The sequence below is a fragment of the Caenorhabditis briggsae genome (assembly GCF_000004555.2).
Source record: "Caenorhabditis briggsae complete genome, chrV, whole genome shotgun sequence".
Lineage (NCBI taxonomy): Eukaryota > Metazoa > Nematoda > Chromadorea > Rhabditida > Rhabditidae > Caenorhabditis > Caenorhabditis briggsae.
In genome coordinates, this window is record NC_013488.2 from 6394893 (window position 1) to 6465288 (window position 70396).

Sequence of the window (70396 nt, forward strand, 5' to 3'; positions counted from 1 at the left end):
ACCAGTCATTCATGAAATTATAATTTCCCCAACATCATCGTTTTTCACTCTTCCTCATTTTTTTTCTTATAACAAACCGAATATTGTATAACTTCAGGACAATGATGCTCCGCGCAACCAATTCGTTGCCAGTGTAAGTTTGAAAAATAAAACTATACAGTTTATTTTTCAAAAAAAAAAAAGAACAAAAGGAAGAATCAAAAGATTAGTATTTAATTAGCAGGAAGCAAAAGGGACGCGTTTCTCTTCTCTCAATTCCTTTTTCATTTTCGTAATGCTCCAATGTTTCAGCTCCGATAGCACCGACCATCTCGATGATCCACGATCCGCCTCATCGTTACGAAATTCGATGTTCCTTTTCAATGTGGATGGGAATCACGAAGTGATGGATGAGGTGAGAGAAATTTCAAATGATCAAAAACGAGATCCCGAAATAGGGGGTTTCTATGAATTGAGAATAATCTATTACAATTTAATGGGTTCAGTGTAATCCGATATATGCATACCTAAAATGGATTAAGAGCGTATTTCTGGGCAAATAAAACTGATCTCGGTTTTTCGGCTCCATTGCGTATATGGCTTTTTGTTTATCCTTTTTTCACCAATTTTTGTTTCAGATGGAGGACATTGACGAGCGATCTGTGATGCACTACGAGTTGGGTTTTTACGATAAGTCGGATGAGAGTTGCATTCGCGGAACGATCACCTTTGCGCTGAGATACGATTTCATTCACAGGTAAGACTTTTTTGAGTATCTAAGAGTACATTGAAAAAGAAACATCTAGTTTTTAGGTTACATTGGTTCCAAGGGTACATGGAATTTTGTGGTACTTGTGGAAGGACGATTTTTTTTTCTCAAAGTTATAGGCTTGTACCCTCTGAACCAATTTACCACAAGAACTCGATTTACCCTTTTTCGATATCCCCTCGGATCCAGGACTCTTTGACACCAAGTTATTCTGTTATCACCAAACATTAAAGAAATCCCTTCCAGGGTACTCATGCTTCACGTAATCCGTGCCAACAACCTTCCTGTAGAAGACAAGGGCACCACTGTGGATCCCTATGTAAAAATGTATTTGCTACCGGAGCGACGTGGTCACTGCAAGACAAGGATTTGTAAGAAGAATAATGATCCGGAGTTCAATGAAATGTTCTCGTTCGACGTCACATTCAACAACTTGGCTAATCGAATGCTTCAGGTATGCTGTGATGCCGAATAGGAACTCTTTAGTCAAGACCAGTAGGCAAAACTGAGCAAATGGCTGTCGCGGACGGCCGTGAATTTCGCAAAGGGTATTTTGGACGCAACAGTCCGTTCTTTCGAAAATATGTTCAGCAACACAGAAACCACAAAGGCCTCTGGGCCGCCGTATCCTACCTGTCTCAGAATTATTCTAACCAAAATGCCTCAACAGTAGGTCAAGTGAACCTGCAGTTGATCCCCAACAATATCATGAACCCAAATCGGCGCAGGATCCGAGGGTACATCCAAAAAGGGTACTTCGAAAGTGCATTTTTGCCCTTTCCTACGAACTATTTGTACCCTTTTTCGATGTGCTGGAAACTGTGCCTGGAAAATCTCATAGTCAGTCAATTTATCCAAGTAATGGATAGTACGAAACTGTCTGACATGGGTTAGGTGTGTCCTAAATTTCTTACCCATTATTACAAACAGTTCTCTCTCATTTCAGTTCACTGTCTACGATTTCGATCGATTTACTCGCCATGGTCTCATTGGCAATATCATAATGCGCGACCTCTTCGAAAAATCCGACTTGTACACCTGGACCGAATACACTATGCACATTGTTGGAAGCCAGAACAAGAACGACTATGGAGATCTGCTCCTGTTCTTAACCTACTCACACCAGGAGGAGAAATTGTACATTAACGTATCGAAGGCGTACAACTTGAGACCGATGGATATCACTGGAGCGTCGGGTAGGAGGTAATTTTCGAAAAGCTTTTTCAACGGAACGTTTACAGACCCATATGTGAAAATCGAGCAAACGTTTAATGGAAAACGATTTAAATCAAAAAAGTCGTCAACAAAACGAGCGAACTTGAATCCAGTGTTCCATGAGACACTTGTATTTGATATTCCAGCATCCCAAATCGCTGAAACTAACATGCTGGTGCAAGTGATGGATTGGGATAGGTGAATCTCGAAAATAAGAAACTGAATTTAAAAAAAAAGCTTTCAGAATAGGAAAAGATGATCTTCTTGGCTGCTGCATCCTTGGGAAGGATAGTCCAACGACAGATGGAAAATCCCAATGGGAAAGTTGTTTGACGGCAGTTCCAGAGGAAGGACAAACGGTAGGATTGCAAAAGTAGTTTTAAAACAGTTTTTCTAAATTTTCAGAAAAACAAACCAGTCATGCAATGGCACAGTCTCCTTTCAGAAGTTCCAGAAGCATATAAGAGCATGCCAAAGGCCAAAAAATAATTTTTTCTCTCTATGTTTTTTTTCTATAGTTCTCTAGGTATGATTCTCTGTGATCCTACACCGGTTGTCACTTTTGTATTAGGTTCTGGTTAGCTGAAAATACTTCCCTACACTTCCAAAATTATTTTTTTTGTTTCATGTTGAAACTCTTTAAACTTCTCTGATGACTTTTGATTTTTAGCATAACCTTAAACTTCTCTTCCCCCATTGATCTTGTCTGACCACTTGTCTGTATTTATGGTGAACAATTTTTTTCGCAATTTTTTTTAACATCAATGTTCGGTAATGTAAAACCTGTATTAGAAAGGTCCTCCGAGAGGGGCTTGGCAATTATAAAAGCTCCTCTAATAGAAGGGCCCCTTTATTAGATAAGAACCTCTAATAGAAGGGCCCTCGGAGAGAAGCTTGGAAAAATAGATATTGATTGAAAAATTTTCTTACGTTTTCAGTGTAAAATTTTCCTGATTTCCACGGTTTCACAAATATGTTAAAACACTTTTTTGGTTCAAACATTTTTTTACTTTGCTGAAAAAGTAGATTTATAGGAAATTTTGAACGAGAAAAAATTCCGAATTTTTATGAAAAATTTCAATGGTTGGAAAGAAAGAAGGGTACATCTATTTTATAAGGCTCCCTGTAATAGAAAGGCCCTCCGGAGGTACCTTGGAATAGAAGAGCCGGCCCTTTTAATACAGGTTTTACGGTAACTAATAGTAAATCAGAGATCCAAGAGATCCGTGTTTTCTTTGGAAATACCATCATCCTTAGGATCCGCAACATCATCTGACTTGGCATCTGTAGTTGATGACGATTCCGATTCCGATAGACTTTGCAGCTCAGGTGCCACCGAATCAATGTCCATTTCAGATTCAGACTCAAAATTCGGGTTGATGTCTCCGAACTCAGTATCTTCAGGTTCCTCCTCTTCCGTCAGACCTTCCACGGTCTCTTGTAGAGATTTTTCTGGACCTTTTTCAGCGTCCTGAACATCTACTCCATCGTTTCCAATCAGTTGGTCTTGAATTGAACCTTCTTTTCCATTTTGATTTTCCTCCTGTATTTCTGGCTCCGATGATTTCACATTCTCCGTCATTTCAAAAGTCATTCCGTCATTATCTGATGAGCTAGCCAATTCAAAGTTTGGATTGATGTTCCGCCAGTCCTCCACGTCTTCTACTTTTTCTCGAACAACTGGTTCTTTAGGTTCACTTTGATTTTCAGAGACTTCTTGTTCCTCCTCTTCTTCTTCTGCACCTCCTTCCATTTCAATTGCCACGTCATCTTCCTGTCTCTTATACCTGATCACTGGAGTGAATACAGTAGCGCTGAAAAAAAAAAATTTTACAATTAGCTTCAGAGGCCGTATGCAAGAAAGTGGAAAACCATTTTCCGGTGTTTGGAAAATGGTTTTCCGATAGTTTGGAGAGAATTTTCACAGTGCTTATATTCACTTTTAGTCATTTTTCAGCCCAGAATCCATTTTCAAAAGGAAAAAAAATCTGTTAAAGCTCTCAGAAAACCATTTTCCAAACACCGGAAAATGGTTTTCCACTTTCTTGCATACGGCCTCAGATTTCAAGTTTCTAAAAATACCGTGGAAGTCTTAAATCTCCATATCGATACGCATACATTCCGACTAGCACTACAATGACAGTGAAATAGATCAGAGATGCCGCGATTTTAGAAGACGTCTTGATGGTTCTGTCGATTCTGGATGAGAAAGTTTTGATAGTTCCAAATGATGTTAGTTGTTTCGAAAGTAGTTTTAGAAGCTCCTTGGCCATTTCCTTCTCAGCCAGCTTGTGAAAATCTTCATCGTATGTCGAATTGTGTGTATTGATGATAGCGATCTGAAATTTTTCGGATTCATTGAGATTCTTCTTCGTTATTCTACAGTACCGGTCAATAAGATATACAAAAACGCATTTTAGGTCATTTTTTGGTAATTTTCGAAAAGTCTGGAGCTCGGCTGTCAAGTTTCCAATTTTCGAAAGACATACCATAAAACCTTTTTGGCACGTTTTTGTACTGAAAACGTGAAAAAACATATAATATGTAAAACCTGTATCATAAGGGCCCCTTTAATTGAAGGGCCTCTCTAATAGAAGGGATCTCCGAAAGGAGCTTGAAAAAACACAAGGAACCCTGTAATATAAGAACTCTCTTCAAAAAATGTTGCTTGAAATTAATAATTTCCGTCCATTTTCAGTAAAAATTATTCCGGAAATTTCAGAAAAAACGGCTGAAAAAATGGCCTTCTCTAATTGAAGGACCCTCCAGAAGTACCTTGGAACAATAAAAAGGTTGATACCGGTTTTACGGTATGTCTTTTAGAAATCGGCAAGAAGCTGAAAAACTGGAAATTTCCAAAAAGCTCTGTAAATTCAAGTTCAATCTAGGTCTGTTTCACACCCTCCAAAGTTTTCAAGGTGATCGGAATCTTGACAGCCGAGCTCCAGACTCCTGAAAATTACCGAAAATCAACTGAAAAATACGTTTTTGTTTATTTTATTGACCAGTACTGTGCATCTGTACCTCATACTCCGCTCCAAGATTATCCTTTGCCGTTTTCTCCAGTGTTCCAAAAACCTCTGGACTATTTTCCAAACGTTTCATCGCTAAGAAAAACTCATATTTCGCAGCAGTAATATTCAAATCAACCGCGTAGAAATTGATTCGAGTTCCACAAACCGGACAACAATGTCCAAACGGTACAAACGAGTCGATGCATTGGTCACCAACCCCTTCGCATTGTACGTAGGAGCAAATCTTTTTGAGGATCTGTAAAAGTAAACTTTAACCTCTACAACCTTGAGACCTCGGTATCAGTGATAAGCGCAGGGAAACGAGATACTTTTGTTCTCTTGAGCCTTCTCTTGTGGCTCAATAGGTTTCGAGAACAAGGACAAGATCACACTAGATTTGTTTTTCCGGCCAAACCAAACTCCTCTATCTTTTCTTACGTGTCAGTTTGGATCTACATCGTTTTTTCTAATTGATTTAACCCTAGTAAACACTAAACACATACAAATTTGAACCGATTTTTCGAATGTCAAGTGGATGTACCAACATTAAGAGGAGCTCTGCTGCGCCTCTTGACACAATTTGCGGTATGTCTGTATCAGTGTCTCCTGAGAGCTCTTATTCGTTTTTGTTGGGTTCAAAGATTCATTTCGATATATCGAAATTTTCTCTTGTTTGAGACTTTTGAGTACAGAAAGAGTGAGGATGTTTGTAACCACGTACGATACCGAAAATCGATGTTTCGATTCCTGTTTTCCAGATATGTTTTTCGAAAGTTCTTACTGTACATTCGAAAAATTGAAAGTTCTGCTAAATGTCAAGATGTTTATTTGTTCTCATGATCTTGATTTTTGGTTTTTTTTAGAGAATCGCCTAAAGAAGAGAGCGAAAAAAATTTTCATGCAACTTATCATGCGGGGAGCCAGCTTCGTTCGGGAATTGTTATTTCAGGAAATTTAATCTAATGGGACTGATTACCGTAAAACCTGTATTAGAAGGAACTCTTTCATTGAAGGACCCCTGTAACATTAATAATAATAATCAAAAGGCCCTCCGCAGGTACCTCGGAACAACAGAAGGGTCGACCCTTCTAATACAGGTTTTATGGTATATTGGTATGATAACTTTTGGTATGAGAACCTTAAAGATGGCGTCATAACTTTAAGGCAAGTAAACGGGACCGCGGATTTTTGTTTAGGGTACTTTTGGGATGGGTAGGATTCGGAAGCCTAGCGGCCCTAGAAGATTCTGGTTATGCCGACTTTCGATTTTTTTTTTCTGGTTATGCCCATTTTCAAAAGATTGGACAGTTTTCCGACCGTCCGGCCGTGGTTTTATTGCCTACGACAGAAAGTAATATTGCCTTAACTTTTACTCTACTCATTTCGTTCCCAATATTCAAAGTTCGTCAATTATTAAATTTTACCCATTACTTTCGAAATCAGTTTTATGACTCAGGTCAACCAATTCCGTTCTATAAAATAATTATTTTCTCACCTCTGGATTTGAATTCGAATTGATTCTTCCCGTCTTTTCATCGACCAAATTTTTATTTTTCACAATGATAGCATTGTCTGCTATCAACCTTTGAACACCTCCTTGGTCGCTTTCATGGGCCCACGGTCTAGCGAGATTGATTTGAAATTGGCCTTCCATACTTCGCAGGAGCACATTGAAGTCCTCGGTGGTCATTCCCTGAAAATTATTAACTACCGTACCGCCAACTTTGAGCCCGTATATCTCGTTTCCTGTCAAAGATATCAAAATGTGTTCAACTGACAAAATAATTATCATAATACCATCAATATTTTATCAGTAAAATTTTTTGATATCTCTCCCAAGAACCTAGATAAACCGGCTGAAATTTAAAAGTCTCATGTGATCATATAATTCCTGAAAACCCCGGGGAGAACCCTCCTGACGTCTTTTTTGTTACTGTTTGATCACAGTGAGCTACTTGACCCATTGACATATTTTTGTGTATCTCCTGTGTGTTTTAGAGCGTTTTTGAAGCAAGTGTTAACTGTTAAACTAAGTGTCCGCTCGTTAACACTTCACTTTTTTTGATTCTTCTTTTTTCTAGGTGATCATTCTTTGACAACACATCAAAAGACACAAAAAGGGACAGAAGGAAATCTATTTTTAGGAGGAAAGTATGACTTTTGGAAGAGTGGTTTTTAAAAATATATTTCTCTAGTTGATTTTTTTCCTTTTTTTTCACTGGCCGGAACCCCGTCTTCTCAATCTCATTCCCAAAAAAAACTCTTTCCAAGTACCACAAGAGTTCCTTAAATTGCATTTGCCGTCCTCAAAAAAAAATGGGTTCGCATTGCTCTCTTCTAAAAAAGAAACATACCAATCTAGACAACCGTCCTAATGATATTCTCTTGGGAATTTCAATTTTTCCTTTGTTTTATTTTTATCCGGGTTCTTCGTTTTACAGTTTGCATTAATAAGCAGGAATGTATCTAACTCCTTTTATCTAGGCCAAACGTTTAACTTTGAAACAACTTATCTCGGTTCCCGTAGAAGATATCATTAAATAATCAACTGGCAAAAAATATGATATTATGATAAACATTTATCAGTTGACAACTTTTCGATATCTTGTATAGGAAACAAGATATACGGTCTCAAAGATGACAGTTAGAGGGCCCTTCTATTACAGGTTTTACGGTAATCAGAAATATATTTCTATTTTTCTATTTTCATGAAAAAAATTCAAACCTTACACCCACTATTTCTGTCCTAGCTCTAAGACAAGCTAAACTTTGCCCTTTTTCAATAATGATTTCTGCTCCATGAAGCATCCTTATCCGGCCTTCCTCGGCTTTCAAGACTCTTCGCCGCGTTTTTACCAGCCTAATTGCTCATCCCTTCAATTCGAACCACACATTTTCCTACTATGAAAGCAAAAAACTCCCACTCATCAAAAAACAATTGAATTTCACTTTTCCGTTTCCTTCTTTCTTGCCATCCCCTTCTTCAATGTTTCTACTTTTTCAATGATCAGAAAACTGATGCTTCTCGAGATCTACAGTAAGAAATTTGAAGGATGGTCTTTGGCTGGTCCCTTTTAATTGATAAATTTTTGTTTTTGTTTTTACTTGGGCATTAGGATCCGCCTCTGCTGAAGCTAGACTTCCAAAATCTCGGTTCTTAGTTACTTTGCCAAAAAAGTGAGCCTTTGACTTTTTTCTGACCCCGCAAGTTCTCAAAATCTTTGCTAGATCGACTCTGGGTCAGCCACGCTGGCTTACGCTGACTCTCGCTGGCTCACGCTCGCTCATTCTGGCTAACGCTGACTAAGTCAAAAAAGATCCAGGCAAGATTTTGACTGAATCGCTGAAAGCTAAGTAGGTCACAAAGATGCCATTATTCTATACTTCATCCCATTGATGTCTCTTCTTTCAAATTCTGCCAAAAATCTCCACAAAATCTCCACCACACATGACTCTCCGAAAACCAAAGAAAATGCAATTATGTCTATTTTACTGCACAGCGACGCCTCCTGTAGTTCAAAGAGGTCATCATTTTCTGAAACCCACGTGGTCCCTTTGTCCCCGCGATTCCAATTTTAGGACAAAGCAAAGAAAGCATGTGTTGCAACATCTAGGCAAACAACAATTCATTCATTCTTGGAATGTTCTGAGGATTCTGAATTTTTAAATTTCTCATAAATTGAATCTTTCTTTGATGATTTTATTCTGTTTCTCATATATTCCCCATGTTTATAAGAAGACACAAAGGCTCTTTATAAGGACAAGTGGTGCGAGAAAATGAGTTGATGAATAATTGAAGACGTGCAATTGTCGGACAATATTGAGTTACTAATTGGCGCTCGAGAAAAAATGGATATTCGATATTCTTGATACTTTTCCATCTTTTTTTATTTTTTTTTTTTCATTCAAAAAGTTTCTCTCGCCTATTTGAAAAAATTGCATTCAGGAAAAAGATTCTCGGAATTTAGTCTTGGGGAAAACAAAAAAAAAAGAAGAAAACGAAGATTTTGGTGACGGGTGCTGGGGGAAGATTTTGTTAGCTTTCAATTAATTCTTCAATTTCCTTTCCCCCTTCGCCACCATCGCAGGAAAATCTCATTTCGTGCATTGATGTTGTTGCTTTTAAAAGGAATCAGAAGGCGTGCGTCCAGAAGACGTCGGAGGCGTATGCGGTTTCTTGGCGAGAAAACAAACACACGGAAAAAGTTCCAGAAACTCCTCTCGCTCAATTTCATTCTTTTCAATTCCCGGAGTGTCGTCAAACACCGACGACGTTTAATTTAAATCAACTCTCTCTCTTACTCTATTTTCTCCATTTGAAAGATGAGCCCGCCTCTTAAAAATGCTCGAAGACGTAGAAGACGTAGGAGGGATACTTTTAAAAGACACTTTGAAATGCACCCAGATAGATTTTCGAAACTTTCTTTGTGTCACTAGATACTTTAGCCAAATTTTGTTCTGATAGCATGACCGAAACGTCTTAATTTCTGGAGAAGTTCTGAAATTTTCAAAGTCATGTAAAGTCATATATAGCGCCATATTGTCGGAATTATAAAACTGACACCTGGTAAAATCCGGACATTTTTTATCCGAATAAGTTGACGTGTTTAGGTTCGAAATTCATGAAAATCTGTCAGACCTGTATTAGAAGGGCCTTTTTTTTTCCAAACCTCTCTCGGACGGCACTTCTATTTGAGGACCTTCCTATTAAAGAGGGTCTTATAATACAGTTGTTTACGGTATCAATAATTGTATACCAAACGGCTGCGATGAGCGCCAAGGCAACCACAAGCCACTTATGTCGTAAAGGGTTTTTGACTCCTCGAAACTCCCGAAAACCAAAGTTTATTGCTCAGTTCCCATTCCAGAACAGGTCACGTCATGGTTGATTCAAATAGGGAGAAGATCTAAACATCTCAAGTTTCTCTTGAGAAATATATGTTAACGATGGGGCAGCACTACAAGGAGAGAAACTTGAAAAGACGCATCATTTTCATGTTTCCCCCCAATTTCTCTAATTTTGTCACGTTGAGGCAGTCATATAGATCCTAGAGCCAACTCTCAAACCCAACTTCCTTGATCTGAATGCCATCTGTTGTTCATACTCTTTGCACCTCATAAAACCCATAGTCCCCTCTATCCCATCAAAAACGTTTGGTTTCTTCCCCTTCCTCCCTCACTATCACAATTTAATGCCAATAATAAAACCCGCGAGGGCTCCGCAAACCTAAGTGGTGCATGATCTACAGCTACCCATCAACCCGTCATGTTCTGTCACTTGGCACGGGGTGTGATCTTCGCAAGAAACAACTGTTGTGACCTCCCTCTGTCCCAGGATACACACTGGGGTTTGTTTCTCGTTTTTTCTTTTCCAATCAGTGTTTTTGCAAAAAAAACGTTTGTTGGATCAAAGTTGTCAAGTTGAGGGTTGTGACTTGCCGTTCCATAGATCGGAGCCTTTGAGCTAATTTATTTCGGTAACTGGGAAAGATTTCAAAAGTGGCAAACTAGCAAGATAATTTTCATTTCACGATGAACTTTTTGTCAATTCACAGCTTTTTGATATCTTTTACGCGAACCGAGATAGATTAGCTCAAAGTTGGAAGTTAGTTCTAGACGTATTTTTAAAATTTTAAGTTAGTCATAAAAACGCCAAAAGTGAATGTTTCAATACAATTTTCCGAATTCAAAACGGCCATTTTAAGATGATGACCTAGAAATCCAAAATCTAAAAACTAGTGAATTGTGAATATGGTATTACAGAACAATGTGTGACAGTTCCAAAACAGTTTGCAGATTTCAAAAATGCTGATTTTGAAGCGAGTTATATGTAATCTTTTCCAATTTGGCCAAATGTGGCCTAGTTTTGGGTTCCTAGGCCACCAAACTGACATGGGTATAACTCGCTTCAAAATCATTATTTTTAAATCTGAAAAGTTGTTCAAGTTTGTCACATTTTTTGCTACTGTATTTATGTTTTTTAACTTTCTGAATGCTTTCTAGGACTAAAAATCAGATCTTCGAGAATCTATGTATGTTTGTTTTCTCACTAATTAATTATGTGCCCACCAGGAAGCTCGGCGTGTTTCCCGTTTCCTTCACCCCGTATGATTTTTAAAAGTGACAGAATTATTTAATAACTTCTCCCCAAAGATCTTTTGATCTCTTTGGTCCAGCCTTTCTATACGATTTTCCCAAATCCTTCTTAACACTAGAGTTAACTTTTTTTACCATTTTTCTATTGGCAACTTTACTCCATCGAATTTGCATTCAATTTAATTTTGTATGTGCCTTCTCCCCAGGTTTCCGTTTTATTCCAAAAAGTGTCCGAGGAAATGAAGTGCAAACCGAATTTGGCACCATCGCCCAAATTTTTTTTCTTACCTCATTTTTTCACTTTTGCAGAAAAGGCACCGAAGATTTCGGAACAAAGTACATCGTTCTGTTCATTCATCATGTTTCACTAGACACATTTTTGGACCCGTCGTTGTTGGTGAAAATGGCAACAAAACGTGTTTCAAACAGTGGGAGAAAAAAATGGGCCCGCAGGCGGTTTATAATTGTCGCCGGATTTTCGGAGAGCAAAAGGTGCAAGGCTTTTGGACACTTTTTTGCCTTCGAAATGTCTAGGCTAACAATATGTGATTCTTTTGATTCGTTATTCTATAAAGGGGGGGTTGTGCGTTGTGGTTTGGGTCCAAGGCTGTCAGAAACAGAGCCGCCGTCGAGGCTATGGGTAGGTTGTTGTGGACCAAACCGTTCGTTCTTTCGGAAATAAGCTCAGTTACCCGGTAACTTCTAGTGCCGCTAATCCAACCTATCTCAGAAGAAGCGTAACCAAAAACCCGCGCCTGCTTCCGATTGCTTATGTTAGGTTTAGTAGCGGCACCTGATGTTTTGAAGTTCTGAAATTTCGAGAAATGTTTTTGACAACTCTCTGGTTTTGAAACCGAACCGCTAGTTTGCAATTTCAGGTTCGGTTACTTTTGTACTAGGTAGGGCAACTCAGAATTCAGTTATTTGAGGCGCCAAGCTTAGTTTCCGACTCACAAGGAGGTTAAAACTAGGCTGTGCCAATAGCCGGCCGCGGCCGGACGCGGCCCACCGTTACTCAAGCCGCTGGTAGGTTGCCGTGGACCAATCAATTCGTTCTTCTAAGAATAGGCTCAGCGACCCAAAAGAAAAACAAAAAAAACTAAGCCTTCTTTTTCAGTCCGTCGAAAATCGCCCACCGCCGACCGAGCTGGCCGATTTGAGCTGAGGTGGCATTTAGTGAACAGTCTGTCGTAAAATACAATGCTGTGTACGCAAACACTCTCTGTCATGTTGACGCGCAAATGCACAAATTTGGTCGGTCGGCCGGTTAAATTTCCTGACCGAATGGAAGTCTTACCACAAACAACTAAGACCGCTACGCCGCCGTGTCCTACCTACAACATAAGTACCGTAATCAAAGTTCTGCGACCGGCCGTTAAGGATTACTAGCGCTAAAAACTTTGGTTAAAAAAAAAATTTTTTATGCCAAAAAATATTTTTCCAACTTTCTGTCTAGCCTAACCTGTCCAATTTTTCTCTAACCCGATTCACACACCACCTCCCCCTCCAGCTCTGGATTTCACCGATTTTCTCACTCCAAGTACATTTGACAAGAAGGCAAACATTCGAAAGTTTCTCTTTCTCTCTCTTTTTATCTACAGCCAGCTCTAAACTGTGTGGATACCCTCCGAGAAATCCGCGCTGCCTTTTTTCGTCTGTGTCGGCTTTTCTGGTAAATTGTATCCTTCCACCCAAACGAACTGTAAACATAGACACTTTTAGTGTGTATGTCTCGTGTTTCAGTTTGATTTTGAAATTTCTTCATCTCTTATCCGAACTGGCTTATCCCCCAGTCGTCCGAATAAAATTGGTCTCTCAACTTGTGACTCATTTTGTACCCTCCCTCGGGCGGTTTCCTTGGGATTTTTGGGACTAAACTTATTTTTCTTTTTTTAGTCTCTGGTAACTTTAGTGGTTCTCAGAATCCTGAAACTGACAGGATCTCGTTATTTTTCTATGCTCTACGTTTTTATACGATTAGCATGTTCCCTCTGCCTAGCCACTCTACAACCACTTGAAACCTAGAAGTCATGAGGTACAAAATCCGATGATGATTCTTGTCATGTTATGTATGTTTGAAAAAAATGATGTCAGTTCTAAGAGAGCCTTAATCAACATTGACAGTTTTACGACAGGTACGATGCTAGTATTTTTCTTAAGCGTTTCATTTTTATTTATATCTTTTAACGGAAAAGAACTATTTTATAGTCTATCTCATCTTATTTTTTCGAAATTTGACACCTCTCTCTCTCTATACTGTGATACTCTATATGCTAAGACACTTTTGAGACAATACGCTACAACTTTGAGTAGGGAAAAACAGCGAGATAAACTTACTTGTGACCTAAATGAGACCTTAGGAAAATAAATATCATCAACAACATTTTTTTGAGGGTATAGAACTTCATAGAGCCAATTTTCCTCGGTTCCTTGCCAAAGATATGAAAAAGTTATCAACAAGATAAATTGTTTAACATAATATCACAAACATTTTATCAGTTGACACATTTTTGATACCTCTAATAGGAGCCGAGATAATTGAGCTCGAACCTGATAACATCCGGGGCCCTTCTATTACAGGTCTTATCTTCCTTATATTATATATGTATATATATAAAAAGCTACACGCGTCTGTCCGTCCTAATGTCAGGCTGTGGACTTTTGAGAAGCTTTAAAAAGAAATATGGATTTACGTGACCCTTTGAGAAAAAAAATAAAGAGCGGAGTCACGAAACAGTAAAAAAACTAAACTGAATCGCGCCGAAGGCGCACCAGCTTTCTGGTATGACAACAATCGGATTACGCCTCAGCTGGTAGCGATGCGGAACCTCCAGGTGGGCCCACTAGTTCAACTCCTAGGGGGCGAACACCGTAAAACCTGTATTAGAAAAGCACCTCTTATAGAATGGCCCTCCAAACGGGGATTGAAAAAATAGAAGACCCCTATAAAAAAATGGCTCCCCTCAAAATGCGTTGTTTGAATTTAAAGATTACAGTACTTTTCAGTGAAAAAAATTCCTGAAATTACAACTTTTCTCAGAAATTGGTTTATTTAACTAAATCAATTTTGGTGAAATTGATGAATTTTCATGAATTTTGAACAGAAATTCACCGAAATTTTTGATGAAACATCTTGAAAAAAAAAGATTGTTAAAAAATAAGGGCCCGTAGGCCCTCTGATTGTACCTTGGAACAACAAAAGGACCGGCCCTTATAATACAGGTTTTACGGTAACAAAGAAATTTCGAGAAATATATTTTTTTCATTTCTTTCCCTCCTTTAAAGTTCGAACCCATTAGAATTTTTAATCTAACTTTTCTCACCGTTCTAGGGTAAACAATCCTATTCTGAATAACAAAAACCTTAAGACTTTTTGTTTTTCATTTTCTATTATTTCTTTTTTCCATTATCCATCCTTTTGTATCATGAGTCATTGCGTCATAACCATATTTTCAAGAAACCTATGCCAGCCCGAATTTCAGCATTACCAAAAATTTTTGGACACTCATTGTTTTTCAAAAAATTTAGGAAGAAAACTAATTATTTTTTTACTAATTAATTTTCGGTTTTCGACACCTCGGAATCGGAATCAAAATCCATAGGATCAACTAGGATTTTTGTGTGAGAATAACCCGGAAAAACAAATACTACAGTAAGAATCCTATTCTTTGAGTCTTCTTGCAGAATTCATTACTAATTTTCTGGAAACAAAGTCTTCCAGAATGCTCTTGTTTTGCTTTTTCCAGAAGTCACTCGAACTGGAGTCTGTATATCTGCTTCTTCCGTTTCCACCCCATTTCCCAGCGAAAAAAAAACTAACTGGAAAACTTTTTTTTGAAAAGAGTAGCCCATTTCTCTGATGACGCACGTCATTTAGGCTTTGAAGAGAGAGAGTGATCAATGCGCTTCCTTTCCTTTAACTCATTTTTTGGCTTTTCTCTTTCTATCGCTAAATAGCAGACCTTTCCAATGAATCCAGAATATGCTAGGATCCCAAAAATCTAGAAAAAAAAAACTTATTTTTCAAAACTTTTGTTCCTTGAGCAAAATGTCAAAAACAGATTCCACTTTATGTACGACAATATGACAACTACTAATCTGACGTATTGAAAAAATCTCTCGTGATTTGATTTTCATTAATATTGTTAGAGACCGTGAAAATGTTATAGAATATGCTCAAAGTCTTAGATTCATAGCGACGATACTCAGGTCAAGCGGTTACTGTTTCACTCCCTGGGCTAACGGAATCTAAATGCAACTCTCTAGAATCCCAAGTCCCATAATTCTTTACAAGTCTCCATCAAAGTCAATTCCACAAATATCGCGAGCATCGAGACGTGTCGTCTGTCAAACTCAGGAGCATTGGATAGGTCCTTATCCGACGGCTCCTGAACTTTGTGTCATTTTCATTTGCCTTTCTCGTACTCCCCATCAGCCTACTACTAGTAGTTTTCCTTACCAATATATAAAGTTCCTGTTTTATTTTGAGAGCGCGATTCTCATGAAAAGGACGCAAAACAGATATATTCATTAAACTTTTATGTATGAATAGGATCTTTTCGATCATGTCTGTTGGACTAGAAGAATGTATCGTCGTCCTTTATATTTCCGGCTATTTTAGTGGGGTCAACGATTAGAAGTTTTTATTTATGATTAGAAAACTGGTTTTTGAAGTTTCAAGTTTTTAAATAGAGAGTTCGAATAGGTGTCTAAGCTCGTGACTTTGAAGAAGCTAGAAAAGTAGTTGTTATATTCTTGCTGAATATTTTACAATTTCTTAAGCTCTCACTATCAGACAAAATGAAATCTTGAGATAGGGTACAGTAACTTGATATGATGCTACGCGGCTTGCGCCATTGTAGCTCAGCTGGTAGTAACGCGGCACCTCCAACGGTGGACCCACAACAAATTCCAAAAAAATCCAGCCAAACGGGGCCTTTCTAGCTTCAAAATTAGCTGAATTGCAGCGATTTGAAATTTTTCAGAGGCTTCGATTCTCAAAGTAAAACCTAATTGTTAAAGGCTATTTGAACACCAAAAAAACGCCATTTTTCGACACTAGAACCCCTCAAAATAAATAAAAACCACGATTTCGGCACTTTTTGAAGCCTTTTTAAAGATTTTGCTCAGATGGCTCAGTGGGATTTTCGGTTCAAAACCTGGGAATCTCAAGGCCAGATGATTTCTCTCGGTGGTAAAATGTTTTTGAAGTTTTTAGAGCATTTTCAGAATGTTAGAAGTATCTAGAAATGGAACATTTTGGATTTTTTTAGATATGAACAAAATTTCTAGAAAAATAGTTTTTCTTGCTTCCCCTCCTTTAAGAGGTACTGTAGCTGGGCAAATGGTTTTACCAGAAGCTCCGGTTTGACCCGATTTCAAACCCTAAATGCCATTTCACCCCTCTCTTAACAAGATAAGTCAGGGTTGGCACCATCCGAATACATTTAATTGAATCTTGACACCAACCAACAATCCAACCCACTCACAGTCGATTTCAATCTTTTTCTCGAAAAATTCCAATCTTTTTTTGCGAAAAATGCACCCCATCCATTCTGTCTCATTCTCCATTCTCTGGTACATGACAAAAGATGATGGCTGCCGGAAATGAAAGCATCATTCATCAGTTGGGAAGCCCGCCCGGACATGTGCTCCCTCCTCCCGCTTCTCGATTTCCTGTGTGTTATTCTCGAATCTCCCATTTTATCTCGCTCCTTTTGGATTTTTTGGATATCCCCAGATCAGTACTCTATGTTCCCATACCTTCCCTACCCCCATTTTTCTTTTTTATCTTCTTCTTGTTCTTCTACTTCACTTTATTTTTCTTCTCCTCCTCCTACCAATCCAATTGAATTGAACCAAGTTTTCCCTTTCCTTTCTCTCCTCCATAAACCATTTTTCGTCATTTTCCATTTTTTTTCCTTCGGTGTGCCCTTCTTGAAGTTTTCTTGTCATGCACATCTTGGTAGTCCTGCATTATTCAGATTGGTATTTCCAGAAGATTCTCGAGATTTGCTTCTCGTGTCCTCCATTCAATTAGCTAGGAGATCACTTTTCATTATCTAGAAATGTACATGTTTGCATAAAAAGGAGAACAATACATGTTATACTTGCTTGCTCTTTTTATAACAAAGAAAAGTAAGGTTTCACTATTTTCTGAAGTTCAAATACTACTAAAAATTTTTTTTCATTTACCGGAAACGTTCTAATAGAAGACCACCCTTTACTTGCAGTTTTCTCAATTTCTGCAAAACGTATCAAAAAATTGTCAATTAATAAAGTGTTAATAATAATATCACAAATATTATACCAGTTAACATATTTTTGATATCTTGCATAGGAGCAAAGATAATTAAGCTCGAAGGGCAAGGAGGCCTTCTACTAGAGTGTTTACGGTTACGGTAGTTTAACATTGCAAAGCGGATAATTCCTAGCAGTAATTGCAGTGAAACCTGTAATGGATAAGCCCTCTAACTTTTAAATTTGAACACGTAAATCTCATTTTCTGTAAAAGGTATCAAAAAGTCGTTAATTTCTTTATCATAAATCTTGAACATTTTATTAGTCGACACATTTTAAATATCGCTAATGAGAACCTAGATGATTAGGCTCAAAGTTCATGTATAGGGTGGCCTTATACTACAGTGTTTTTGGTTACGGTAGTTTAGGATGGTAAAGAAAATGAACCTCAGCCGTAATTCCCGTAAAACCTTTAATAGAATTCCCTTTAAACTATAACTAGGCTCTTTTGTTCCAGGTTTTATGGTAGTGGGAATTGCACTTTTAGCAAAACTAAACTATATTTTCCACCCTCATCTCATCTCTTCTCATTTACTGAAAATTTCTATTTAAATTCAAATTGGACTTTAAGCAGAGGGGTTCGCTCTATCTATAATTACCATTTTAGTACGAATTCCTATTTGTTGATATTTTTTGTCTCTAATTCTGCTTATCTTACTTTATCTGCATTTCCGTATCAGTCAAATTGATTCTTGCGGATAATCATTTGGAAAAAAACTCTATTTCCTTCTTTCTATCTCCGTTTTGGAGTGGAGAACTTCGATGTGCTACGAGAGAAGAGGCTCAATTTGTAATTTAGTCAGGTTTCGTGCAAAAAAGGGCACGATTCCCCAAAAAAAAGTGGTTCGTCTCTATCTTCTAATTCAATCCTTCCAAACTTTCAAGTGGTCCGATTCAACATCATCTTTTTTCTAACTTTTTTTATAAGTAAAACTTTTCGTGCTTAACAATATATTTTGCAGCAAATAAAAACACAGACAATGTGTTAGTAATAATTGCAACGATGGGATTTATCACAACGACAACTCTTGCGCCCCTTCTGAATGATACTGATGACTTCCAACTCGTACAATGCTATCTACCACAACACACCAAGACTTATTCGTTAGTTTTTTTTTTCGGTTCGAAATTTTTAGGTGAAAAATTAAGGCTAAACTTACCGTAACCACTCTAACAGAATGACCATCTAGCTTTCAACTTTGAGCCTGTCTATCTTGGTTCCTGTGAAAGATATCTAAAAGTATTCAATTGATAAAATATTTTTGATATTATGATAAAAAATTTTATCAGGTGACCGCTTTTTGCTATCTTTTACAGGAATTGAAATATATGGGCTTAAAGTTTACTTACCGTAATAACTAATAAAACATCCTCCTAGCTTTCAATTTGCGCCAATTTATCTTGGTTCTTGTGAAAAATACTAAAATTTGGTTATCAAACAAAATATTTTACAGAAAGTGAGATTTATGGTCTCAACGTTGATGAGCCATTAGAGTGGTTTCGTTAGATAATCAGACCACATCTAGTTTAGTCACATTAAGTATTTTTGAGGAATCGAAACTTTCTAGTATTTTTAAGAAATTAAAGCCAAATTTATTCATTCTTGTTCTTTTGAACGCCGTTTTTTATTGAGTTCATGGTATTCAAAACCCTCAAACTTTGACCTAACAAGAATCAAATTTGAACCAGAAGTGCAGAAGGACGGGAACTTCCGCATTATGTTAAGCAGCGACATTCTATAAAATCAGATTTTCTTTTACTGAAAAACACAACTACATCGTTTTTTCAGTCACTTCTCGACATTCATAAATGGTTACGTAACATGTGCGGTCATTATTATCGGAACAATGGGGAACCTGAATGGAGTCAAAAGTGTACACGTCACATCGATCGACAAAAACCGCGGCTTCGCTTTGGCGGTTTCAATGTTGGCTCTCGCGTTCTGGGATACTGTACTTCTGTGGTCAGCGTTTTTCTACTATGGATTCAAGGGAATCGGACTTTCGGGTAATATGAATGGTATCAACATCAATTCGCTTGTACCCTGGGTTCATGCCCTGTCGCACATTGCTAATACGGCATCAGTGAGTAATTAAAACCTTTGATTCTTTAAAAATTCTGTTAAATTTTCAGACTTGGTGTGTGGTCTCCATTACGATGCAACGATTCATTGCTACTCGAGACCCATTCCGATCCTCACGATCTCCAATTCCACCCACTTCATTCCGAGCCGAACGACGAATCTCATTCATGTATAGTTCCAAGTATCGCCGGTTATTCAGAACACCTTTGGTCTTATCGTTCCTTGCAATCATTTTCAATCTCCCGGCATTTTTCGAAATCAAGTCGACTCCATGCTTCAACGCATTAACCAACTCTTCCTCGTTCCAACTCACCCTCACATGGCTCAGGACCGACAAGTTCTACTCGTACTACCGGGTTGTTATAAGAATGCTTTTGGTGTCTGTGGGACCAAACATTCTAATTATTTTCCTCAGCGCTATAACTCTATTCTACCTTCGAGGATCCAACAGATCACGACGCCAGCTTTTCCAAATGACTGATAATTTATTGGATAGGTTCGCCACCAGAGAAAGTATGAATACAGTGATCTCTGTGATGCTTGTAGTCAAGTTCCTAGCGTTTCGAAGTCTCACATTCGCACTTGACATCTTTGAAGTGATCGGGGAAAACACAAATTACTATGTCATTGATATTAGCAACTTGATGATACTCATCAATTCTGCAACAAATTGCTTGATCTACCTCAAAGCAACAGAATGGCTAAGCCAACGACTTATCGAGAGAAGAACCATTAAACGAAAGAAGACGATTTGTGATTCTGGGTGAGTTCGTAAAATGGAAACAAGTATAATTATTAGAATCTGTTAGTTTCAGCCAACTGCTGGGAGACCGGTTGTCAATTCTAATCTCCTCTTGGGAGAAGGCAAACGAAATGACAAATGGCGAAATTGGAGTCAGAGTTGCGTGGAACATGGTTCGGAAACATCCAACGATGTGCAAGAAAACTGTAAGAATTGGATTTAAATTAAAAAATAAATAAACCATTGTCTTCTTACAGTTACCGGAACCCGAAAAGGTCTCTCTACTCAACGGCTCTTGCAAGCGAAGCATTGATCACGCCAAGTTCCAAGAAATTGGCGGACGGATATCCGGGTTCATCGCAGAGCTGCTTGAATTAATGCGGACTAATCAGGCGGAAAGTGTAAGGAAAAATTGAGTGTTATCTTCGCATTTGATCTCAATTTTTTTCAGTATATAATTATGCGAATCCGCCGAGTCGGAGCGGTTCACTACGACAAAGGGATTGTGTTCTCTTCATCTGTATGGAAGGAGTTCAAGTATACAATTCAGAGCATCATTTCAGAAGTGCAGTTCTCGTCACCTCAGGTTAGTGAGGGCCGTTTACCAAGACTGTCGTAAACAGGATTATAGTTAGGGTGCATATGTAATAGGTAGGATTTGGCTGTCTAGTGACCATATAAGTTTCTGGTTAGCTTATTTCCGAAAGAACGGATAGTTTGGTCCACGGCAAGCTAACCGCGGCTTGTCACATTAAAAACCTAATATTAAATCCATGTATTTTGCAGGAACGAGAAGCCGCACTTGATGCATGGAACATCTTCATCTCGTTCATCATTCGAGAGATGAAAATGGGAATCTGGGCGATCGGTGACACGATAGTACAGATGCCATAACTCCGATCTCCCTTTTTCGCCTGTTGCTCTCCACTGTACATTCATTGTATCATTTTTCGTCATATACTTATATTTTTTGCTTATGTTCATTTTGCTTACGCTTCCATCGCTCCGTCCCTCCATCCCATTGATCCCCATATTCTACGAGTAATGTGACCCATAACCGTTTTTTTCCTTGTGTCGCCATATATTTCTTTTGCAAATATATTTCTTTTGCATAAAAAATCTTATTCTTTCTGAGACAAAAACTTACATATCGTTTGTAATAACGGAATCTGTTGACTTTCACAGGAAGGTCGAGATAGATTTGAGCACTAGACATGGAAGACACAGTAACGTCATCCTGAAATAATAATAGTTCGAAGTTGGTTATTCAGGAAAAAACTGGCATATTGAAATTACTCACATATTCACAAGGCACCTGGTTCATGTGAAGAAAAAATCTCTTATCGGGAATCCAGTTTTTCGGGTTGTAAAATGATGTATCATGACGATCTTCACTGGTGTAGAACTTTTCTGGAATATTCTTTTCATAGATTTTGTTCTAAAGCAAAAGGGTAGTACGTTCTGGCTGTTTCAAATGGTCCTTCGCACATTGCCAATTAGAGTCACCGCCCAAATCAATTCCGTTATCCGCGAATACAATAATCCCGTTTTTGGGTAAATAGATCGATTCGACCTGAAAATCTATACGTTTCTCATTAAATCAATATTCTTACACGGCTTGGTTTTGTTTAAATTGGCTTCTTTCGAACCCACAAAACCAGTAAAAGGTATTCTGTATTCTTCAACTTTGAGCTTCATTATCTCGATTCCTGTGGAAGATTTAAAAAAAATCTTCCAACTGATATAGTTTTTGTGAAATTTTGATGAACAATTTACCAGTTGACAACTTTTTCCTATTTTAAACAGCAACCGAGAAAAATGGGCTTAAAGTTAAAAACAAGGGGCCCTTCTATTACAGGTTGTTCGTCATACATATTTCTGAACTTACATTAACGTTATGATCCATGAACGCCACCACTGGCATACTGCTGTCAAATCGGATTTCGTCTCCTATAATCAAAGATATAGAATATTAAGACTGATTGTGTCACACCAATACACGGTATCTCTTCATGGAGCCAGTTTTCGGCACTGCTCATCTGGGTGGATGCGTCGAATGTAAAGTGGTTGGCATTGGCTTGTAGGAATAAAGTGGTAAGAAGAAAGATCCGAAAGTTAATGAGCATTTTGGATAATGGGTTTTGGAATAACCTGGAAAACATAATTTGTAAACATTCTGAAAATGGACAGCATACTCTAACGAACAACATAGAAGAACCCGTAAAACCTGTAGTAGACTTTTCCCTAACTTTTCATTTTGAGCCAATTTTTCTCAGTTCCAAAAAAAAGTATGCCAAAGTTGTCAACTGATAAACTGTTTATCATAATATCATAAATATTTGTCCGTAGACACATTTTTGATATCTTTCATAGGAATTGAAATAATTGAGTTCAAACTTGACAGTCTGGGTACCTTTTTATTACAGGTTTTACGGTAATCAAATACGAATTTTGGACTTGAGACCAAAGAATTTTCAGTTCAGAGTTTTCCTTTTTTTGCCATTTTTCCGGTTTATGATATAACTGAATAATAGAAAGAACTGGGATGTTCAATTTGAGAAACTTATTAAACCAAAAAAGAGGAAATTTTCAGAAAAGTTTCAATTCGAAAAAATTTGTTATTTCACCAAAAAAGCGTCAGCTAACACTGCTTGGATCACCGAGTCTGTGAAGATAATCCCGTTCCTTGAAATTTTGTTGTTTCTTTGATTTTTCTTACTTTTTTTTAAATTACCGTAAAACCTGTATTAGAAGGGCCGGCCCTTCTATTGTTCCAAGGTACCTTCGGAGGGCCCTTCTATTACAGGGGCCTACTTTTCCGGTCATTTTTCCCGAAAATTTTCGTCGAAAAATGCAACGCAAAATACATGAAAATCTATCGAAATCACCAACATTGAGCAAGTTTTTAATCAAAAAAAAGTGTTTAAAGGAGGCCAGACACAAAAAAAAAGTTTTCCTGATATTTTGCATAGGGAACCCCCATGAGTGGTTAAACTCATGACAGGCAACTCAGGGGTACAGCGCCGCTACCGGCTGAGCTACGGGGGCGCGGATTTTCCGGATCATTTTTCGCCGGAAATTTTTTATTTCTAAAACATATTTTGAAGGGGTTCCTTTTTTACCTTTTTATAGAGTTCTATTACAGGAGGCTCTTCTATTAGAGGGGCCCTTCTTTTAAAGGATTCTAATTCAGGTTTTACGGTGAACTGCCTTTTTTTTAATTTTCACACTGCTATTGCTTTCACTTTTCCTTAAAATCATATACAACAACTTTACGATCATAAATTAAAATATTTCTTTTTTAAGAGAGAAAAAGTTTACATTGTGAAAATACTATCTCTTGGAAAAATCACAAATAAAAGAATGGTTCAGATGAACAGGGAAGCAAAAATGAAAGGAGAGAGCGATAAAATGAATGGAAAAAGTGGTTGTGGAATGATAATTGTTATTGAAATTCGATATTCTGGAAGAGAAGAAAATAGAGAGGAGAGATGGATGAGTCAACTGGAAGACTACGGTAAGGGGTAGGGTGGAAGAGAAAAATAAATATAAACAAATCGAAATGTGCAAGGGGGAATGTAATTGATCGACTGGTCTCTGTTTGGATTCTAGCGGTAAGAGTTGGATAGGTTGGGAAAATTCTAGATTACAAAATAATTATTTTTGAAGCAAGCAAATTTAGAAGGAAGGGCCATTAATTTAATCGTCGTTGAATGGCACCAAAGTGTGCCATTGAGCTACTGAGCGTCTTGGTGTCGCCAGCATATCGTTCCATTGCTTCAGAGCCACGCCAGTGGCACATGTTCCAATGATAACCTAAAAATGGATATTATAGATAAGCGAAAAAGAGTTAAACAAGTTTGACATCTGAAAAGGTTTTGAGAGGTTCAAGTTCAAAAACGAAAATATCAGTTATCAATGAAATTTGAGATTCACCATATGTTCTAATAAAAGCCCACCCGAACCGTCAACTTTGAGCTCAATTGACTTGATTTCTGTAAAAGATATCAAAAATTTCTCAACTGATAAAATGTTTGTCATTCTTATAATAAATTAATGAAGTTGTGTCTCTTTCTCTGTGGATTTGTCCGCAGATTTTTTGAAAAGCTTGAAAATTAAATATACCGTGACCTTTTAAAAAGACAGAGGAGCGAAGCGACGATAAAGCAAAAAATAGATCAAATCGCGCCAAAGGCGCACCAGTCAGCTGTTTGAAGCGCCGGAGACGCGGCAAACAGGCTATGATAAACATTTCATCAGTCGACAACGTTTCGATATCTTTGACAGGAACCGAGAAAAATTAGATCAATGTTAAAAATTAGAGGGCTTTTCTATTACAGGTTTTACGGTAATTTAAAATCTCAGTTCAGGTAAGCTTTTATTGAAGGGAATACGGTAAACTTGATTGAGGACCTTTCGGAAGTTTTTCGATCATGCAAGTAATTACTTCTTCAGATACCAAATTCTTCATATTTTCCTATCATACCTGTCCGATTCTTTCATTGGATCCAACTCGATCGTAATCCGAAACGGTGACGTGGAGATGGACTCTCTGAAAAATTCAAATATTAGCCCCATACATTTGGCTCTATTTTACCATCATTTTCTCAGGAGTCACATCGAAACTGAACGATTCGTTATAGTATGGATTCAACGTCTTCATTTTAATCGTAGTCTTTTTCTTTTCCAAACGCTTCGTGCCCATCATCAAATAGATCTTCACATACGGATCTGACAATCCCAAGACGTCCATCTTCTTTAGATTCTTGCACTCCATAACCACGACCGATAGCTTGTTCTTGTTCGGAACATAACGAAGAGCTAGACATACTTCTCCTAAACGGTTTTCTGGTGGACTTTCGATCAAATCGGTTTTCTCAATCGACGCTGCCAAGTCGATTTTTCCGAGTGGGATCGAGATTTGACCAATCTGAAAACGTTTGACTTTTTTCAAAAGGGCGTTGGTCTAGTCAGCGTCTGAATAAACGTTGAAACATCTCCTCAGATATAATTATATGCAATTTATTAGCTCAAACCCACAGGATTTTTAGTACCGAGTTTTCCGATTTTTGGTCATTTTTCCGGTAAAAGATAATTCTAAATCACAGAAGAAATACTTAATTTGAGATATTACAGGGTAACTCGGAATGAAACTTGTAGTAGCATAAAATTTGAGTAAAGCGATGTACAGTGGCGAGAAATGGTGAGGAGAATTTTTTTCGTACATTCATTTTGTTCAAAATTGCTCAATTGACTTGAAATTTTGCATGAGATGAGCTGTAAAATCCGAAAACATAAAAATCGGTTTTTTGAAAACTTCTCATTCTCCGATTTTCAGATCAGATGTAACAGTGGTCCGAGAATCCAAAAAAAACTTTTTTTCAGAATTTTTTCTGGCTTTGATTCTACATGTCAAATAGCTCTTACGGTCGAAATATGAAAAAATGCCGACACATACCTTTAGTGCTCTGAGCATCATAACTCGAGAGCCCGACTCCCAAAACTCTTCACAACTTTTTTGGTGCATATTTCGACACTAAGAACTATTTGACATCTAAACAATCTTTTTTGGATTCTCGGACCACTGTTACATCTGAAACTGCCCTGAAAATTCGGAGGTTGAGAAGTTTTCAAAAAACTGTTTTTTATGTGTTCGGATTTTACAGATATTCTCATGCGAAATTTCAAGTCAATTGAGCAATTTTGAACAAAGTTATGAATGTTCGAAAAAAGTTCTCCTCACCACTTCTCGCCACTGTGCTAGGCTGAAATTTAATGTGTGCGAATTCGAATAATTCATCAGTAAACTGGGCAAATTTCAAATTGATTTATTAACTTTAAGCTGAGTTATCGCTTGTCAAAGTTGCTTCATCTCATGAAAACCACTACGGTGTTCATCTTTGGGCAATCTTAACAAAACCTAGACTAGAGGAATCGCTTTGAAAATTTCAGTAGCTTTGAATCAAACATAAAATTATAATTCTACCAAATTTCGTGCTTCCAAGATACTTATTTCTAAAAATATACTTATTTTTATCAGTCCGGGTATCTGTGCACCCGGTATGAAACGGTTTCACAAAATCTGCTGATTTCTTGAACTAGCTTGGTCCCTGATCTCCAGGACACTACCATCTCTAATGTCCTAATCTCTCACCTGGTCATGCTTTCCAAATCTGTCGAAATCGAAAACGTTCAGCACCAGAGTCTGAGAGTTAATCTCACTGTATGGAATCTGAAAAACCACAAACAGATTGAAAAAATCCATCCTCAAACCATTAACCTTGAATGTGAAACTCTCATTGAACACTGGATTCAACGACTTTCGTTGAACTTTTGTCTGAAACTTCTTCTTCTTCTCTGGAAGAAGGAATAGTTTGACGTATGGATCAGATGTTCCTCCAAGGTCCATAGCCGGAAGCTCCTCAGCTTGGACAATGACCACTGTTAGCTACAAATGAGATGTTTTGATTTTCGAATGTTTCTAAGAAGAATTACCGAGTTCTTATCAAAGTCATAGTCCAATTTGTACTGTAGTCGTCCCAGAAACTTTTTCTCCTTGTCCTCATCCTTCTTTTTGGACACAGACATGCTAAAAATATATTTTTGTAAGTAGGATACCAAAACTGTGTCACAATGGTAAACCAGGAGAAGTCGAAACGGTGCAAACCACATTAAGACACTTCAAAAAACGATGTGACATAAAAATACACACACCACGTCAAAAAAGGAGTGTGTGAAGAGCAACCCACCCCTTCATCAAACATAGGTTTTATTCAAGGGTCCTCGGGGCGCTTTTCCGGAGGCCTTCTCTTTATTTTTTGTGTGTATGTGTGTTTCTCCCTTCTTGTATCTCTCTCATTGACATTCTCATAAAAAATGTACTTTTAAGCGGAGGCGAGCTCCGGAAAGGTTTTATTAGATTTCAGTGGCTCGGAGAGGGGAAAAGAGAAAGGAGAGAGGGAAGAGCAATATTAGATTATTGCTTTTGGGGGATGGACTTGTGACTAATGTCACTTTTTGCAAGCGTTGGGTTTATTGGAAAATGAATTTTTTTCCAAAAATTTCAAGTTGGGCACCGTAAACACACTAAAAGATGCCCCCCCCCCTCCCCAAATAGTCCAGTTTAGGCAATATATCACATTTCCTGTAAAAGATAACATAAAGTTGTCAACTGAAAAATCTTTTTGATGTTACCTTGAACATTTTGTCAGTTGACTATTTTTGATCCATTTTACAGGAACCGAGATAAGTAGGCTCAAAAATGAAATTCCGGTGGTCATTCTATTAGAGTGGTTACGGATTTACATGTATTTCTTGGAAGAAAAAGATTTGTGGAGTTTGTAAAACTTCAAGTTTCAGAATTTATGAAATTCGCAAACTCTCTGTATTTGCTTAAATACCGTAACCACTCTAATAGAAGATCACTCTATGCTTGCACTTCGATCTAATTTATCCCACTTCTTGTGAAAGATATCAAAAAGTAGTCAATAGGTTTTTGATATTATGATGAACATATTATCAGTTGAACACTTTTTGATATCTTTCACAGAAACCGAAACAATTGAGTTCAAAATTAGAATTTACGGGTGGGGCATTCTAATACAGTGTTTGCGGTGGTTAGATTTGCTTAATCGTGACAAATAAGCGATTTCTTCAATTTTTGAATTACCGAAAATCTGAATACTATGAATTTTTCACACAAAATACATTGTTACATAACGAATTGACTTAAATACATCACAGGATAACCAGATGAACATAACGAGAAAAAACCAAAAAACGAGACGGAAATGAAAAAAAATTGAATGTAGCGTAGCAAAAAATATGTTGATGTGAAGAATGTGATACACATATCATAGGAAATAACGGGGAAAACATAACTACCGAACCCGAGAGACTTGTAAGCAGGAGGCCCTACTCGTATTTCTCTGAAATTTCTAATGAGGAGACATGATGATGAGAGGGGAATAGAGGGGAGGAAAGTAAGAAGTCGTTGGACATTTTCATTAGAAATTCCAATAGATGGGCTCTAAAAAGTGGGAAAGAGCCCGAGTTGAATGAAACTTGGCCAATGGCAGGTGAATACTTCTTTTCACATTTTTACATATCACCACGAGAAGTACACTCACACTCATCACAATAGACATAATTAGATCACACTTTTCGGCTCAACTCCAGTTTAGGTGTCTTAAGAATTTCAAGGAGACTCTGAAAAAAGAACATTTTTTCATCGGTCCAATTCTTTTTAGGTTCCCTCATTCTTTTAGGGACCTTTTTTTAGGGTTCCCTATTTTTAGTGTCTTTTCAAATTTCTTGGGACCCCTAAACTGGAATAGAGGTCATTTTTCACGGCAAAAACGTAAATACGTCACTGAGAAGTTCACACGAGACCGTTTTTACCTGAAATCCGGATCTGACATGGTTTAGTATTTATACTATTTGGTTAGTTCAGATGGTTAGATGTGTTAATTGGAGGGTATGTTTAAAATAACCTGAAAATGGTTTTGTTATGATATAAAGTATGCGGGTTAATGCTATAGAGACAAAAATAATTGAATGAGATGAGTTGTGAAAGAGAGAGAGAGAGAGAGAGAGAGAGAAAATACTCGCATTAAATTTCTCCTAACCTGTATCTTTCACCCTATTTATCTCAGTTCCTGTGAAAGATATCAAAAAGTGCTTAACTGGCAAAATAAGCCTAATATTGGGATCAACATTTTGTCAGTCCCCTTTTTGATACCATGCACAGGAAATGAAATATAAAGGCTCAAGGTTAACGGTCTGAAACGCAATAAAATGTTTCAAACCGTTATCTTTTACATTGTTGACTATATGATACCTTTGACAACAACCAAGATAACTAATTTTAAGGTCGAAAAAACGATAATTTCATTAGTTTTTGGGATATTTTTGTTTAAAAGACTATGATTTCTTTTTGACAAACTTATAGAAAACGAGACCTTTTTGGTTATGGCGCCTTTTAGATAGGTTCAATAACTCCTTTCTCTCTGAACACCCATTTTTATCAACAAAAAAGGAAGAAACCCATGTTTTTTCTTTTTGGAAACGAGAAAAGATGAAAAAGGAGTCAAGGGAGCATCCATCTATTCAAACCACTAATGTGAGCTCAGCAATGCGTAAATACTTCGTTAGGAGAAGAAAGAAGAAGAAGAAACGGGCGGTCCCAAAAAAAGAAAAAAGAAGAAAATAGATGAGTGAGCAAAAATTGAGAAGCACTAAGACATCGAAAAAGCAGGGGAGAAGTCTCACTGGAATATTTTTTCTCGCATTTTCACACGACCTGATCAAAATCTTTGGTGTCATTTTTCTTTAGGGGAATTAGGTATTTTTTGTTTTTGGTCAAAAGTTCAAAGTGATGTGTTATTAGACTTGCAGTGGTAATTCCAATTTTTTCGCAAATTAATTTATTCAGGGAGCATCTCATGAATAATTTTTAGGTTTTATGCATGCAACTTTTTTCGAAAGTTACGTGAAAAAATAGATGAGAAGACGAAAAAGTTGGGTTGCCAGTTTTTTGAACTATAGAATTTTTAAACTTGAATTTAGATGCCTCAAACTGAAAAATCGAAAAAGTCACTGAAAATTTTGGAACTTCCAGCTTGGAAATTTCCTGAAAGTGTAACTAATGAAATATTTTTCATATTATGATAGACATTTTGTTAATTGATTACTTATTGATATCTTTCACAGGAACTGAGATAAATTGACTCAAAGTCGACAAAACGGTCATTTTAGACTGGTTACATTATGTTTAATAATTGGGTTTTCAGCTTTTTTCACAAGAAAAATAGTAAAATTCTCAGTTTTCAAAACTGAAAAATAGTTAAAAAATGGAATTTCGTGCATTAATGGATAACGCTTTTGTATTTTTAGTGCAAACTGAAATAATGGAAAATAAATTCTTGTCCTGTCTGAAATCTTTTTGTCTGGAACACAAAAAGAGCGAGAAAAACAGAAAAAGGTGTGAAAATGAATGTCCCCCGCTCTCACACTCTCACTCAATCACCCATTCAAAAAAAGAGGAAATTCTCGATTTTGGGCTGGAAGAACAAAGCAGAGTGAAGAAGAGAAGAAGAAGAGTGAAAATTTCGTGAAAAGGAAGCAACGGGGGGAAGCTGAGAGGAGAGAAGTGTGTGGTGGAGGGGCTTACCCCAACAATAATACGCTGAAAAAAAATGATGGAGGCTTGAAGGGAAAAGGTTTTTATTATTCTCAATACAACGGAATGGGTTTACCAAAAAAATAGAAATGAGTTTACCTATCTCTCTGAAAATGTCTTATAAATTTTGGTCTGCGCATCGTCGACCTGTGCTCTTAAACTCCATGCGCCTTTGAAGCTACAAGATTTTCGAAACTAAATAATTTAAGCCTAATCTTCTCGATTTTCGACAATTTTCTCGTTTTTGTTCATTTTGGCTGATTTCGTCAAAAAAATTAAGAAAAATAGGCTGAAAATGATTATTTCCGAAAAAACTGGAAAATTTAAAGACACATGAAATTTTGTTGCAAGACCAATAGCGCGGCTTTAAATACATTTTCGTCTCCACCAGACATGAATACCGTACTTCCTCTAATAGAAGACTACCCAAACTGTCAACTTTGAGCTTAATTATCTCGATTCTCATGAAAAATATCAAAATTTTGCCAATTAATAAATTGTGTATCATAATACCGGCAATTTTTTATCATTGGCCAATTTTTGATATTTTTCACGAGAATCGAGGTAATTAGGCTCAAAAAAAGACGGTTTCGATGGGCTTCTATATTTTTGAGAAAATAAAGTAATAGTGAAACGGAGGTCTAATAAAGTACTATTTTTGTAAAACCCATGGAATTAAAAAAGGATATTTGAAAAAATAATAACCTCTAGTTTACTATCGCCTTTCAAAAGTTCTAGAACATTCAGTCAGTGAGAATGTTCTTTTTTCCCAACTCCTATAAGCGAACATGAAGAATGAAAACCAAAAGTGTCAAAAATGTCAAAGGCAGACTCTCTGAAAAGAACTCTTTCTCCTTTCATGATAATCCAGTGGAGCTTTTGGCAAAAAAAGGAAAAAAGAAAAAAGGGAAGATTTTTGAAACGAAAGAGAGCACTTGAATGGTTTATAAGAGAAAGGAAAAAAAGAGGATAAAGTTTTTTTTTTCTTTTTTCCATTCATGACAGCTGAACTGAACTTGTCAAGTGTGAGTAAGGAGAATTGAAAAAGGGGAAGAGGGCTCAAAAAAATCGAGAATGTCAGATAGAAAGTTTTGAAGAGAGATGAAAAACACCTCAAATCATAAATTAGAGCCATAAAAAGGTTCCCAGAAGGTCCAAAAGTACAAAAACCTTTTTCTTCTCTTTCCTCTCTTTCCTCCTCCTCCCTCCTTTTTCTCACTATTATGTGCATGTGAATAGGAAAATAGAAGTCGTTGGGTCCACGCGAAGCATTTACAACAGCTGGAAGAGTGCTCAAGTCCGAGAGGGTGTCAGACGGAATCGATAGGAGCACGAGGATTGAAGACGTGGAGGCGCAGATAATGGAAGGAGAAGAAGAAGAAGAAACACAAGAAAAGGAGGATTTAAAAAGGTGTGAGGAGCACAGAAAGCGATGATGATTATGATTATGAATGTTGGTGAATGATGCATGTTATCAGTGGGATGAGATTATGACGAGTTTTTTGGGGCGAAATGTGTTCTTTGGAAATCTCCAAAAAAATTGTGTGTGTTCTGAAAGTTAAAAAAGAAAATTGTTGAAAAAATATAATCCATTTTTAACGATTTTGTAGAAAATTGTTTTAGGATTTTTAGAAAGCTGAAAACAAGATTTTCGAGTAGTTTTTCAGATACAAATATAATTTTAGAGTGATTTTGAAACTGAGATTTTTACTTTTTTTTGTGACTACAAGCTGGGAGCCAATCTTTTACAGTTATCGCCAACACTCTAATACAAAGGCACCCTCAAACCGTCAAGTTTCAGCCTATATATCTCATTTTTCGCGAAAGATATCAAAAAGTAATCAACTGACAAAATGTGTATTATTATACCAAAAAGATTTTGTCAGTTGACAACTTTTTGATATCTTTCACAGGAACCGAGATAAATTGGATCAAAATAAAAGTTAAGAGCCCTTCTATTACAGGTTATACTTGAAGTGTAAAAATCAAAAATACCTCTTCAATTATTAAAACTAATTATCTTGGTTCTACTTATAACTTTGAGTCAATTTATCTCGGTTCTTGTAAAAGATATCAAAAAATGGTCCACTATTGTCTATTCAAAATAATTGCGCGAGTGAACGAGTGAAAATGTCTGCGTCTCTACAGCGCCTCTACAGGTTTTGATACTCTCTACACGTTTTTTTACTCGTTCATCCGCGCGATTATTTTGAATAGACAATAGCAAAATATTTTTGAAGTTTTAGAAAACATCTTATCAGTTCATAACTCTTTGATATCATTCACAGGAAATGAGATATAAGATATATATTGTCGAGTTTATACAGTAACTACAGTACACAGAATAACCCCCTAACTTTTAACTTTGAACCAAGTTATCTCGGTTCCTGCAAAATATACCAAAGTGGTCAACTGACGAAATATTTTTCATTTTATAATAAACGCTTTGTCAGTTGACCATTTTTTTACATCTTTTACAGGAAATGAGATATAGTGGCTCAAAGTTGACTGTTTGGGGTATAACGAGATCCCGGGAGAAAAAAAATTGGCCTGAATAATATCCGTAATATTATCCATTCTGGGGCATGTGTATCCGTTTGCAATGGGGTTGGAATCCATTCAATAACAAAACAGAGCATTTGACATATCCACACACACAGAGAGAGGATAGGATACGCCAAACAAATAAATTTTTCTCATTCAATTTTTTTTTTCGCTGTCGCTTCTCTCCTAGAGACTCGAAGAATAGAAAATGAGGGTTCCCCAGAAATGGTTGGAACCAGAGGAGGCATTGATTGTGAAAGAAGAAGAAGGAGAAGAAGGAGATGTCTCTCATTTTGAGCCTATTCAATTTTTCATCGCTTTTCCATTGATGAAAAAAAGAAAAAGATCAGACAACTTTTTGGTTGGGGGTGGAGGATTGCAAAAAAAAGAAGAAAGCGGGTCAGATTGGTTCAGAGCTGGAAAAAATGAAAAAGTTCAGAGATTTCTTTAGAAGAGCAGCACGAGAGAGGCTTGGAAAAATGTGATGACCCCCTTAATTCCTGATAGAAAAATTCCAGAAATTACTTTTTTCGCTCAAAAACTTGCTCAATTTTGGTGAAACTTATGAATTTTTAATTGAATTTTCAACGAAGATTCACCGATTTTATCGATGAGATATTTTGGAAAATTATCGGAAAAATAGAACTCTGATTGAAACCTCGTAATATAAGGGTCATTTGAAGGTGCCTATAGAAGGACCGGCCCTTCTAATACAGGTTTTACAGTATATGCAACCTGTAGAACTGAGAATCGAAATTTCAAAAATATGCTCAAACTTGGAAAAAAATCGCAAGGCGTTTTTCATGTTGATTTACAGTAAAATAAGATACTTAAAAACGTATTTTTCAGTTGATTTCGGCATTTTCAGAAGTCTGGATCTCGGCTGTCAAGTGTCCATTCACTTTGAAAGTTTAGGAAAGTATAAAACAGATCTAGATTGAAAACTTCGCATTCATATAATTTTTTAAATCCTAGTTTTTGAGATATGTGTCAATTTCTGAAAGCTACTTGCATTTTTAACTTTTTCAGTACAAAAACAGGAGAAAGGGGTGTCCTTCAGAAATCGGCAAAAAACTGAAAAACTATGAATTTTCAAAAAATTCTGTGAATGCAAAGTTTTCAATCTAGGTTTGCTTTACACCATTCAAAATTTTCAAACTGATCGGAAACTGAAAGCCGAAATCCAGAGTTCTGAAAATGATCAAAATGACAGAAAATCGACTGAAAATGTATGTGCTGGGTAAGTAGCTCCAAATTTTGTAGCTCCAAATTTTCCCCCTTGTAGCTCCAAATTTTCTTAGAAATATTGATCATAACGTCTTCTGACTACAAAAAAAGTCTGCGGTAGAATAATCTTCAGAGTCTTTCGATGCCAAGTTATTTTCTCATCTTGGCCCAAACAACGGAGGAAATTCGAGTCGACTACGATTAGCTATTTGCTCTTGGAAAAAATAGGAAAAGCGAAATGGAGCCGTCGTGGTGCTCTTTTGGCAAATATGAAGGAATTTTTGGCACAGGACTTCATTATAATTTTTTGGGAAGTAGTGTAGTTTGTGGAGTCATTAGCGATACTCAAAAACCGGTAGACTTGCTCTGATCTATTCTACTGTAGATTAGGGAACCTTTTAAAAAATTAAAAAATTGGGACCCTCTAACAGAAATATAGCCGGGGACCCTCTTTTTAACCTGTCGTTATATGGTTTGGTTCTAGGTTTTTTAATTATACGTTTCTCAAAAAAAAACCCCCCAACCCAGATCCAACCAAAAAAACAAAAAATAATGGCTACTACGCACTCGTCTCAACAACAAAAAAAACAACACCATATCTCTGTTTGGTATCAAGATGAAACTGAAAAAATTGGATTTGAGCCCTTGAAAAACAACAAAAAAGAGAAGGAGGCTGGTGAAGTTCAATCGGAAAGGGGGTGTGTGAAAAATGGGAGAAATACACGAAATCGAATACATGTAGCATATTTTTGGTTGCTCCTTTCTTTCTTTTTGTTATTTCGAGCATTCATGGAATCTATAGATTCCAAGGGGATGTAAAGGATCTAGGATGAGTATTTCAAAAATTTGATAAAAACTGCACCGAGAATTTAGAACACTTTGGTACTTTATTTTTGCAGTTCATGTCTTTGTGATTTCCGAATTCTGTATTCTGGATTCTGGATTCTGGATTCTGGATTCTGGATTCTGGATTCTGGATTCTGGATTCTGGATTCTGGATTCTGGATTCTGGATTCTGGATTCTGGATTCTGGATTCTGGATTCTGGATTCTGGATTCTGGATTCTGGATTCTGGATTCTGGATTCTGGATTCTGGATTCTGGATTCTGGATTCTGGATTCTGGATTCTGGATTCTGGATTCTGGATTCTGGATTCTGGATTCTGGATTCTGGATTCTGGATTCTGGATTCTGGATTCTGGATTCTGGTTTCTGGTTTCTGGATTCTGGATTCTGAATTCCGAATTCTGGATTCTGGATTCCGAATTCTGGATTCTGGATTCCGAATTCTGGATTCTGGATTCCGGATTCTGGATTCTGGATTCCGGATTCTGGATTCTGGATTCTGGATTCTGGATTCTGGATTCTGGATTCTGGATTCTGGATTCTGGATTCTGGATTCTGGATTCTGGATTCTGGATTCTGGATTCTGGATTCTGGATTCTGGATTCTGGATTCTGGATTCTGGATTCTGGATTCTGGATTCTGGATTCTGAATTCCGGATTCTGGATTCTGGATTCCGGATTCTGGATTTTGGATTCCGAATTCTGAATTCTGGAATCTGGATTCTGGTTTCTGGATTCCGGATTCTGGATTCTGGATTCCGGATTTTGTATTCTGGATTCCGGATTTTGTATTCTGGATTTCAGAATCAAGATTCCGGTCCATAGCCCAAAAACTCCAAAAAGATTTCTTATTTCTGGATCATGTTGATGACTTCAAACTTTTTTTCGAAGGGAGACTTTTACTTTTTATGTTGATATTATCTCGGTTTCTCAAATAAAATCAATTATGTCATATGTTCCTCATGAGCTTTTTTAAAGTTGCTTTTCCGCATATACGCCATTGCAATGAGCATGATAGCACGATGTTTCGCCCGACAACTTTTTGTTTCTTTTATGATCCGCAGGCAATATTTTTCACGAGTATTCACCTAAATAGGTGTCAAATGGAAAACAATGGGTGGAATTTTTTGTGGAGTACTACTGTATTACCAAAAAACTTTACTATAATGTCTCCAGACATTCAACTTTGAGCCCATATATCTCATTCCCTGTAAGAGATACCTAAATGTGGTCAACTGACAAAATGTTTCATATGATATCAACAATATTTTGATAGTTGACCGTTTTTCGATATCTCTCACGGAAATCTAGATAAATTGGGTCAACGTTGAAAGTTATGATGTTTGCTCTGTTATAGTGATTACGGTAGATATGATTCAGAATAATTAAGTACCATTGGTATTCAAGACACACAACAACAAAAACCAAGCATTCGACATGCAAAAAACACTGAAATACTTAAAAATCATTAAACAACCGAAACCAAGTCTTCAATAACTTACGAAAACATTTCTGCTAGCTTTGTCTTTCCCACCAGGTGGTAGGTTCTGAAAGACGTATTTTTGAATGATCAAGAATTTTGACCAGGCCGCAGCGAACACTAAAAAAATAATTGAATATTTCAAATCTCATTATCGAGCGAGCAGAAACTATCGCTGCTTTCTAGGGCTCGTATAAAAACGGGGAGAAATAATGAAAATGGAAATGAGGGAGAAGAAGGCAAACACCTCTTTTCGTTCTCTATTTTTCAGATAACTAAAAGCTAATTAGAAACGAAAAAATAAAATAAATGACGGGGAGAGAGCGAGAAGCGGAAAACAAGACAAAATAGATAGTGTGAGTATGTGGGACGGGACGCCTAATGATACTTCATTTAATGAAGTAGCGAAAGAAGGAAGGAAGGAGAGAAGTGGAAGAAGATGAAGATGGAAGAGTTGGATCTTTTGCACATAAATTATAAGGATATAGGAAAAAATTGTTTGATGGGAATTAAGAATCTGGAAATCGTGCTCTTTGAACATCCTCCTATGGAAGAAACATTGGAGAAATAAGCCACGCCCCTTTCTGAGATCGAAATGTTTGATGAATGGGGCGGAGCTTATTGGGAACCCAAAATAACTGTATTGACTTAATTTTTTCACTTCATAAAAATAGTTGTTTTTCATCCATGTAGTTTTTGGCTCCGCGTCACTTCGAAACCAGTCATTTCGAAACAGTGGTAATACAGACGAAGGGATGAATTTCAGACTACAAATGCTATTTTAGGGCTTCAAATACGATTTTCCTTATAGAACACATTTTGAAATCCGAAAAAAAACCCTGAATTTAATTTTTTCAAAATAAAACTTTCTGAATTTTTCGAATTTCAGAATATGTTCTATCAGAAGACGCATATTTGAAAACCCCATACTTGCTAAATCACTGCCCGGGCCGGGCTGGAGAAAATATTCTCCGGACCGGCCCGGCCCGGGCACCAAATATTTCAAAATTTTTCTGTTGATTTTTGATACATTTTTTTCAAAATATTTATTTTAAAGCACGGAATTTATCCCAAGACCGTTTAAAAATATGAAAACAAAGAAATTTTTGGTAAAATGATTTCAAAAAGCCAGCTTCCTCTCAAAGACTTATAAATTTTTGCCTCAAGAAACCGGGCTGGTTCGAAATGTCGCGGTTTCGAAATGACTGGTTTCGAAGTGTCGCAAAAAATATTTTTCTAACTTCCCGGGAAAAAACGCCGTGTTTTTTTAAATCGATTTTTTTTCATTCACTTAATTTTTTTAACTTCACTTAAATCACGGTTGTTTTTTTTAAATAAAATTTTCCCGCGCTTTTTTCCACTATTTTACCGTAGTTTAAATTCGCTACGGCATATTCGCATTAGGACGCATTCGCACGAAGTCCCAAAAAAAAACACCGTAATGCAATTTTCAAACTTCACGTATTTATAAAAAATTCACGTAAATTTTATTTTTGAAAGGACACGTAAATGATTTGCAAGTTCACGTACATATTATTTTAGATCGATTTCTTCTTTTTCCTTTAACTTCTGATAATCCTAACAAGCCACCCTTTCAATCGCGTCTTAGATTCAGCTCCTTATTCAGAACCATTTCCTGATTCCCACATCCCATCCTTTGACTTCCGATTGCATTTAGAATCAAGATCATCTTGACGAATCTGTTTCATCTCTACGAGTTTCTCTTTTTCTTAATACAAATAAATATTCGAAACACAAAGAGGTGCGATGGAGAGGGAGATGGGAATGGGAAAGGTAAAGCACATGATATAATAATGAAAATAAAAGTGATGGTGGTTGGGATGGTTCATTTCTCTGATACCAAAGAGAGACGAGACAAGAAGAATTACAGAGAGACAGAGCTATATGGGAAGAAAGAAAAGAGGCAAATTGTGTTTTCTAGGTGCCTACAAAAATTGTAGTGATGTGGTAGTGGTGGGAGCTCTGATGACGAGAAGACGTGCAGAAACAGATGAAGAGAGAGGGAAAAATAAAGAAAAATGTGGTGAATTCTAATTCGAACTGCGAGCCAGAAGACGTGCGGTATTGATGCGCACACCAGAAAAAAAGAAGCGAGCGAGCGAGATGGAAGAAATTTCGGACATATATGAGAAATGAGACTTTATAAAGAGAGACAGGGACCATGGAGATTTCAAGTACGTCTCAAGAAGAAGAACGCCTGGGGCGCGTCAGAAGTGAGAATCATAATGCGAGACAGAGAGAGAGAGAGAGAAAGTGAAGTGGATACCCGGATAATTGAAGTAGACAAAAAAAAGTACACGAATATTTAGAAATGGTGAGAAGAATCGACTCGTGACGTGGCAGCTGTGGCTGTAGGTGTCGACGGTGTGGACTCCAGCGATCGGTTCGACTCAGATGACGTCAGATTATGTCGAAGATCGGAGACATCGGAGAATCGATCCGACGACGATGGATGCGTGTCACTGCTTCGGAGCGATGTCTGCGACAGTGCTGATAGACGGCCGCTCATCGAGGAGTCGATGCGTTGGAGCTGTTCGATTTCCTAGAAAAGATCGATTTTTTAGAAAATTTTTCAAAAACTTTGACGTCTTCTGAATTCTGATCACTCAATTTTTTGAACTTTTAACATCGCCAACTCTCTTTTTTATATGATTTCCGTCATTTTGATACCCATATTGTCCTAGTTTGGAGAATATTGAAATCAGAAATCAGAAGACGTCAAAATTCAGAATCTCACTAAATTATGGGTATCAAAATGTCGGAAATCTCATGAAGAAGAAGGTTAACGACGTGAAAAAAAAATTAAAAATAAAAATTCGAGGGTGGGCGGAGCTCATGTTCCTTCTTACCTGAAAATGATGGACTCGCGATCTAACCAATCCGCAGTTATTACTTCGAATAATTGCTACCGATGGGCGCGGCTCAACTGACAGCTTTCTATTTGGCAAGGCCTGAAAATCCAAGTTCAAAAATGTTCTATTTAAAGAAATCTAAACTTACAAACTCATCAGTGGCGGTTCTCAATGCGTTCGTATACTTTCCGAACTCGAAATACTCGGCACTTCTCGGTGACAACTGACCGGATCCGTGAAGTGGCGCCGATCGCAGCGGAAGTGCGTCCTGGTCGATACTCTTCGATTCTCGAAGATTCGGACGACTCCTCACGGACAGGGTAGACTTTGAGTGTTGTTGCCGTTGGGATGCTGCTAATGGGCTTGTCATTTTCCGTGGCAACTGGGGGAGTTTGAAGAGGTTCGGTCCACTTTCTGGCTTAAATTCTGGAGCCTTTGCCGTTGACGGAAGCTCAAATCCATTATCAATGGTTACGGATCGAATCGGAAGTTTCGGTGAGAACGGATTCGACATTTTGGGGTGGGATGGAGGTGTCGGTGGTCGCCGAGGTTGGACGCCAGAGATTGTGATTCTCTTCATCTCTGCGACAGGTTCACGAGCTGGAGTGAGGTACGGTGGAGAATGGGATGGAATAGGTGGGGGTGTCGGTGTTGAGAGATGTTCCATCCGAAGGACCAGAGGGGAGAGAACGTGGGATTTTGCGGTGAGTCTTGGCGAGGAAGACGTCACCACTTGAGACGGCGGAGAGTTGTTAGTTATCGTAACATTTTTCAATATGGGAGACATCAATGGGCTCGACTCTCTTCTTGATGCAGGCATATCTAGTGGAGACTCCGTGGCCTTCGAGTAGGATAGTCTAGCACGACTCTGACGTCGGGCAATCGACGGAGTGGGTGTCACATTGACCACTTGCTTCGTGCCAACCCATACGTGGCCGTTTTCATGGGAAGAGGTCTGTAAGAAAAGAGAATACGGCTTCTGCAAACTTCTTCTAAAAAACCCTACCTTTGGGGTATCCATAACCATTGGGGATGTGGCCATATCACAGAACTGTTTGCTCTTCACCTCTTCTAGATCTTTCCTCATCACTATCGTTGTCTTCTCTTCATTAACTGAACTTATTTCCACCGTCTTCGACATTGTCGACTCCACCGCCATCGATCTCTCAGTACTCTTCGGTCGCTTCGGCTTCCGTCCCGCCCGTCTTGATCTCGCTTCCAACGCCTTCTGCTCCAGAAGCCATTGAGAGCGATCCACGCCTTCCAGCGTGTCATCTGTCTCAACGTCGCCTTGATTCTCCTTCTCCTCCATCGATGATCCATTGTTCGAGTCTTTCCGATGAGGCAGACCGGTGCCAACGGTATTCGGTCGGTTCCGACGTGGCCGATTATTATGGATGGGGGCGGTATGGCGTCGGTTTGTGTGTTTTGCTATAGATTTCGAATTCTCTCCCAAAACCATTGTATTTCGTTTCCGGATTTTTGAGTTTATGAGCGCTGGAGCAGCGCTCGAAAGCTCCTTTTCATGCTCGGACATCAAAAACTCGGTTACACTCATTTGCTCGTTCGACAGCCGATGCTTGGCGTATCCTGAATTCTGATCGCTAGCCGATAGTCTTCGAAGTGCTCTGCTGCTCGGAATCGTCAAATCCGAGTCGAACATTTTGGCGATGGTCGGTTTTGATGGGTTATTGACAAGCCGTGGTGCGGCATTTGTGTTGCCACGTCGCGACTGCTGGCTTCTGGATTGCCGTCCAGACGCCGTGGACGCTGTGTTCGACTCATCAGTGAACTTGGGCTCCACATCAGAATGTCCAGTCTGAAGACGTTCTGGACTAGGACTCTTAGCCCGTTTCATATTCGTCAACCTATGCCGTATGTCCCGGAAACTCGGCAGGAACGACGCGGATCTCTTCTTCTTCGAACTATTTTCACCCTTCTTCCGGGCGGTCACTATTTTATGAGCAGCTTCCGAGTCACGACGATAAATGTGGGAAGATGGACCGGGTCCTGGTTCTTGCCCACTCTTCAGTGTTGATGACGTTTTTGTTGATAAGCAATCGGCGTCAGATGAGCCAGTTTCATAGCCACTAGACATGCAACGTGGCATTGCGCTCGAACTTCGGAGCATCGCGTTACTGGAGACGTATGGATCACGACGGACACCAATCAGGTTGGCCTGGAAGAAACTTTTTATTTTAAAAATCCGAGAATATTAGTCTGCTAATTATATAGGCCTGCTAATTGCGCATCTCAGAAGCACACCCAAACCGTTGGTCTGCTAATTCCAAGTCTACTAGATAATTAGTAGACCAATATGATTGGTCCAAAAACGGCTGAAAATCACCAAAAATGGCTTAAAATCAAACAGAAATAGCTTAAATTGACTCAAAAATGACTTTAAATGGCCCAAAAATAGCTCACATGACCCGAAAATGGCTACAACTGATACGAAAGTGGCTTTAAATGATCTAAAAATGATTTTAAAGGACACGAAAATGGCTTAAAATTATCTCAAAATGACCCAAAATTGCTTAGAATTGACCCACAAATGACTTAAAATGACCTAAAATGGCTTGAAATTACTTAAAAATGGCTTAAAATGGTTCAAAATGATAATAAATTTTTTTCAGAACTGAAATTATGATCCGATCCGAAAATAGCTTAAAATTACCTAAAAATGAGCTGAAATTATAAAAAAATACTTCAAAAAAGGCTTAAACGCTCTAAAATGACTCGAAAATTGGCTTGAAATGATTCAAAAAATCATAAAAAGGTCAAAATTAACAATTTTTGAAATATTCCAACAATGACCTACATTAGTAATCAAGAGCTTCACCGCCGCTACGTTCACATCGATGTCCTGTTTCTTCTGTGCCAAAATATCGTCCCTGGATCCACGTCGCACTTGACCGCTCTTCTTGGTATCGTGAATTCCATCGCCAAAAACGCTTCCAACAAGAACCACAGCCAGGTTTTCAATGGACATTTTGTGTTGATCGTTGTGGAGGGAGATCTGAATTTGTATATATTTTTTCTTCATATTTCACCGAATCTGGTTTACCCGATACAACTGTCGCATCACATAGCCCAACGTGGAGCTGTGAATATCGGAGAGCAGTGGCGCTTGTCGCTCTTTAGAGCCATCATCCGTGTAGAACATATCCGCCATCTCGTCTCGCGTCATCACAAAACAATTCGAGATTCTCGCCTGGCACGCCTTCTTCAGAAGACGTGCACGAAACTCGTCGGAATCCAAAAGTGTCGGTTTCAAATCGCGCAGAAACCGCTTCACCATTGTACACACGTCAATCACAGTGTAGTCGTTGGGAATTTCGCTGATTCCTTTGTAAATATTCTGAACTTCGGCGCGATTCAGACGAGCTGAGTTTCCTTCTTTTCTGAAGATTCCGTCGACGTCCATTCCGTATTTACAGATCATGTTGAAGGCGTGCACGATGAATTTGGGCACTTCTTTCAGTCGTATTCGCGTCCAACCGGTGCCAACATTCACGTCCAATGTTACATTTGTCGAGGAGACCTGAATGAAGAAAATCGCTTAGAAGACTAGAAATTCAATGAAAAACTTACATCTCCCAACGTATATCTGTATCTGTAGGCGTTCTGTCCTCCGGCACTGGAAATCATCCCACCCGATATTGTCGTGGACACTTTTCGATAGACCGAGGAGGATGTGACGACCCGAAAGTCATTTTGTTCCATTGTATCGTCACAGTCAGCCTGGAAAATTCGATTTTTCCTTTTTAGAGTGGTTTTATTGAGAAAAATTGGTTGAAAAGCGAAAAATCTGATTTTCGTAAATTTTTGGGTCTTGAACAGTTTTTTATTGCGAAAAATCTGATTTTTGTTACGATTTTTGTGTATTGGACGGTTTCTTAATGAGCAAAATCTTCAAAATCCGTTAAAAACAGGCGACGAAATTCAAATTTTGCCAACAGCGCGCCGAGTGGCTCATCTGAATGTATCCCGTCCGCAAACACCAGCGCGCAATAATGCACGAATTCGCAGAAAATCTTTTTTTTAATCCAATTAATTTTTTCATTCAATTTTGGATTATAACACAAATTCCTGAAGAAACAATGAGAAAAAAGAAAGAAAAAAATATTCGAAATTCCAAGAAAAAAAACCGCCAGAATTCGAAACAAAAAGTTAAAACCACAAACCGGTTCGGAACATCTGGGTGATTTAAAAATGATTTTATGAGCTTTTGAGTTGGTTTACAATGGTAAAGCGCATCTGGCTTCTAGAAGCTGCTTCTCAACCAATTTTTTTTCGTTTTCTCAACAAAAAAACCGCTCACCATGATTTTCGTGTCGAGAATGCATGCAATTATTAATGATGGATGAGTTTTTTGAGTTCTGAAAAAAATCGATTTTTCAAAAACGGAAACAAAAAGAGAGGTGGTGGTGCTGATAACAAAAAAATTTTTATCAGTTATCAGCTCCAAATCGAACAAAGAGGAATAAAAGTTTTATCAGGGTTTTAGTATTTTTTGTCTTAAGGAAGTTGAATTTTCAGTGTTTTGAATAGTCTAGCGAACGGAAAAGTGGGAAACAAAACAGAGAAAAAATCGGAAAATCTTATGACATCTCTTTTTTTTTTAATTCCCCAGAGAAACGGTAGTCGACCAAAAATGGCGGGGGTTTGGTTTTTTTTTGGTGGGAAGGAGGAAGAAAAAAAGTTTGCAAATTGGACCATGAATCTTTTTTTTTGAATTTTTTTCCGGAAAAATTGGGTTGGAAGACAAGTGGGAACTTTGGGTGGGAGGCGGAGGAGCGCCGAACAAAAAACGCTATTTATCTTTTTTCAAAGTGCGACGATCTCCTCGTTTCGAAGTAACGTTGTGAACGGAAAAATAGGGAAAAGACACAAAAATCTATCAATTGGGTTCCATTAGAAATACTTTGAACTTTTCATTAGAAGATTACCGTATTTCCACTAATAGAAGCCCACCCAGCACGGTCGAACCCATATATCTTGCTTTCTGTAATAGATATCACAAATATGTCAACTGATAAATTGCTTATCATAACATCGCCAATATTTTATTAGTTGACAAGTTTTTGATATCTTTTACAGAAATCGAGATATATGGACTTAAAGTGGACGGTGTGGGTGGGCTTTTTCCCTTCAGATTCTTTTTTCAAGAGGGATTTTCTAGCAAAGCTGAAGATCCGAAGCGCCGATATAAGTTTCTAATTATTGTCGCAAATTGCCATAATTTATAGCCACACGACTAGATTAGATTACTGTAAACAGATAGAAGGGTTTCCCTAACTTTGAGCCAATTTTTCTCGGTTGCTGTAGAAGATATCAAAAAGTGATCAACTAACAAAATGTTTATTATAATATCAAATATATTTTATCAGTTGACCACTTTTTTATATCTTTTACAGGAACCAAGATATATGGACCGATTTGGGTTTCGAAACTGGGTTTCGAAATTTGTGGAGTTTCATTGTTTGGAATTCTTCAAATTTTTAGAATTCTGGAATGTTACAATTTCTGAAATAACTGAATGTTTTCGAATTTTCGTAATTCCGGAGTTTTTAGAATTTAAAATTTTCCAAAATTTTGGGAATTTTTGATTTTTTGGATTTTCGGAAAATTATAATTTCAACAATTTTGTGGAATTTCGGAAATTTCAGATTTTTTTTTTCAATTTTCGGATTTTTCAGATCATTGGAAATTATTCAATCTTTTGGAATTTCGAAAAACCCCGAAATTTCCATTTTTTTTTTTCGAAATTTCGAAATTTTTGTAACATTGGACTTTTTAGAATCCTGGAATTTTTTGGAATTTTCGGAATTTCCAAATCTTTCAAACATTTCCGAATTTGGGAAATAGGGAATTTTTCGAAATTTTTTGAATTTTGGATTTTTTTGAAATTTCATGAATATCGGGATTTCAATTTTTCCGATTCTCAATTTGTTCGAAATTTAACATTTTTTGAATTTCCGAATTTTCAACGTTTTCGAATTTTTTTTCATTTTTCGTAACGTTTAGAATTCTCGAAATTTCCTGAATTCTGGATTTTTTGGAAAAATTGAAATTTTGGGTATTCGATTTCTTGGAATTTTCAGTTTCGAAAAAAAATTCAGATCAACTTTTTGAATCCCCGAAAAAGTTCTCGACTAATTCTTTTCTAGAAGTTCAAAAAATTTCAGACGAAAAAGCTGTGAAAAGTGGATAAAACCAAATGTTTCGAAATATTTCCTGGTGGGGGATTTTGTTTTGTTTAACGGAAAGAAAACCAAGAAATCGAAATGAGTCATCGCATTTGGAACGAGAAGGCTAGTGATAATAAAATAAACATTTCCAGAGACATAGGGGCAAAATGAAAAAGCTCATCATTCGAAGAAAAATAAAAATTTTTGAAAAGAAATATCAATGTTGAGCCCCCCAAAAAGTGTCTCCAATATTGTTCAAATAGTCGAAGAGGGGGGGGGGGCACTGAAAAAAAAACATACGAAAAAGAAGAAAAAATACAGAGACAGTATGATTCACAATTAGTCACTCTGTCTCTATGATTTGTTCTTCTTCCTTCGTTTTTTCGCCTTTTCTCGATTTTTGTAATACGTGTCTGAAGTCAGAAAAAAAGACAAAGATACCTGGAACACTCTTGTAGAATGTCTCCCAGTCCGTAAACTTTAGGCGCATATATATCGGCTCCTGTAAAACATATCAAAAAGTAGTAAACTGACAAAATGTTTTTGAAATTATGGTAATCGTTTTGTTAGTTGACAACTTCTTGTTATCTTTTACAGAAAATGAGATAAATGGGCTCAAAGTTTATGATTTAAAAAAATCTGTTCTGGATCATTATTTTGAGCAGATTTATCTTGTTTCCTGTAGGAGATATTCAAAATTAGTCAAACAGAAAAATGGTTTTGATATTCTAATAAACATTTTGTCAGTTGACAACTTTTTGATATCTTTCACAGCTACCGAGATAAATTGGCTCAAAGTTGGGAGTTAAAAGTTTGGAAGGTTGCCAGAAAACGACTTTAGGTTTTGTGGCTTTGTGTTTAGTAATTGTTGAGTAAGTTAATGAAATCTTATATGATTGTGATCTACGAAACCTGTTCATTCTAAAATGGCAAGTTTTTTAATAATAAGGGAATTGGCACCTGAGTTATAAGCTCTGAAATTTGGCCTACCGCTTGGAATTTCCAGATTTCCAACTCTCAACTTCCTCAAAAATATGATTCTAAGTACAAAGTCCAAAATCAGCGAACCACAACTTTTTAATTTTTGGCTTCAACAATTTTGTTTCTATATAAATGTGAACTTTTGAAAAAAAATAAGCTGATCGGAAAAGGAAAATCAGAATTTTTGAAAAAACAAAATTCTGAAAAAATGTATCGAAGTTCAGGAAAACAAGATCACTAAAAAAAAACTCCAAAAAAAGGTTTCAAGTGATCCTAAAAGAAACACAAGGTACAGGAAAAAAAGGTGAAAAAGGAAACGATGCGCAACTGCGATCTTTTATTGTTCCTCGTGCCTTTTTACAGCTTTTCGATAAGAGAAAAATACACTAGAAAGTGTTTGTTCAAGCTGCAGCGGTCGCAAACTGTTATATTTGAGAAGAAAAAAATTAGCATATGAAAAGATTTGACAAGTTTTTGCTAGAAGGAATTGTTAGAACAGAATCTGAATTTAAGTAGAAAAAAAATATAAAATTGTGTGGAATCAATAAAAATTGTCTCTCTAATTAAGTGACACCCTTTGATTCATTAAATTAATTAACCTTGTTTAATGTGAGACACACGTAAACCAGGGTTGCCGAAAAGCGGACGAATGACGGCTGAACATTTAAGATAAATATATTTTTCATTTTGGTACGATTATTATATTTTTGACTTTCATACTTTTTGTCCCAAATCTTTTCCCACTTGCTCAAAGACACAGATTATATTCACAAATTATAGAATTCTTTAAATTTCAGCCGCCGTTTGTCCGCTTTTCGGCAACCCATGTGAACGTATCATAAAACTGTCAATTAAATCTTGTCACAGAGTTAGAAATAGGAATAAAAGACTTTTGAGATTATCAGTGTCATAATTTTTCTTTGCAATTATTATAGGAAAAATAGGATAAAACAGCTATTAAAGTAAACAATAAACCGTCAACTTTAAGCCGCTATATCTTCTTTCCAGTAAAAAATATCAAAAGGGGGTCAGCGAACAAAATGATATAAAAAATATTTTATCTGTCAACCACTTTTTGATATCTTTCACAGGAACCGAGATAAATTGGCTTAAAGTTAATGTTACAGCTATTTCAGATTTTATTATAAACACTAGAATTTTCTCATCTCGCACCAAAGGTTTGTAATAATAGATCTTATTTTTACAAGCAAATTCTTTCGATCATAAGAAAAAGAAATATGTATTTTGAAAAATAAAAAGAAAAACTGATTGTGAACTCATTCAACAACTGGACATACTGATTCCCCGATACCCTCTCTCTCTCTCTCTCTCTCTCTCTCTCTCTCTCTCTCTCTCTCTCTCTCTCTCTCTCTTCCTTTGTAATAAAATATCATAGAGTTAGTGGAGAAAAAAGAGACACATGGCTTCTCCTTTTCCCTTCTGTTTCTCAGAGAACCGACCGATCGGACGTGTGGAATTTTGAGAATTTTGTTTCTCTCTCAATACACCAGCCGTTCTTTTTTCTCCTGCTTCCGACAAAACAACTGGGTGTGTCTCTTTAAACTTATGTTTTGAAATTTTTTTAAAAAATAGAATGATAATTTTATTTTTATGCCTTCAAATAAATTAATATACGTTTAAAAACGTGTCCTGTCCGTCGGGTAGCTTACTGACGATGTTGTGGGAATCCTGGTGGTGGTGGTGGAAGAAGACGCTTGTATTCTGGAGCCAAGTTGTCCAAGACTCCTCTGATTGCGGCTTGTCTAGCCTGGAAGTCGAGGCTCTTGTCCCTATGGATGGTCTTCAATTGAGATTGAACATCAGCTGGAAGTTGAGCGAATCCTGGTGGTGGTGGGATACGATCGGCAACCTCATCTGGGAGGTTCACCATAATCTCATCGATGGCCTTGTGCTTGTCCAATTCGGAGAGGGATGAATCGGCATGGATGGCTTCAAGCCGAGCGAGTGTCTCTGGTGGGAGAACTGCGGCGATTGGTGGAGGGACTGGCTGAAAACGGGAGAGTTGAGAAAGGAAGTTGGGACAAATTAACATTTTTTGTTATCACTGAAAAATGACCTTATTTTAATATATCAGAAAATAGGGAAATCTATAATGTTCACTATATTCAGTTTGACCCCAATTACCTAATAGAATGACCCTATCCAGGCAGTCAAATTTGAGCTCATACATCTCGTTCCCTACAAAAAGTTTATCATAATATTACCAATATTTTAGCAATTGACAACTTTTTGCTATCTTTCACGGGAACCGAGATCGAGTATGTATTCGACCGTGACGGTATACAACGATTAATGTCACTCTGAGTGCAGCTGTTGTCCTCGCCTTTATGTATGCAATCGGGCATGCGGTTTCTCTTTACCCGCGTAGCTCAGTCGGTAGCGGCGCCGCACCCTCAACCATCGCCCTCACAAGTTCAACTCCTCGAGGGGCATATTTAAACGGAATTTCGAGAACATTTTTTTAATGTCTCCTCACCTTTAAGCAATTGAAGTTAAATATCAAACTACAAAAATGAATGTCTATTTTCGGTTATTGCATTGTAAATTTTTGCTCACTTTATGGGTCACCAAGTTTCTACAGTTTTTAACTTTCCCTATAGCGGAAATAGTGGGTTCACGGTGAACTTTTTAGGACGGTGAATTTTCTAAAGTAAATGCGCTCTAACGCGAATACTGTAGTTAAGCGCGCTGAGTATCGACGCGCACACTTGGGTTCAAGCGAGGGGGTCAGAAAAAGCGCCCCAGCAAACTCGTAGCCCAGAAGAAATTTAATAATTTTAAAATGAACGCGGGTTTGAACTAGATCATGATCTATTTCTTTAAAATCAACGGGTTGCAACGCGCGTATTCTCGCTCATCGTTTAAAACTGTGATACTCAGCCAACGAAGTTCGGCAGCGAATTGAGAATTTTTGAAAAATTTACTGGGGCGCGCTTTCTGACCCCCTCGCTTGAACCCAAGTGCACGCATGCTGAAAAATGAATTACTGAGTCGCTACACAGCGAAACCAAAAATGAAAAGAGCGCAAAAAGTTTTATTTTGAAAAACGTTCCAGAAAATTCACCGTGTGGGTTTGGTCCCAATTATTTTGGTTTATATGTAACTTTCAGCTCATATATCTCATTTACTGTGAAAGTTATCGAAAAGTGGTCAACTGACAAAATGTTTATCATAGTATCAATAATGTTTTGTCAGTTGTCTACTTTTTGGCATCTTTCACAGGAACTGAGATAATTCAGATCAAAGTTGACAGTTTATTTCATTTTATTAAGTTTTGGGAAGAAACCCAAAAACCAAAAAAATGTTAAGTTTCAATGACTCGAAACTGCATTTTTAGTCTCAAATTTGTTCCAAATTGCTAATTTTCCCTAAAATTTTGTGGTGAAATACCCGAAAAATCATATGTTCATCCTAATACCTTAAACACACTGATATATAGAATGCTCCTCAAATCTTTAACTTTGAGCCTATGAATCTCAATTCCTGTAAAAAAGTACTCAACTGAAAAATGTTTGATATTTGATAAACATTTTGTCAGTTAACCACTTTTAAATATGTCTCGCAGGAACCGAGCTAAATTGGGTCAAAGTTGAGAGTTAGAGGCGTTGTTCTATTAGACTGGTTACGGTAACTTAACTAGCTGAATCTCCATTTTTTACTTCCTAAAAGAAGGGAGCAAAAGAAACTCACACTCATGCCTGGTGGTGGACCACCTGGAAATTGTGGGCGCGCCAAAACAGCTCCAATCAGAGCCAAAGCCAGAATAGAGAGACGAGTCGAAACCATGATTGCTCATTTTCTGCACACCACCTTTGCCTTTTTATATGAACTTCTGATGTTTGTCTTCTTCAAGCCCATAAGAGGTCAGTAGCGGCGGCTCCACCTTTTCTCTTGTGCGATTGAGATTCGTGTTTTGAAAAGCAGTAAGTGTTTGTAAATTTGAAAAGGTTAGACAAACTTTTTTTGTGGCTAGTGTTTACCCAAATCCAATCATTTCCGGCTTTTTAAAGTTAATCGACAAGACGAAAAGGAAATAAAAAATCTGGTGATCTTTTTTATGTGTAGCCCTATGAACATCAACACTATGTCCACTTTGTTGACATCTCTGATTCTCTGCGTCTCTCTTAAATTGACCACTCTCTTGCGCATGCACTCTAATTTTGAGTTCCTTTTTTGTCCAGTTCGCACATTTTGGAGAGCACGATCTCGATTACCGTCTCTCCGATTCTTTCCCCTATTATATTATTACAGGTTTTCATTTTCAAGTGTGTAGCATCATCTATTTTTGCCGAAAATAGAATTTTTGAATTCAAAAGCATCTTCAATTATATGTCATTTTTCAGAATGTTTCTATTGGAAAAATCAAAGTTTTTGGGAAAAAACAAACTTCTGGAGAAATCGTGATTACCGTGAAACATATTAAAAAAGTGACCCCCAACTTTCAATCCAATTTATTTAGGTTCCTGTAAAAGATATCAAAAAATGCTTAACTGATAAAATGTTGCTAATATTATTATAAACATTTTATCAGTTAACTACTTAATGATATCTTCTACACGAACCGAAATATATAAGCTCAAAATTGAAAGTTGAAATTTTTTGAATTTGGCGCCATTTTTCGGAAGTCCCAGTGGAAGGGAAACAAAGTTTTTTTTCGCATAAACCTTTAATTTTAAACAAATTACAAAAAGGGTTTGAAAAAAATTCCAGTCAAAAACCAGGACACCCTTGGCGCCAAAGTCAAAATTTTTTTTTCCTTTTTTTATTTGCTGAAAATTTCTGTAAACCACAACTTTCAAAGCAACTTTGAGGCCATATATCTAATTTTTTTACCAGATATCAAAAAGTGATCCACTGATAAAATTTTCTTTGTATTATGATAAACATTTTGTCAGTTGACCACTTGTTGATATCTTTTACAGGAACCAAGATATAATGGCTCAAAGCTGACATCTCAAATCCGTTAACAAAGTCTGAAATGTAAAACATCCACTCTTTTATTAAACCAAAGAAAAAAAAGAGCCAAGGTCACTGAATTGAATTCTTTCTTGTATCTTCCTTATTTTCAGTCTGAATTAGGCAGAATGTGTTCCAGTATAAATAGTCTGCAGCATCATCTGCGTTGTCTTACTCATTGTCGGGGTGGCAGGAATCTCAACCTATTGACCGTTATCTCGAACTTCATGAACTTCGCAGCTGAACATTCCTCTAAACAACAGGATGGTCACACCACCATGAATTGTCTGATTTCAGTTCCAGGAGTTGAAATAATTATCTTGAAATTCACTGCTGATATCTTCGGAACATCACGCTTGTTTCTAGATCCTCCACCATCATTTCCTGTTGCTCCTGATCCAGTTCATCCTCGTTTATGTGCTCCTGGCTCAAGCTCCGGAGCTCCAGAGCTCCATCTCCTGCTGACCCAGGCTCCCGGCTCCAGATACAGCTCCAGCTCCAGCTTTAGCTCCAGCTCCAGCTCCAGAGCTCCAGCTCCAGAGCTCCAGCTCCGGAGCTCCCGCTGGCCCAGGCTCCCGGCTCCTGGCTCCAGCCGGAGCTCCCTTCCCCGGGTTCCCTCTCGGGAGCCCAGAGAAGGGAGAACTGATTCTTCCCTCCACTTCTATCTTCTTTTATAGTCTCTTCCTTTATCTCTTAAGGCCATCTAGGGTCATGGGTTTTTACGTCGCTTTTTTTAGGCAGAGAATTTACATTTTTGAAATCTCGTGGATTTCTTTTAACCTTTTTTCCACACGTTTAAATAAAACTTGAGTTTTCAATTTTTTTGACGCTGATATATGGAAAAAATAAAGATAAATTATATCAACTCTCAACTTCGAGCTGATGTATCTCGGTTCCTGTAAATGATATAAAAAAGTTGTAAACTTAAAAAATGTTTATCATAATATCAAAAACATTTTGTCAGTTATCAACTTTTTAATAGCTTTTAGAGGAACCAAGATATATGAGCTCAAAGTTAACATTCATGGAAATACGGAGATTTCAATATTTCCAATTTCGAGATTTTCTGATGTTCCGAAATACTTCGCTTCTAAAGTAATTCATTTATTATTTAGCGTAACCAATAAATTATACAAATTTTGAAAAAAGTGTCACATCCCAAAATTCGAAAAAATCACAGAAAAATCAGCAGAAAAAAAAACGAATCTATCCCTTATGAACAAATCGATGCACCAAAACGTCTCCTCTCACAGTGATCGCATCGATATTGGCCGGATCATCGCCATCCCGATACACGAATTTCACAAATGGTGCTCCATCGACATCAACGGTCACCGATTTTCCGTAGGCAGTGAAAACGACGTCATGAGTGATTCCTTTGCTGAATGGAAACGTGGCAAATGTTCGTTCTTCCGTTTGCCATTTGACACCGTTTTTCGAACTGTTTCGGAAGATTCCAGGCTGCAAAAGTGGGCAATAAGACGGGTGGCCTAGTTTTCCAAAAGCTCAAAAACTAGGAAAATTTCGAATCTTCAAAATTACCTTGGCTGAAAATCTAATAAGACGGGTGGTTTAGTTTTCCATGTTCAAAAAAATTAGGTCATTTCAAAAATGGGTGCTTACTTTAATTTTCAACGACGGATTTGGCATATCGACGCGGAAATGGAAAAGGAACTCTTCCTTACACATCAGATTGATTGTGAATCGTTCGGCTGATAGGAATGGGGTGATTGTGAAACGAGCGGATTGTGGAGAGACAAATCCACCGGGTAGCAGGGGTAGGATGAATGGAATGCTCTGGAAAAAATTGAGCAATTTTTTTGAAATTTTATAGTTTACAAAGGCGCTCTAAAATTAAAATTTCGAATCTCAAGAATTAGAGTCTGCAAATGCGCTCTTAAATAACATTCTCAAAATTAAAAATTTGAAAACGTTTTTTGAAATTTCAGATACTGCAAACGCGCTCCAAATTCAAATTTCAAAATTTGGAGTTTTTTTTGAAAATAGTAAGTCTGCAAAAGCGCTAAGATTCCTTTGAAATGTCGAATTTCAAATTTTGAGAATTTTTCAGAGACAATTTAGAGTCTGCAAGTGCGCTCTAAAATTGAAACCGTCGGATTTCAAAAATTGGGATTTACAAATTTCGAAATTCAAATTTTCCAATGTTAGCATTTTCGCTCTACTGCTTATCTGTTCATGCCGATCAATCGTCTTACCGGCTTATCAATCTGCGTTATCAGTTCCTGCTTCGGCATCGGCGCCACAATTGTGGGCTTTCCATCGGCTCCGATTCCGATCTGGAAGAATTTCAATGGACCAGGAATATTCTTCTTCATAAAACAAGTTTATTGGGAACATAGAATACAGTAGGGAGGAGAGGCAAGCAAGACATAAAACTTGAATTATTATTATGGCGGAAAATTGAAATTCAGAAGTTACAATGGGAGAGAAATGCGCAAGAAGTGGGGTAGAAGAGAGTCATTCAGTCGGCGCGCCTTCCTCCTAAATAAGATTTGAGAGGAAGTCAGCAAGTACGCTCTAATGACATCTGTTTGTCATTGGAGCGCGATTACTTACCGGTGGCTGAAATTCCACGTAGTCCACCCGAATGTTGCCCTTGATGGAAATCGTCCGAATCGTCTCGACTGGAACTCGATGGGGGTAGTCACACACGTGTTTTCCACCAGCGGATATCTGGAAATTCATAGAAAATGCGCTCCATTGAGAATTTTCAAATTTATATACCTTAAAATACTTTTCAAGAACCAGAAGTCTGATCTGGAAGGGCTCTCCTTCTTTGAACGGGTTGTCGAATCGTTCCTCGGCTCCCCACTGTCCAGAAACGAAGGAATTGATCACTAGCTTATCGTCAGCGGGTCCGGAGAACCTGAAAATGTTTTTTTAATTGTTTCTGAATTTCCGGATGTCCAGATGTCCACAAACCATCCAGCTTTCGCCTCGAAACGTGGATTGAAGTGCAACGCTTTGTTGTCCATATGGTCTCCATCAATGAGCAATCCACAACACAAATCGATGTCGAATCTGGAAAAAGATTTTGGTAGAGCGTACTTGCAAGTCTTGAGAACTCGCTTCTTCCGATCAGAAGCGAATCCAGGAAGGACCATTCCACTGACAACGACGGCACGTCCAGCGAAAAGGCCTCCGACGATAGAGGAAACGAATGGGAGATCCTGAAAGATTGCTGGATTAACATTTTTCACATTACAGCGCGTTTCCGACTAGCTGTTTTTTGAAATTTTTGCAAATTGTTTTTCAATCTTTTAATTTCTTTCAAAACTTATTTCACACCATTTTTTCACATGATTTCGAGGTGGAGCGCGCTTACAACTAGCTGATTTTCATAAATTTTCCCGAATTGTTTTTTTTTTGGTTCCTCAAAAAACACAATTGATCATTTTCGACCGATTTCAGATTAGCTGGATGTAGATTTAGCTGATTTTTGAATGTATCACGAAATTTGGTTTTTATGGTATTGAGTTGGAGCGCTTACTCGTGTTTTCGAATTTTCGAAATAAAATCGAATTTTTAAAATTTCACAAAATCTCATTAGACCGTTTTTCTTAATTTAGATTTTTCACATGATTTTGAGTTGAAGCGCGTTTGCCAAAATTTTTTTCTGACTTATTTGTGAAGCTAAAAATATCATTGTAGACCGTTTTTTCTTTGATTTCAGGAATAAAAATTTGTGCTACTCTGGTAATCGGTTTCCAACTAGATTCGAAAAATTTTCCAACCAGATTCGGGAAAATTCCGGAGCAGAAATGGCTGGATCTGGTTGGGAAATTTCCCGAAACTGGTTAGAAACCGATTACCATAGTAAAACTCACTAAATTCTTCCTTGTCCAGTGCACAGGCGCATCCCAAATATTCAGCGGACAGAATTTCTCTTTGTACATGTTTTAATAAATATCAAAATATGTGAAATTTGTGGGTACGAAAGGTCGTCGTCAAAAAGCGTATGGAGACCCCCTACTACTATTATAACCGGTTAATCCTAGGGTTGGGAATCGGTGAAACAGGGAAAAAGGGGAGAGGACAATTTTGTGATTTTTTTTGTTGGAATTGGAATTTTTGGAATTTTTCCATACAAAGAGAGAGAGTTTATAGTGTTAGCAAACAATCTATTTTATTATATTTCTGACTGAAAGTGTATAAATATTTAAAGTTATAAAATTTTTATTTTATTATATGACCTGCTTGACTGAAAACGCACGAAAATCGAGAAATTAAAAACCGAAAAACGTTTTAAAGGTTACTGTAGTTGTCGCTGTGGGACCTATTTTGTACCGGAATAATAGCGCAAAAAAGTTTTTTTTAAATTCTTACCGGACTCCGAATAATACTCTCTCCCTCGTCTGGTGGTGCGGATGGTACAGACATTTTTAGCTGAAATTTCAAAATTTGAAATTTTTTCAAAATTCATTTTTTTACAAAATTAAAAAGCAAATATTGGCTCCATTCCATTTGCGAATAGAAAAAAACAATCAAAATCGATAAAAAATAGAAAACTAGGTCAAATAGTGATAAGACGAGGAAGTAATTTAAAGCCGGATTTCAGATTTTCAGGCCGCGAAATTAGTAAAATGTTCCAGAAATTCAGGTTTTAAGGCTGAATTAGAATTTCTAGCCGAAAAAAATCAACAAAAATTCTAGAAAACTAAATTTCAGAAAAAAAAGTGATAAATTGCGAAACTCTCGTTGTGTTTGCCTCTGCTTTTTTTTCTCTTTTCCTCTTTTCGCTCTCTCTTTTTCAGTTTGCAAAAAAAAATTGAGTTAACCATCGCAATATCGAAAAAAGGGGAAATTTAGAGAGTGCAAGAAATCGAGAGACGCAGAGAAACAACAGAGCGATAGAGAAAAAGGAAAAGAGTCACAAGGGACATTGTGAGGGAAACTGGAGCAGAACCATATATGGTAGAGCTTCAAATGAGCTCTATCAGAATCCACGTGGATAAATTGTCACCCGAATTCAGCTGATATATACAACCAAGGTCATTTTACAAAACTTGAAGGACGCCTAAACAAAAGGCCACGTCACTTTTTGTTGTTTTCTCATGGCCTTAGAGAAAACACATTGAATGTGATTTTTTTCGGATTTCCAGCTCACAATACTGAAAATTCGGGACTAACCGCACTCAAAATTTCGTTTAAAACGGGATTTTTCAAAAAAAAAAATTAATAAATACATTTTTTATTTATGCACAGAAAATTGAAAAAAAACAATGATTCCTAAACATAAACCGAATGCTTCATCACAATATCGCGAACTCGACTTTTCAGAAAGCTCTCGTTCGGCGGATTCGTCGACGCGAACATCTCCAGATTCGCGGCGCTGTTCGCCGTCTCCGCCCACGCCTGGTAGATTCGATGGAGGAGGTCTCGAATGCCGGTGGCATTGGGGTCCGTGTTCAGAATGATTTTGATGCCTGTCGCCGACTCGAGAAACGTCATTTTGTAGGCCGAGGTTCTGGAAGATTATGGTTCTCGTCTAGGTTCCATGTGGAAGAAGGCAGGGATGTTCGGAATTCGGAATTTTCCGCATGCAATTCTTTCGCGACATACCGTAGTCCAAAAATCTCAAATTCCTAGAAAAAAGCTTCGGAAATGTTACGGTTGGAATTTCATTCCGAATTTTTTTCCGGAATTTTCGGAATTCCATTCCGAACATCCCTGGGTTCCCCATGGCAGAATGCCTCACTTATAATAGTTCACAGTCTGATTCGAGTCATTCGTCGCCAGCCGATCCACGAACGACTTCATCGACAGCATCATTCCGAATACCAGCTTATACTCTTGAATCGGCGCCAACCCGGACTGTTTCGTTCGGAACCACTCGTCATAGTACAGACACTGACCCTCACGATCGAATATGTACAAATTGTAGATGGTCATTCTGAAATTGGAAATTTTCGTTTTTGAAAAATTGGGTTTTTCAAAGTTAGGGTTACGATCTGGGTAGGAAGGGAAGAATGGAGATTCGGGAATTCCAGTAGGTTTTTTTTTGAAATTTTCAGAATTCCAGATTTTCATCGATTTTCCAAATTTCATAGCTGGAATTCTAGAAAAAAATTTTACAAAAATATTATGCTTGTCTGAGAAAAAAAAGGTTAGAGAGTATTTTTTTTTCAGTCTGAATACGGTAGCGATATCGAAGCGGAGAGTCTGAATAGCACTCAAACGGTGGAGACGCATACACTTCTCTGCGTCTCAACCTTTTTTTTCTCAGACAAGCATAATAAACATTTTTGGACAAGCTAAAATTTATTTTTCCGAGTATTACGGTGGACAGACGTCCGCAAACACTTTACGCAATATTGCGGAGATGTGTGCAAACACACTACGGGGTTTTGCAGAATTTTTTATTTAAAAAATAACATTTTTGAGAATTTTCAAAGTATTTTTCCGGTGTCTAACCATTTTATGGTCTAAAATCAACAACAATTTTGAATATAAAAACTCTTTCCCATCACATTTTACTTTTAATTTCCAAAAAATGTGTGAAAAGACTGAAACAATGTGTAAAGGCAAAATGCAGTGTTGGACAAGTGAAATAGAGATAGAGATAAATATTGGTTAGAAGCCGGGAAAAGGGTATTTTGTAGAGACACATGAAACATATATAGTGATAAATAAGTCAATGGGGGGCGACTGCACAAAAATAGATCTAAAATAGAAGAGAGAGACAGAGAGATTTCATTTTTCAAATTGGAACAAGAGATTCATAGGGGGTGGTGCTTCAGGGGGTAACTAGCCGATGACTAGAACAACTATAATAACCGGAGAGCACACAAAATTACTGTTTGAGATATTTAGGTGAGATGGGTGATTTTTTTTAAAAGTACATAACAATTAAGCTTCTTCGGCAGCAGCTTCAGCGGACGACGATTCGGACAGGGCTTCTGCTTCTTCTCGTTCTTTGGCAGCGCGTTCTGGAAAAATGTAGTTTTTCAAAAATCGAAACTTTCAGAGATTTTTAGATTTTGTGAATCTTTACGCGAAAATGCACGGATCCAGTCAGCGGTCGCCGATTTTCGATCAATCAAATTTAAGCCTTACCCCGACGTTTCCGAACCACGGCGTTTCAGAACCCGACGTTTCAGAACTTTTCTGCATTTTTGAATAGTGGTTTTTGCACAGCAAATGCGTATTGCTCATTTCAATTTGTTGTTTTTTTCCTGCTTTTTTATTCGTTCTCACCTATACTCCAAATAATGATAGGTTCACACTCGGAAACTCTCCAAAAATCGAAAACAACTCAGGCGTCGCCAGTTACTTCTGGCCGGAGCTTGATCAGATTCCGACAAGGACATTGTGGGAAGCCGACCAAGATCCTACAAACTACCGGCCAGCTTCCGACTTCTTAACACGCAGCGCCGTCAAATTCCGGCCGAAATCCGACCATTGTCCGTCCGACTGTTGCCAGTGGACAACTTCTGACCAAAATCTGACTATGATCCGTCCAAAAGCCGAACCCCCCTCAACTTCCCTCCAGAAGTTGCAAGCCGACAGCTGAGAATTGAACATTTCAAAAATCATGTCATTACTAAAAGTTTGCAAAAATGGAACTCGTATTCGCCGGTGAAACTGCTTTACGTACTTTTAGATATCGTTTTTTGAAATTATCAATTTTTCCGATTTTTGGAGAGTTTCCGAGTGTGAGCCTATCATTATTTGGTGTACGGTAGAAGAGAAGGAATGAAAACGCAGAAAAACAAATAAATGAATTGAGAAACATTCATTTGGCGTGCAAACACTACCCAAAAATGCAGAAAAGTTCTGAAACGTCGGGTTCTGAAATGTCGAGTTCTGGAACGTCCAGGAGCCACCAAAATAAAAGAAAAACTCACTCTTCGCCAATTCAATCGATCGTTTGTGGTGCTTTTCGAGTTGCGATAGATCCGACTTGACCTGTTGGAAGATCTCTCTCAACTCGGCCGTCTTCTCCTCCAATATCAGATTCTCATCTTTGGGTGATTTGGCCAACAGCATCTCAATGTCATCCAGTTCCAGCTCATGATAGTTGTGACTCGAACCGTCCGCCTCCATCTCCGCTGCCATTCGATTCTTCTGAGCAATGAATCCATCGCCACGTATATTATGATGCGTCGGTGTAGCTGATGTCTGCGGTGTCGCCGCTGCAGACCGCGCCTCGTCCATTTCGTCATCTGGTGACGTCTTCTTGGCAACCGTGGGTTTCGCTTGTCTCCCTGGCGCAAATCCGCCACGACCACCTCGTTTCCTTTTGACTCCTCCTCCTCTTCCTCTTGGCGACGCGTTCTGCTCTCTTCGCTCCCGAGAAACCGCTTCCTCGTCCTCCTCCTCTTGGGCTTCTGGAGATTTGATCTTCTTCTCTTGGGGTGGAAGACTTGATGTCGGCTCCTGCGACGTGGATGGACCGGCTTGTTCAGCCTCATCTGGTTCTGGTTCGTTTCTCTGGGCATCTTCTGGCACGACCTGCTTGGAAGGCGATGTGGTAGCTGGAGGTGCTGGTGTAGCCGTCTTTCTAGGTCTTCCAAGTTGCTTCGGCGTGACAGCGTTGGAGACCAAAACCGGAGTTGGTGAAGCTAGTGTCAGAGGTCCTGAAGCTGTGAGTGGCCCTGTTCTAGTGATTGGTGGAGATGCAGTTCTCCTTCTTCCAGCTCCCTTGGACACTGTCATCGGCACAATTGGCCCGGATGGTTCCTGAGACACCATATCCAATGTCAACGCTCCAGATGAGAATTGCGATGTGAATGTGCTTCGCTTCGCTGCCAACGCTGCGTCTTCGGGTCCCGATCTCTCGCTGGCTCGACGTTGACGCTTAGTCGGACGTTCGATTGACGTGTTGGTGTTGCTTCGTCTTCTGACCTCATCAGTCTCGAGTGGACCGGATTGTGGAACTTCGGCAAGGGTGAGGGGTCCAGAATGTTCGATGTTGTCGGCTGGTGGGAATGCAGGCATCGGAGCGGAACTGGTGTGAGGAGGGCTCAGAATTGGGTCTGCAAAAAAATTTTTCTTCAAAAAATGGATTTATTCGTAAATGTACGACTTGTATAGAGGTGTTGTTCGATTCATCAATTCAAATGCTAATGGGAATTTTTTCTTCGATGTAAATGTCATGAAAATGCCAACCCATGCAAAAACCACTATACAAAAAAAAAGTACAAAGTTCCCACAACGACAACTACCGTAACCTATAACTTTTCGATTTTTTTCGAAACCACGACGTTTCAGAACCTGACATTTCAGAACCCGACGTTTCCGAACCCGATGTTCGGTGTGCAAAAACCACTATGCAAAAATGCAGAAAAGTTCTGAAATCTCGAGTTCTGAAACGTCGCGTTTCCAAAACGCTAGGTTTTGATATGTCGAGTACTGAAACGTCTTGGTTCCGAAACGTCCAGGAGCCGAAAACGCACAAGAATCGAGTTAAAAATTTAGAAATAGCAATTTTCAGGGTACGGTAGTTGTCTTGCACAGGTTCTCCGATACTTAAATGAAATATACTCACGAGTAGAACTTCCTTCACTGCTTGCCAATGAGACTGCATGATTCTGTAGTACTGGTGGAATACTGTTATTCTCCATATCCGCGAACTGTGGCGTTGGTGGATACTCTGGAACGTCGTAATCCGAATCGGGCGTGATGGGTTTCGCAGCTTCTGGCTCCGCATCTGTCTCCGTCTCTTCAGAAGTCACGTCTTCATCTTCTTCCTCTTTTTTGGCTTCGGTTTTCTCCTCTTCTGGCCTCTCTGGCGTTTTTGAAGATCTGACACCAATCTCTTCGGATCCTGATCTCGATTTTCTCACATCAGAAATGCCAGATTCTGGAGATGAAGGCGTCGTCGATTTCTCGCCGATTTCCGGAGAATTCTCGTCTGGAGAACTGGTTCTGCGACGAGCCTCGATTATCGGCTTCTCCTCCTCGTCTTCCGAAGATTCAAGTTCGACACGACGACGCCCGTTCGAAGGAGGAGGTGACCCATTACTAGAATCTGTTGAGCTACTAGACGAACGACGTCTTCTCCTACTTCCCTCATCGTCATCATCGCTATCTTGCTCCTCAACAGCCACGTCATCATCTCGAGCGTTGTACGCTTCCATAGCTAGTCGTTGATAATTCGGCTTCTCATGTGTATCCATCTCCATACAGAATCTCTTCTCAACGATTGCCATGGTAGACGGTAGGAGCTCCGAACCTCGTGGCAACTTCCAAAACCTCTTTCGAGACATAGATTGATCTTCTAGAAGAACCTTGATCTTTTGAAGTTTCATTTTTTCATCGTGACGTGCGTTCCATCCAGTGTAATGCGTTTGGAGATCCAAATCCTTGAACATATTGTGAAGATCCCGATAGACGGCCTCCTTCACACTTTGCTCGTTTATGGTGTTTAGTGAACTTTGAAGTGTCAGCATATGGTTTAGAACTTCCTCTGAGTTGTCTGGAAGAGGCACTTTGACAGAGCCATTGAACCAACCCATCGTGTGTGAGAGAAGCAGTTTCTGGCCGAATTTGAAATCTGTCAGGCTGCAAACATTTTCAGATTTTTATTTTGTTATTCTCCCCATCAAAACTTACATATTGGCTCTGCAAAAGTTGGGATCCGTCGCATCTGCCGGTCGTTGTTTCTGTGGCATTCTTCCCGCCCGTGCTGGTAATCGAGGAGGTTCCAATGGATACTTCCGAGGCCTTCCTTTCTTCACCACCACCACCTCATCTCCACCTCCTACACCTCGTCGATTTACGGCAGTTTTTGGAGTTTGTGACTTTTTCTTTTTAAATGAGCGATCATCAGAAGTCGCAATAGACGAATCGTCCTGATCGTCCATCACATCAGGTCCAGCTGATACTTCCGATGGTCCTGGTGAGCTTGTCGTGGCTCGTGAGCTATCCTCTCCTTGTTTCCCTTTCTTCTTCTCACTGATACTGTCTAAGGACGTCCTTCGTTTCCTTCCTCCACGACCTCCACCTCTTCCACCTCTTGTCGACGGCGTCCCTCTCGTCGATGAATCCGGAATTCCCAATGCGGTTTGTCGTTTCTTCCGACTCTCAGAATACTGTCCAGGGGTGAATGTCTTTCGCTCATTGGTCACTAACGAATCCAATAGTGGTAGATGCAGTTTCGATCTGACGCTATGAAACCTCTCTAGACATTCTCGAAAGAGCGCTTCTAGCTCATCTCCAGCATCAATCGCTCGCGGAACTAGTTTCCGAGACCACTCCTCCCATGGTTTCGCAGCATAGACCTTTTTAGGTGGTCCGACTTGCGCTGCAAGCATGTAGAGATAGAATAGATCCACATCGTAACCCTGAATCTTGGGCTCTGCTGGCAAAATGGTATTGTTGGAATCGTGGGATTGCATGAGTAGAGCCAAAAATCGATCCTTCTCCTCGGTTGTCGCGTTTCTGATGGCGTCGTCAGATTCGTATTCTTCGGGTTCTGGTGGTTGCTGCTTGGATGTTGACGGTTGTGGTGGATCAGGTTTCAGTGGTGATAGTTTGGCATTGAGTGCAGCGTACCGTCCGGGAATGTGGGGGTGGAAGTGACGGGCTCGTTGAAGGCTGAGCATGATCCGGATCGTCGAGAAGTCCAATTCTGAAATTTTTGACCTATGGAGGCTCAAAATCAAAGGAAATCTCACTTTTATGCTATTTTAAAATTCGCTGTAATTTTCAGAGAACCAAGAAATAGGAACTTTGGGCATATATAATATACGCTAACCGTTTTTCTCTTTGTATATATACAAAATGCGTATGTGTTGTGTCGTCGCGCCGTGCTTCCAGTGTGTGTCTCTCTCTCTGTGTAATGTCTGTTTCTCTCTTACTTCCCGACCGACCCTCACTATTGATTTTCGCTTTTGAGAATTTTTTTTCGTTTTTTTGAATATAGAACCACAATGACCTACCATTACAACGACAGCTACAGTAACCTGAAATTCTCATTTTTTCGAGATTTCTTTTCTTGCTTTTCGTCGAGTTTTCAATCGAAAAAATGTTTTTATTTGACAGTGAAAAAATTGACTAAAACGCAAAAATTTTGAATCCGGAACATAAAAAAACATTTCCACGGTTACTGTAGTTTTCGTTGTGTCTTAACCCATGGCCTAGAAATCCAAAACTAGGCCGTGGTGTACATCGTTCAAAGAGCATTTTTAGAGGGTTCAGAATCAGTTTTTAGACATGGAAAATGTCGATTTTGAGCCTATTTATATAAATTTCTGTATGGTGGCCTAGAAATCCTATATTCAGGAAAACTAGGCCAGGATATACATGTTTTCGAAGAGCATGCTTAGAGGCGATCTGGATCAGTTCAGAAGTGTCGATTTTGAGACGACTTATATCAATTTTGGTTTTTTTTTGTCAATTTGTTTCTCCAAAATTGAAATGTTCGTAACTTTGCTCAAAATCAACTTTTTAAAAAAATTCCTTTGTTTTTCGAAATTCCTTTGTTTTTAGACTTTACCTTTGCAAATGTTTCATTGAAAAAAAACTCACCATGGTAAGTGAATTGTTTTGCGAACCTCCACGCTTTCTTGAACTTCTCCCTAATATCCTGTTCCACATTCGCCAGTATCCCTCCCGCGTCCTCAGGCATGATCGTCGGTATCCACTCCAATGGAACTAGCTCTCGCTCCTCCATTTCGTAGCCCTCTCCAGTAACGATATTTCTCAGCTTACGCTTAACAACGCCGGTTTCCGGATCGACGACAGGGTCTGGAAACATAACCGCTGGCCACCAGACGACGTTCGTGAAGTGTCGGTGCATGATGGATGCCATTCCTTCGAATTCAAGTTCTCGTCGTTCGGCCAGCGTTGACTGAAGCTTTATAAATGGTTAAAAAGGAAAACTCTACTTCAAAATTCAAAACTCAAAACTCAAAAATTGTACCTTAACCTCTGGATTCCGTTTATGTATCAACTCCAAAAACTTTCGTCCAATATTTCGATCCGCATGTACCAGCACAAAATGAAGCCGCATCTTCACCTTTTCCAATCCTTTCATATAAAATCGAACTTCTTTAACCCTATGCTTATCCTGTAGCATCTTTGCCGCGCGGTGACAGCTTCGTCTGTATTGTGGCGACATTTTCCACCACTGCCTCTTGAATCGACAGCTCTTACTGGCGCCGATCCGCTTGGTAAAATCACGGTACAACGCGTGGAGCCTCAGATTGCGTATCCGCCACTTCTCGAGACGAATTAACCGTTTATAACGTCTCCGCCATCGTTTTTTATGAGTTCGCATTGTGAATCGCCTCGAATGTCTCATCAAAATCTTGCCAATCGAATCCTTCCTCCTATCCTTGCACTCCTGAATCGCTTGCTTCTTCAGAAGCTTCCTCTTCCTTATCATCCTCTCTCGAGCCCTCTGTTCCCGTTCTCTCTGCTCCTTTGCCTTCCTTTCCTCTTTTCTCCGCTGCTTTCTTTCCTCTTTGCTTTCTTCTTTTGGAGCCTCTTCAGGTTCCTCATTTTCTGAAGGCATTCTCACAGCTTCCAGACTCGTCGATGGCATTTCCTCGTCGTCAGAAGACTCTTCCTCAGCAGCTTGGCTGGTGGATGGTTGGGATGGGTCCCTTGGCCTGAAAATTTCTTCAATGAGAACTTTTATAAAATTCAAAGCCCTTACGTCTTCTGCGCTCCTCCAGACGGCCGTTTCGGTGCTTTTACGGGCGCTGAAAAGTGCTCCGGGTTGGTGAGAGGCAGAGCGTCGAGCGAGTGGCCCTGGGCAAAGTGCTTGGCACCCTGACGAACGACTTGGGTACGACGAAGCTTCTTCTGGTCGCCATCGTTGAAAACTGAAAGGATTAGATGATTTAGTAGATTATTGGGAGCTTCAAACAGTTTAAAGGGGGACTCCGACCAAAAATTTTTATTGCATTAAAATGTGTTAAAAGTTATCTATTTTCCGAATATTATTGCGAAAAAATTCAAAGAAAATCCGAAATCCCCGAAAAACGGCGTTGAAAAGGAAGAAAATTCAAAAAAAGGTGCCGCCGGGGTACGAGGATTTTCAGTGAGAAACCTAGGCCACGGCAGCGGCTTTTCCTACGTGGCAAATTTTCCGGATTTTTTTCAATTTCTTGTCCGGCAGGTAAAAAACGTAAAAAACCAATGTCGGCGACTTGAAAAAAAGGCTGTCAGGTGCCGTGGCCTAGGTTTCTCACTGAAAATCCTCGTCCCCCGCTGGCACCTTTTTTTGAGTTTTCTTCCTTTTCAACGCCGTTTTTCGGGGATTTCGGATTTTCTTTGAATTTTTTCGCAATGATATTAGGTTGGCGGGAAAGTCTTTGTCACTCTGTTTGTTTAATCACTGTTCTCGTATATGGAGGCTGTGTATGATATCGACTTTAGTGAATAACAAGGTGATAAGAACCTTCCATATAAACAAGTCCCCATCTCCTTCCCTGCTCCTCATCTGTAATTGAAACGATATGTTTGTTCCCACTGCTATTCACATCAGACATGTTTTGATTTACCTCTTCCTATCTCACACCACGATGAAGGATTCGGAAACTTTCTTGAAGAATGTGTACAACACACATGCCCCTCACTACAATACTATTCGCAATTGGTTCCATCGTTTCGAAAAAGATGACTTCTCGCTCGATGAAAAGGATCGCTCTGGGAGACCCCGTGAGTTGGATTTGGACAAGCTGAAGCACGCATTGCAATCGGATCCATTTCAATCTAGCCGTGAACTAGCTGTCACATTCGGAGTTCACCATAGCACAGTCCTTGAAGGTTTGAAGTCTCTTGGAATGAGAAAACTTTTTGGTCGATTCATACCTCATCACCTGACTCAAGCCAACCTTGACCGCCGAGTCGACGATTCGATTACTCTTCTCACTCTCCACGCAGGCGATCGATGGCTGGACCGGCTAATAACCGGAGATGAGAAGTGGGTCTTCTACGATAATCACCACAGGAAATCCCAGTGGGTTGGAGAAGGAGAGAGCCCACAGGATGTCCCCAAACCCGACCTTCATCCGAAAAAAGTTATGCTCTCTGTGTGGTGGGGAGTGGACGGCCCCATCTACTGGGAACTTCTGCCCGAGGGCAAAACAATAACTGGAGACCTCTACACTACTCAACTACGAAACCTCAAGAAAGCAGTCGACCGTTCGGCCCTGAAAGACAAGAAAGTGTACTATCAACATGATAACGCTTGCCCACATGTTTCGAAACAAGTGAAGCAGGAGCTGATGGGATATGGATGGAATGTTCTCCCTCACCCCCCGTATTCTCCTGATCTTGCTCCTTCCGACTATTGGTTATTTGGCGATATGACACGTGCCTTCGAAGGAAGAAGCTTCAATTCCCGTGGAGCGGTCGAAGCGGCACTCAAACAATACTTTGCCTCACGCCCGGCTGGATTCTACCGCAATGGAATCCATAAATTGAGGGAACGTTGGAGACATGTTGTTGATAATGATGGACAATATAATTAATTATTCGGTTATTTTTTCTTTGAGAAATAAACTATTGAAAAAGTGACAAAGACTTTCCCGCCAACCTAATATTTGAAAAATAGATAAATTTTAACACATTTTAATGCAATAAAAATTTCTGGTCGGAGTCCCCCTTTAAGGTACTGTAAACCTTGTAATAGAAGGGGCCCTATCTTTGAACCAATTTATCTCGGTTCCTATGAGAGATGTCAAAATTTTGTCAACTGATAAAATACAGCTGATATTATGATAAGCAAATTATCAGTTGACAAATTTTCGATATCTTGCATAGGAACCGAGATGATTGAGCTCAAATTCTACGTATCTGGTGAGCTTCTATTAGAGCTACTCTACTGTGTATTCTAGATCAATTTGTTCAGAGTTGGATTATATCGAAATGTTGTTTTTTTTAACCTTTCCTACAGTGTCCTATAGCCAAATTTCGAAGGAGCAGAGAGAACGGGAACAGAAGGTTCGGGAGAGGATGATAAAATTTTGACTGAAAAGGTAGGTTAAATGTTGCCAACGACGACCTTAAGACGGCAGCATTTCCGCTACTAAAAGTTTATCTAAACTTTGAGCTCAATTTTCTAGGTTCCTGTCAAAGGTTTTCGAAATCTGCCAACTGATAAAATGTTTATTATAATATCAGCAACATTTTTTCAGTTGACAACTTTGACTGTCTCAAAGTAAGGGAGCCCTTCTATTACAGGTTTTATAGTACTTTGTCAGGGTGTTCCAGACCGAATTTCAAGCAAATTTTCCAACTCACCAACATGATATTGACTGAGATCTTTGATATGGATGATCGTTCCACGTACTTCCTTATCATCAATCATTGGATAAATCGTACCACCCAGGACAATCACAGAATCCTCGGGAATTTCAGTATCCAGAAGGAATCGAGTTCCAAACGGTTCTTCTTCCAGTTTCACCTTCATTTTGATCCTCTTATCGACTCTCCGAATGACGGCTTCACAGAATGCTCCATTGAACTTGCCACTGATCTCCATACCTTCTTCCAGGCATGGTGGATCGTCACTTTGAGACTGAAAATCGATATTTGGATGGGAAAACCTTTGGAAGCTTACCATATTGAATTTGATCTATATGAGTTGGCTCAGCGCATGAATTGCCGAAGCAATGACCTGGAAATTGAAATTTTTCGGAATTTCTCCAAAATTTCGAAGAAATACGATCAAAAAAGCGAATAAATGGTGTTTCGTCGAGCAATAAGGCTGTTCAACTATTTTCAAATTTTATAAAATCGATTTTTGGATTTTTGCGAGCCAAAAAGCTTGAAAGCAATTTCAAGATTTTTTTATATTTTTTCTCCGTTTTTCCTGATTTTTTGTTAAATTTTAATGATGAAAACGGGAAAATTGAGCTTTCCGGTAAAAAAATGACGAAATGATGGTGCGCAACTGCGGACATCTGAAATTTGAACTTCAAATTTTCGAAAACAGAATTTCTGGGGAAATTTTCTGTGAAATTCTGCAAAGTTCCTTTTTAAAGCTTTCCAAAATCGAATGAACAAGAAAAAAGTATAGAAAAGGGTAGAAAATCGAATTTTAAGCTTTTGAATCGAAAAATATTGAATTCAGAAGGGAAAAAGCCGAAAAGCATCATAAAAACTCGGGAAAATATTGAAAAATCCTGAAATATTCGATGAAAACTCGCCTAAATATTTTTTTAAGACCTTGAAAATTCAAAATTTTTTGAAAAATTATCAAGATTCGCAACACAGCGAGAGATAAGAAACGCGCGCATGGGGCGAGTGCCTTTGCCCGCCAGTTTCTCTGTCGTCTCTCCTATTCTATATGCTGAACATTGCTCTCTCGCTGGTCAGAGTGTGGAGACACAGACACTTTTTCGAAAACCATCCGCACCCGCGCTAGAGTATTCAAACGGAAAATGGTGGGAATTCAATTTTTGGCCTGGAAAACAAATAGAAAATTGCAAAAACGGCAGATGAATGAAGAATGTGAACAGCGATTCAGGAGGAAACTGAAATTCCAGCTCAAAATGGAAGAAGAATTGATTTTAAAATTCAAAAATTCGGCAAATATTGTAAAATCGGGTCGAGACCCTCAATATTCCGTGGAGCATGCTCCATTGAAGTGTTACTGTAGATAATTGAGCGGCACGGAATTTTTATGTTTCTTGCTCGTATTTCTTGCTTTTTTCAGGTAAATTATTTATTAAATTCACAGAAAAAATTATTACATTTCCTTTCATGAAAGTTGTCGGGAAACTGAAAATTCGGCTGAAAAAATCAAAAACTCCGCAATTACTGTAGATCGTGTCGAAACCCCTATTATTCCGGGGAAAATACTCCTTTAAAAGCGTACTGTAATAATTTGAGCGGTTCACAATTTTTAATGTTTCCTCCTCTTTTCGTGTTTTTTTCCAGGTAAAAAGCCAAAATTTCAGCTGAAATTTTCGAAAATTCCAAATTCCTTCTGAATACAGCACGAGGAAGCATTTATATATGACATAATATTATAATCAGAGAGAGAACGGGAATATTTCAAACGCTTTTGGGATAATCGGGAGTTCGGCAATTCTTGCCTTATATGGAAACATGTCTCAAAATTTTCTGATAGAAGCTTGTGGGGGCTGGTGAATGTGTCAGGTTTATAGTGTGATGAATATAGGCTGAAAATAATTTAAATGAGAATAATGGAGATTTTTCAGGACTTCAGAGCTAGAAATTTGAGACAAAAGGAAAAGTACGACCCATCTAAAAAAGAAAAAATTTCGCCAAGGAGAAACTCGTGGTGGAAAAAACATATCCTAATCAAAAAAAATGCTGATTGAGGATGTAAATTAGTGAGAAAAAAGGCATAATCAAAGCGTTACGTGTTTATGAACAAGCCAATTGAAACCAGGGGAAAAATGAAGTAGGGAATATAGGGGACATAAAAAAAAAGTACACGAGCAGAGAGTTAAGCAATGTAAGAATAGGAGCGGTGATCCTGTTCATCTCGTTGCAAGTACTCTCTTTCGATCAACGTTTCGATTCTCTGCTTGATAATGGTTGGGGAGGGCATGAAACGGTGTCGAAGTTGTTGGGTGACCTAGGAAAGTTTATGTTGGGAGAAATGGCTCAGAAGAAAAAAAAATTACCTCTGTGACCAGATTATTATGATTCAATCGCTTTCTGGCCTTCATAATTCTAACGATTGCCGCCTCGACCTCCAGCTTTCTGTCATCCTCCACCTTCTGACGTGTCTCCTTAATTTCCGGCTCTGATTCCACTTTTCCAGAAACCATCTGCACTTTGACACGTGTCAGTTTCGATTGGAAGTTATCATTGACAATGAACTCATCAGACATGTCTGAAAATTGAGATTTTGGAAGAGAAACCCATTAAAAACCTTTCTTACCAATCATATCCCGTCCCTTGGGTCCTTTACGATTCAAAATGCGTTGCGACGATTTACTCAGC

The 70396-nt window shown here is 38.4% G+C and overlaps 12 protein-coding genes across 12 annotated transcripts in view; 3 read left to right on the plus strand and 9 right to left on the minus strand.

The window, feature by feature from the left end:
* Positions 1-2452, plus strand: part of Cbr-snt-5 — a gene marked incomplete at both ends in the record, with an annotated part of 15131 nt that extends 12679 nt beyond the window's left edge. The window contains 7 exons of the mRNA XM_002647319.1: positions 292-394; positions 618-736; positions 995-1202; positions 1695-1944; positions 1990-2161; positions 2208-2322; positions 2369-2452. Of these exons, the coding sequence (XP_002647365.1) occupies positions 292-394; positions 618-736; positions 995-1202; positions 1695-1944; positions 1990-2161; positions 2208-2322; positions 2369-2452 (1051 nt within the window). The remainder of the gene's footprint in view (positions 1-291; positions 395-617; positions 737-994; positions 1203-1694; positions 1945-1989; positions 2162-2207; positions 2323-2368) is intronic.
* Positions 2453-3170: 718 nt separating this feature from the next.
* CBG06422 lies at positions 3171-8265 on the minus strand (the record flags this gene model as incomplete). The annotated part of the gene is made up of 5 exons (XM_002647320.1): positions 3171-3777; positions 4046-4302; positions 4988-5233; positions 6473-6670; positions 8236-8265. The coding sequence occupies 5 exons, from the start codon at positions 8263-8265 to the stop codon at positions 3171-3173; spliced, it is 1338 nt and encodes a 445-aa protein (XP_002647366.1).
* A 6469-nt stretch (positions 8266-14734) lies between these two features.
* On the minus strand, positions 14735-22324 carry CBG06423 (the record flags this gene model as incomplete). Its single annotated transcript, XM_002647321.1, has 7 exons — positions 14735-14892; positions 15365-15461; positions 21346-21435; positions 21499-21608; positions 21657-21771; positions 22087-22148; positions 22192-22324. The coding sequence occupies 7 exons, from the start codon at positions 22322-22324 to the stop codon at positions 14735-14737; spliced, it is 765 nt and encodes a 254-aa protein (XP_002647367.1).
* On the plus strand, positions 18377-21092 carry Cbr-glb-33 (the record flags this gene model as incomplete). The annotated part of the gene is made up of 7 exons (XM_002647322.1): positions 18377-18477; positions 19163-19457; positions 19507-20219; positions 20272-20404; positions 20456-20599; positions 20650-20784; positions 20985-21092. 7 exons carry the CDS (start codon positions 18377-18379, stop codon positions 21090-21092), a joined length of 1629 nt encoding a protein of 542 aa, XP_002647368.1.
* A 1573-nt stretch (positions 22325-23897) lies between the features above and the next one.
* On the minus strand, positions 23898-26786 carry Cbr-snt-3 (the record flags this gene model as incomplete). Its single annotated transcript, XM_002647323.1, has 6 exons — positions 23898-24014; positions 24685-24750; positions 24796-25128; positions 26353-26430; positions 26479-26646; positions 26694-26786. The coding sequence occupies 6 exons, from the start codon at positions 26784-26786 to the stop codon at positions 23898-23900; spliced, it is 855 nt and encodes a 284-aa protein (XP_002647369.1).
* Positions 26787-34701: 7915 nt separating this feature from the next.
* Positions 34702-35644, plus strand: CBG06427 (the record flags this gene model as incomplete). The annotated part of the gene is made up of 2 exons (XM_002647324.1): positions 34702-34849; positions 35049-35644. 2 exons carry the CDS (start codon positions 34702-34704, stop codon positions 35642-35644), a joined length of 744 nt encoding a protein of 247 aa, XP_002647370.1.
* A 3156-nt stretch (positions 35645-38800) lies between these two features.
* Cbr-rga-4 lies at positions 38801-43671 on the minus strand (the record flags this gene model as incomplete). The annotated part of the gene is made up of 7 exons (XM_045237153.1): positions 38801-39037; positions 39345-39446; positions 39496-41526; positions 42166-42363; positions 42412-42888; positions 42939-43178; positions 43669-43671. 7 exons carry the CDS (start codon positions 43669-43671, stop codon positions 38801-38803), a joined length of 3288 nt encoding a protein of 1095 aa, XP_045093209.1.
* A 4514-nt stretch (positions 43672-48185) lies between these two features.
* CBG06429 lies at positions 48186-50326 on the minus strand (the record flags this gene model as incomplete). Its single annotated transcript, XM_002647326.2, has 2 exons — positions 48186-48527; positions 50231-50326. 2 exons carry the CDS (start codon positions 50324-50326, stop codon positions 48186-48188), a joined length of 438 nt encoding a protein of 145 aa, XP_002647372.2.
* A 2376-nt stretch (positions 50327-52702) lies between these two features.
* Positions 52703-57409, minus strand: Cbr-lec-12 (the record flags this gene model as incomplete). The annotated part of the gene is made up of 9 exons (XM_045237155.1): positions 52703-52957; positions 53120-53293; positions 53713-53793; positions 54074-54190; positions 54242-54383; positions 54440-54687; positions 55844-55903; positions 56759-56984; positions 57216-57409. The coding sequence occupies 9 exons, from the start codon at positions 57407-57409 to the stop codon at positions 52703-52705; spliced, it is 1497 nt and encodes a 498-aa protein (XP_045093210.1).
* Positions 57410-58210: 801 nt separating this feature from the next.
* CBG27353 lies at positions 58211-58240 on the minus strand (the record flags this gene model as incomplete). Its single annotated transcript, XM_045237156.1, has 1 exon — positions 58211-58240. One exon carries the CDS (start codon positions 58238-58240, stop codon positions 58211-58213), a length of 30 nt encoding a protein of 9 aa, XP_045098550.1.
* Positions 58241-58366: 126 nt separating this feature from the next.
* Cbr-arid-1 lies at positions 58367-68039 on the minus strand (the record flags this gene model as incomplete). Its single annotated transcript, XM_002647328.1, has 9 exons — positions 58367-58446; positions 59365-60495; positions 61008-62023; positions 62075-63092; positions 63992-64313; positions 64386-65076; positions 65124-65292; positions 67718-67994; positions 68037-68039. 9 exons carry the CDS (start codon positions 68037-68039, stop codon positions 58367-58369), a joined length of 4707 nt encoding a protein of 1568 aa, XP_002647374.1.
* Positions 68040-69893: 1854 nt separating this feature from the next.
* Positions 69894-70396, minus strand: part of Cbr-cul-3 — a gene marked incomplete at both ends in the record, with an annotated part of 4985 nt that continues 4482 nt past the window's right edge. The window contains 3 exons of the mRNA XM_002647329.2: positions 69894-70025; positions 70075-70286; positions 70335-70396. The exon at positions 70335-70396 is cut by the window's right edge and continues 320 nt beyond it. Of these exons, the coding sequence (XP_002647375.2) occupies positions 69894-70025; positions 70075-70286; positions 70335-70396 (406 nt within the window). The remainder of the gene's footprint in view (positions 70026-70074; positions 70287-70334) is intronic.